A 72,089-nucleotide genomic window follows, 5' to 3' on the forward strand; every position below is an offset into this window, starting at 1 on the left:
TTTTTCTATTTTTTGAAATATTCCAAAACGGAGAAAAATTGCCATTAGAACTGTTTTGGAGTCGGTTTACTTACCGTACCACATACCTATTCCTATTCGGAGTCTGAAACGTTCCGAAAAGTGTCCCTTATGTATTCCTCCGGGGTTACGGTTTCAATAACATTGGTTTCAACATTTATGGGATTACCTGAGATATGATGTTTGATTCTTTGACCGTTCACCACCTTCGGATTTGTGCCCTTGAAGTTGTTGATTTTTATGGCACCGGAATGATAGACCTCCTCGATAACGTAAGGACCTTCCCATTTAGAGAGAAGTTTTCTTGCAAAAAATCTTAAACGAGAGTTGTATAGCAATACATAATCACCTACATTAAACTCATGCTTTTGTATCCTTTTGTCATGCCATCTTTTAACCTTTTCTTTAAACAACTTGGCATTTTCGTAGGCTTGGGTTCTCCATTCATCAAGTGAGCTAATGTCAAATAACCTCTTCTCACCGGCAAATTTGAAATCATAATTGAGTTCTTTAATAGCCCAATAAGCCTTATGTTCTAGTTCGAGAGGTAAGTGACATGCTTTTCCATAAACCATTTTATACGGAGACATACCCATAGGATTTTTTGTATGTAGTTCTATAGGCCCATAATGCGTCATCAAGTTTCTTGGACCAATTCTTCCTGGATCTATTAACATTCTTTTGCAAAATTAGTTTGAGTTCTCTATTACTCAATTCTACTTGACCACTAGACTGTGGGTGATAAGGAGATGCAATTCTATGATTAACATCATACTTAGCAAGCATTTTACGAAAGGCACCATGAATAAAATGTGAACCACCATCAGTCATTAAATATCTAGGGACTCCAAACCTCGGGAAAATAACTTCTTTAAGCATTTTAATAGATGTGTTATGATCAGCACTACTAGTTGGAATAGCTTCTACCCACTTAGTAACGTAATCAACAGCAACTAATATATGTGTGTATCCATTAGAGGCAGGAAAAGGTCCCATATAATCAAAGCCCCAAACATCAAATGGTTCAATAACAAGTGAATAGTTCATAGGCATTTCTTGACGTCTACTGATATTACCAATTCTTTGACATTCATCACAAGATAAGACAAACTTACGGGTGTCCTTGAAGAGAGTAGGCCAATAAAAACCGGATTGCAATACCTTATGTGCAGTTCTATCTCCAGCGTGGTGTCCTCCATAAGCTTCGAAGTGACACTTGCGTAGGATCTGTTCTTGTTCATGCTCAGGTACGCAACGTCTAATAACACCATCTACTCCTTCTTTATAAAGATGTGGGTCATCCCAAAAGTAATGCCTCAAATCATAGAAAAACTTTTTCTTTTGCTGGTATGTGAAACTAGGTGGTATAAATTTGGCAACAATATAATTAGCATAATCAGCATACCATGGAGCAGTATGAGAAGCATTTATGACATTTAATTGTTCATCAGGAAAGCTGTCATCAATAGGTAGTGGGTCATCAAGAACATTTTCTAACCTAGACAAGTTGTCTGCAACGGGGTTCTCAGCTCCCTTTCTATCAATAATATGCTAATCAAATTCTTGTAACAAGAGAACCCATCTAATAAGTCTAGGTTTAGCATCTTTCTTTTCCATAAGATATTTAATAGCAGCATGATCAGTGTGAATAGTTACTTTAGAATCAACAATATAAGGTTTGAACTTATCACAAGCAAATACAACTGCTAAGAATTCTTTTTCAGTAGTAGCATAATTTCTCTAAGCATTGTCTAGAGTTTTACTAGCATATTGAATAACATTTAATTTCTTATCAACTCTTTGCCCTAGAACAGCACCTACAGCATAATCACTAGCATCACACATGATTTCAAATGGTAAATTCCAATCAGGTGGCTGAACAATAGGTGCAGAGATCAATGCTTTCTTGAGTATTTCAAATGCTTCTACACAATCATCATCAAAGACAAATGGTATATCTTTTTGTAACAAATTAGTCAGAGGCCGAGAAATTTTTGAGAAGTCCTTAATGAACCTCCTATAAAAACCGGCATGACCAAGGAAACTTCTTATACCTTTGATGTCCTTGGGACATGGCATCTTTTCAATAGCATCAACCTTGGCTTTATCAACTTCAATACCTCTTTCAGAAATTTTATGCCCCAAGACAATACCTTCATTAACCATAAAGTGGCACTTTCCCAATTCAAGACAAGATTGGTTTCTTCACATCTCTGCAAAACTCGATCTAGGTTGCTCAAGCAATCATCAAAAGAGGATCCATAAATGGAGAAATCATCCATGAAAACCTCACATATCTTTTCACAAAAGTCAGAGAATATAGCCATCATGCATCTTTGGAAGGTAGCAGGTGCATTACATAAACCAAAAGGCATACGTCTATTAGCAAAAGTACCGAAAGGGCAAGTAAAAGTGGTCTTTGATTGATCATCGGCTGACACGGGTATTTGAGAGAAACCAGAATAACCATCTAGAAAGCAAAAATGTGTATGTTTGGATAATCTTTCTAGCATTTGATCAATAAAAGGTAAGGGGTAATGATCTTTTTAGTAGCCTTATTTAATTTGCGGAAATCAATTACCATCCTATAACCTGTAATAATTCTTTGCGGAATCAATTCATCTTTATCATTAGGAACGACGGTAATACCTCCCTTTTTAGGGACACAATGGACAGGACTTACCCATTGACTATCAGCAACGGGATAAATAATACCTGCCTCAAGAAGCTTTAGTATTTCCTTTCTTACCACTTCTTTCATCTTAGGATTCAGCCGTCGTTGGTGATCATGAACTGGTTTGGCATCTTTCTCCAAATTTATTTTGTGTTGGCATAGAGTGGGGCTAATGCCCTTAAGATCATCAAGAGTATATCCAATAGCAGCGCGGTGCTTCATCAGAGATTTCAATAATCTCTCTTCTTCATGCTCTGAAAGGTTAGCACTAATAATAACAGGATATATCTTTTTCTAATCAAGATAAGCATATTTAAGAGTATCAGGTAACGGTTTGAGCTCAAACACGGGATCACCCTTGGGTGGAGGAGGATCCCCTAGGATTTCAACAGGTAAGTTGTGTTTCAGGATGGGTTCCTGTTTGAAGAATACTTCATCTATTTCCCTTCTTTCATTCATAAACATATCATTTTCATGATCTAGCAAATATTGTTCTAAAGGATCACTAGGAGGTACGGCAATTGAAGCAAGACCAATAATTTCATCTTTACTGGGCAATTCCTCTTCACGGTGTTGTCTATGAAATTTAGAAAAGTTAAACTCATGAGACATATCACCTGGACCAATAGTGACAACATCCTTTTCGCAGTCTATCTTAGCATTAACAGTGTTCAAGAAGGGTCTGCCAAATATAATGGGACAAAAGCTATCTTGTGGGGAACCAAGAACAAGAAAATCAGCAGGATATTTAGTTTTCCCACACAAGACTTCAACATCTCTAACAATTCCAATGGGTGATATGGTATCTCTATTGGCAAGCTTAATGGTAACATCAATATCTTCTATCTCAGCAGGTGCAATATCATGCATAATTTCTTTGTATAAGTCATGAGGTATAGCACTAGCACTGGCACCCATATCACATAAGCCATGATAACAATGATCTCCTATTTTAACAGAAATAACAGGCATGCCTACCACAGGTCTATGTTTATCTTTAGCACAGGGTTTAGCAATTCTAGCAGTTTCATCACAGAAATGAATAACATGCCCATCAATATTATCAGACAAGAGATCTTTAACGATAGCAATATTAGGTTCAACTTTAACTTGCACAGGAGGTGTATAGGTTCTAATATTGCTTTTACGAACCACAGTTGAAGCTTTAGCATGATCTTTTATCCTAACAGGAAAATGTGGTTTCTCAACATAAACAGTACGAACAATAGGATCATTATAAGTGATAGTCTTTTCTTCAACTTTAATAGGTGCAGCTACTTTTACTTCTATGGGAGGATGATATTTAAACCACTTCTCCTTAGGGAGATCAACATGAGTAGCAAAGGATTCACAGAAAGAAGCTACTATCTCAGAGTCAAGTCCATATTTAGTACTAAATTTACGGAAAACATCGGTATCCATAAAAGATTTAACACAATCAAACTTTGGTGTCATACCTGACTCCTTACCTTCGTCGAGGTCCCAATCTTCAGAGTTGCGTTTAATTCTTTCCAAAAGAGCCAGCGCAAGAAGTATCGAGCATGGTGCGATTGTTATCAGAAAGCCGAGCATAAAAATTTTGAATAATTATTTCTCTTGGAAGCTCATGATTGGGGCATGAATATAACATGGATTTAAGCCTCCCCCAAGCTTGAGCGATGCTTTCTCCTTCGCGAGGCCAAAAATTATATATATAATTGCGATCGCGATGAACAAGATGCATAGGATAAAACTTCTGATGAAATTCCAAGTTCAATCGTTTGTAGTTCCATGATCCCATATCATCACATAGCCTATACCATGTGAATGCATCTCCCTTCAGAGATAAAGGGAAGACCTTCTTCTTAATAACATCATCGGGCACACCTGCAAGCTTAAATAATCCACAAACTTCATCCACATATATTAGGTACTCATCACGATGCATTGTTCCGTCTCCTGCAAAAGGATTAGCTAGCAGTTTTTCTATCATACCCGAAGGAATCTCAAAATAGAAATTTTCATTTTCAATAGGTTCAGTAGGTTGAGGAGCAACTTTTTGCTCTACTGGTCGGGGTGAAGATACCCCGAACAAGCCCCTATAGGATTACTTTCCATAGTAACAAGTGACAGTAAATTTCAGCACACTATATAAATTTTTCCTTACCAAATTCCACCTACCAAAGGCGCTTCACTCCCCGGCAACGGTGCCAGAAAAGAGTCTTGATGACCCACAAGTATAGGGGATCTATCGTAGTCCTTTCGATAAGTAAGAGTGTTGAACCCAATGAGGAGCAGAAGGAAATGATAAGCGGTTTTCAGCAAGGTATTCTCTGCAAGCACTGAAATTAGAGGTAACATATAGTTTTGTGATAAGATAATTTGTAATGAGCAACAAGTAACAAAAGTAAATAAAGTGCAGCAAGGTGGCCCAATCCTTTTTGTAGCAAAGGACAAGCCTGGACAAACTCCTATATAGAGAAAAGCGCTCCCGAGGACACATGGGAATTATCGTCAAGCTAGTTTTCATCACGTTCATATGATTCGCGTTCGGTACTTTGATAATTTGATATGTGGGTGGACTGGTGCTTGCGTGCTGCCCTTACTTGGACAAGCATCCCACTTATGATTAACCCCTATTGCAAGCATCCACAACTACAAAAGAAGTATTAAGGTAAACCTAACCATAGCATGAAACATGTGGATCCAAATCAGCCCCTTACGAAGCAACGCATAAACTAGGGTTTAAGCTTCTGTCACTCTAGCAACCCATCATCTACTTATTACTTCCCAATGCCTTCCTCTAGGCCCTAATAATGGTGAATTGTCATGTAGTCGACATTCACATAACACCACTAGAGGATAGACAACATACATCTCATCAAAATATCGAACGAATACCAAATTCACATGACTACTAATAGCAAGACTTCTCCCATGTCCTCAGGAACAAATGTAACTACTCACAAAGCATATTCATGTTCATAATCAGAGGGGTTTTAATATGCATATAGGATCTGAACCTATGATCTTCCACCAAATAAACCAACTAGGATCAACTACAAGGAGTAATCAACACTACTAGCAACCTACAGGTACCAATCCCATACTTAGAGACAAGAATTGGATACAAGAGATGAACTAGGGTTTGAGAGGAGATGGTGCTGGTGAAGATGTTGATGGAGATTGCCCTCTCCCTATGAGAGGAGCGTTGGTGATGACGATGGCGATGATTTCCCCCTCCCGGAGGGAAGTGTGCCCGGCAGAACAGCTCTGCCGGAGCCCTAGATTGGTTCCGCCAAGGTTCCACCTCGTGGCGGCGGAGTCTCATCCCGAAAGCTTGCTTATGGTTTTTCTTCGGACGAAAGACTTCATATAGCAGAAGATGGGCACCGGAGGGCCAATAGGGGGCCCACGAGGTAGGGGCGCCCAGGGGGGTAGGGCGCGCCCCCCACCCTCGTGGCCAGGGTGTGGGCCCCCTCTGGTATTTTTTCCGCTCAATATTTTTTATTATTTCCAAAAATAACTTTCGTGGAGTTTTAGGACTTTTGGAGTTGTGAAAAATAGGTCTCCAATATTTACTCCTTTTCCGGCCCAGAATTCCAGCTACCAGCATTCTCCCTCCTTATGTAAACCTTATAAAATAAGAGAGAATAGGCATAAGTATTGTGACATAATGTGTAATAACAGCCCATAATGCAATAAATATCGATATAAAAGCATGATGCAAAATGGACGTATCAGCATACCAAGGTGTACTATTAGAAACATTTATTGCAGCTAATTGCTCATCAGGAAAACTATCATCAATAGGTAGTGGGTCATCAAGAACATTCTCCAACCTAGACATGTTATCAGCTACGGGGTTCTCCGCTCCTTTTCTATCAGTGATATGCAAATCGAATTCTTGTAGCAAGAGAACCCAACGAATAAGCCTAGGTTTGGCATCTTTCTTTTCCATAAGATACATTATTGCAGCATGATCAATGTGAACAATTACTTTTGAATCTACAATATAGGATCTAAATTTATCACAAGCAAACACCACTGCTAGAAATTCTTTTCAGTAGTAGCATAATTTCTTTGTGCACTGTCTAGAGTTCTACTTGCGTAGTGAATAACATTCAGTTTATTATCAACTCTTTGTCCTAGAACAACACTAATAGCACAATCACTAGCATCACACATAATTCAAAAGGAAAGTTCCGATCAGGTGGCTGAACAACAGGTGCAGAAATTAAGGCTTTCTTGAGTGTTTCGAAGGCTTCTGAACAATCATCATCAAAAACAAAAGGAATATGCTTTTGCAAAAGATTTGTAAGAGGCCTAGAAATTTTAGAAAAATCTTTGATAAATCTCCTATAGAACCCACCATGACCAAGGAAATTACAAATACCTTTGATATCTTTAGGACATGGCATTTTCTCAATTGCATCAACCTTAGCTTTGTCCACCTCAATACCTCTTTCAGAAATTTTACGGCCCAAAACAATACCTTCGTTAACCATGAGGTGGCACTTCTCCCAATTCAAGACGAGATTTGTTTGCTCACATCTCTGCAAAACTCGATCAAGATTGCTTAAACAATCATCAAAAGACTTCCCATAAACATAAAATTCATCCATGAAAACCTCAACAATCTTTTCACAAAAGTCAGAGAATATAGCAGTCATGCATCTTTGAAAGGTAGCAGGTGCATTGCATAAACCAAAAGGCATACGTCTATAAGCATAAGTTCCAAAAGGACAAGTAAATGTGGTCTTTTCTTGATCAAGTTGAGAAACAGGAATTTGTGAAAAACCAGAATATCCATCAAGGAAGCAAAAATGTGTGTGCTTAGATAATCTTTCTAGCATTTGATCAATAAAAGGCACAGGGTAATGATCTTTCCTAGTTGCTTTTTTTTAATTTTCTAAAATCAATTACCATTCTATAGCATGTAGCAATTCTTTGTGGAATAAGCTCATTCTTATCATTAGGAACAGCAGTAATACCTCCTTTCTTAGGGACACAATGGACATGACTTACCCATCTACTATCAGCTATAGGATAGATTATACCTGCTTCCAGAAGTTTTAATATTTGCGTTCTTACCACTTCTTTCATCTTCGGATTTAACCGACGTTGGTGATCAACAACGGGTTTAGCATCAGGTTCTATATTACTCTTGTGCTGACATAGAGTGGGATTGATGCCCTTAAGATCATCAAGAGTATATCCAATAGCATCTCGGTGCTTCCTTAGAACTTTCAATAATCTTACTTCTTCATGTTCTGAAAGGTTAGCACTAATAATAACAGGATATATCTTTTTCTCATCAAGATAAGCATATTTCTAAGTGTCAGGTAACTGTTTTAATTCAAACACAGGATCACCTTTAGGTGGAGGAAGACCTCCTAGAGTTTCAATAGGCAAATTGTGTTTAAGCAGAGGACGTTGTTCAAAGAAAAGCTTATCCATTTCATTTCTTTCATGCATATGTATATCATTCTCATGGTCTAGCAAATATTGCTCTAGTGGATCACTAGGAGGTACAGCAATAGAAGCAAGACCAATAATTTCATCCTTACTAGGAAATTCTTTTTTATGAGGTTTTCTACTAAATTTGGAAAAAATGAACTCATGAGACTCATCACCAAAGCTAACACCGACAGTTTGTTTCTCACAATCTATTTTAGCATTAACGGTGTTCAAGAAAGGTCTACCAAAGATAATGGGACAAAATTCATCTTGTGGGGAACCAAGAACAAGAAAATCAGTAGGGTATTTTATTTTCCCACACAAGACTTCAACATCTCTAACAATCCCAAGTGGTGTGATGGTGTCTCTATTAGCAAGTTTAGTACTAACATCTATGTCTTCTATTTCAGCGGGTGCTATATCATTCATAATTTCTTGTTATAAGGTAAAAGGAATAGCACTCACGCTAGCACCTATGTCACATAAACCATGATAACAGTGATCTCCTATTTTAACTGAGACAATAGGAATGCCAACAACAGGTCTATGTTTATCTTTTTTATCGGGTTTGGCAATTCTAGCAGCTTCATCATAGAAGTAAATAACATGCCCATCTATATTTTCAACCAGGAGATCCTTAACCATAGCAACACTAGGTTCTACCTTGATTTGTTCAGCTGGTTTAGGTGTTCTAATATAACTTTTATTGACCACAGTTGAAACTTTAGCATGTTCCTTCATCCTAAGAGGAAAGGTGGTTTGTTAATATAAGCAGTAGGAACAACAGGATCAACATTATAAATAATAGTTTCATCTTTAGCTATTACCGGTTCTTTAATTTCTTATTTAATAGGTGGGTGATATTTAAACCACTTCTCCTTAGGGAGATCGACATGAGTAGCAAAAGATTCCCAAAAGGAAGCTACTATCTGAGAATCAAGTCCATATTTAGTGCTAAACATTTGAAAAGCATCGGTATTCATAAAAGATTTAACACAATCAAACTTAAGCTTAATACCTGACTCTTTACCTTCTCGAGTTCCCAATCTTTAGAATTGCGTTTAATTCTTTCTAAAAGATCCCACCGGAATTCAATAGTCTTCTTCATAAAGGAACCAGTACAAGAAGTATCGAGCATGGATCGATCATTATGAGAAAGCCGAGTATAAAAAATCTGAATAACAATTTCTCTTGAGAGCTCATGGTTGGGGCATGAATACAACATTGACTTAAGCCTCCCCAAACTAGAGCGATACTTTCTCCTTCACGAGGCCAAAAATTATATATATAATTCCGATCACGATGGACTAGATGCATAGGATAAAATTGATGGAATTCCAATTTCAACCGATTCCAATTCCACGATCCAATATCATCGCATAGCCTATACCATGTCAATGCCTTTACCCTTCAAGGATAAAGGGAAAACTTTCTTCTTAGCTTCACCTCCGGTAAACCTGCAAGCTTAAACAATCCACAAATTTCATCCACATATATCAAGTGCATATCAGGATGTTCGGTTCCATCTCCTGCATAAGGATTAGCTAGCCGTTGTTCTATCATACCCGAAGGAATTTCATATTCAGTATTTTCAGTAGGTGTAGTGGGTTGAGGGGCAACTAATTGTGGTTCCGATCAAGGTGAAGATACCCCGAACAAACCCCTCAAAGGATTGTTCTCCATAGTAACAAGTGACAATAAATTTCAGCACGTAGTAATAATTTTTCCTTACCAATTTCCACTTACCAAGAGCGCTTCACTCCCCGGCAACAGCGCCAGAAAAGAGACTTGATGACCCACAAGTAGCAACCCCAACGAGGAGCCGAAGGAAATGACAAGCGGTTTTCTATAGGGTATTGTCTGCAAGCACTGAAATTGCAAGTAACGAGTAGTTTGGTAGCAAGATAATTTGTAACGAGCAAGTAACGGGAATGATAGAAAAAGTGCAGCAAGGTAGCCCAATCCTTTTGAGGCAAAGACATGCCAAAACGGTCTCTTATGATAAGCAAAGCATTCTTGAGGGTACACAGGAATTTCATCTAGTCACTTTCATCATGTTGGTTTGATTTGTGTTCGCTACTTTGATAATTTGATATGTGGGTGCTTAGGTGCTGTTCTTACTTGAACAAACCTCCTACTTATGATTAACCTCCTCGCAAGCATCCGCAACTACGAGAAAAGTTTTAAGATAAAATCTAACCATAGCATTAAACTTTGGGATCCAAATCAGCCCCTTACGGAATAGCGCATAAACTAGGGTTTAAGCTTCTATCACTCTAGCAACCCATCATCTAATAACTACTCCACAATGCATTCCCTCAAGCCCAAATATGGTGAAGTGTCATGTAGTCGATGTTCACATGACACCACTAAGGGAATCACAACATACATATTATCAAAATATCGAACACATATCAAGTTCACATGATCTTGCAACATGATTTCTCCTGTGACCTCAAGAACAAAAGTAACTACTCACAAGTGATAAACATGTTCATGATCAAAGGGGTATTAAATAGCATAATGGATCTGAACATATAATCTTCCACCAAATAAACCATATAGTGATCAACTACAAGATGTAATCAACACTACTAGTCACCCAGAGGTACCAATCTGAGGTTCCGGTACGAAGATTGAACACAAGAGATGAACTAGGTGTCAGGACCCCAATCCTAAGTCACACCGATCTAGCATGTAACACATCATATCACTTTGCGGCCTCATCGAACGTTGTCCCTACCTACTGAGGAATCAAAAGTGTACGTAGAAAAAGAGAGTGTTGGAAATGCATCGAGGAGAACTTACCTTGTGAGTCACTACTCCGGGCGCTCACCCGCAGCCCTAAGCCCTACACTTCCTTCGCTTACCGCCTAATCTTAATCTATTGCCCTGCCTCCAAGAGAAGAAATGGCACCAACCGATACAATGGCAGCTAGTTCCAGGGAAGTGTTCATGGTCTGTTTTATTCCCAATTGTTGCCCGTGTGAAAAGAAAGAAGAGAAATTGGGCCATGTTTCCCGAGAGAGACTGCCTTCTCTCAGGCCAGCAGTCTTATACTTATAGTCGACTGCTCTATGACGATCTGACCTCTTTCCTGGGCTCTGCTTGCTCGTCTACGCTCCGACCAATTCAGTCAAAATCGAAAAAATGATGTTTCCTTGAAAAAGTCTAAGAAATAGTAGTAGTAGTCAAAAAGTGCACTTTTTCCATATATTTCGATTTATAGGGATCCCTATCTTTATCTCTATCCACAGAGATACCTATCTATATAGAGAGAGATTTTTCTCATTGGTCATTCATCTTTCCCGATCTAGTGCCATCGTTCTTCAAGGTGCCGGAGGGTTTGAAGCATACCTACTACCCCTCCCCTGAGCTTAGTTCAGAGTTGCCTCAGCGCGCTCGAGTAATAACTGGGAAAATCAAGGCTGGACAGGTCTTCGAGCCAACTTCAGGAAGAAATGCAAGTGAAAGAGAATGCTCTCGAGGGCGCAGGAGTCTTTTTCTGCCTTTCTTATTTGAAATCCGGGTGAGCTGAGGGGGGACAGCGTAAGTGAGCGACCTAAAATGCGATCTCGAGGACCCCGAAAAACTCGAGACCGCTCTCCGTCCATATTTAGGACGGTTAGGGCGCGCTTTCTTCAAAGGATGGCTGCTTCCAAGCCCACCTCCTGGTTGTCATCGCTAGAACGTAGCAGTAAGGGACAACCCACCCATACAGACAGCCTGCGGGGAGGATGGCACTACTGGCAAAGACCGTCTGGCGAAAACGTATTGGGTCTCCCCCTCCTGCAGGATCAAAAAAGGTTGTATTAAAGTTTCGATCGGTTAATAACATTGTAATTGCCCCCGCCAGTACCGGAAGTGATAATAAAAGTAGGAATGCTGTCACTAGAACGAGAGCTCAAAATTGATCTTTTATAATAAAGAAAGGGCAATAGTTAGGACGCATATGCGCCTAGCTTTTTGTCTCTTTTACCGCAGGAAGTTCTCCAAAAGTATGAAAGGCCGGAGGGCCCTGAACCATCCATTTGATCCCCACGGTCGTGACACCACTTTCTAAACAAAAGTTTCCAAAATCCAATGTGGAACCAAGCAGTAAGAGAAATTCATCATGGTAATTATTAGTCGAAAACCAAAGTGGAACGGAGAGAACGGAGAGTCAGTTACAATGAAAAATTGTTGAGGAATCACCTGCTAGTGGAGGAAGGCCTCCTAGGGATAAGAGACATAGGGCTAAAGAGAGAGCCAAAAAAGGATCTTTCGTGTATAATCCTGCATAATCTCGAATGTTATCAGTTCCGGTACGTAGACCAAATCAAGAGCTATGGGCATACTTAACTAGAACTCCCTCTTACCGAATCTGAGTAGTTCCTTGCTCAAGACCACGAAGCAAGAGCGAAGCAGAACCGGTTTTCAATTCATCGAAACTCTTGAAAAGTTCCTTTGCTTTTACAGCGAAAGCACCTACCAACAAATTGGAACCATAATCCCTGTAACATCCCAAATTTTCAATTTGGTATGTTATACATAGATCATCATTGCATAACATATTTATTGCATTTTGACAAATCCTCGATAAATCCTAAGCAACTCAAGGACCCTCGGAGAGAGTTGGGGATTTTCTCAAATTTTCATATTTGATTTTTCATCAAATAATAAGACGAGGATTTTGGTTTTAATTATTTTTCTCTCCGGAAAAATATTTCTTTAAACAAAATAAATGAGAGGAGAAAATATGACTTCTCCAAAACAATTGAAATACTGGAGGAAAAATGTTAAAATCATTTATTGGATTTTATTCGGTGTTTATTTGCAATTTTAATTGCATTAAAAATATTGCATGTTTTCAAAACTTTATTTTGTGTTAAAAAAATGTTCACCCTATTCTAGATTTTCTAACTAGACGGGGAAAATTTGTTTTATCTTTTTTGGATTTTTATTTATTTTTCTACGAATTATTTTCCGCGGAACGTATTTATTAAAAAATGTGCAGCGCCCGACTGGGCCGAGGCCCAGCCGGCCCGCCCGCGGGATCTCCTCCCCGCGCACGACGCCCGCCGCCGCCGGAGTCCGCCATGGACACAGGAGCCCCACCGCCGCCTAGCCCCTCCCCCAAGCCACCTTCCCCCCCCTTCTATCTATACCCCCCCTCCTCCTCCCTCTCACCCCGCCGCCGGAGCCGCACTCGCCGCCGCCGCCGCTCGCCGCCCCTCGCCCCCGAGTCGCCGGAGCCCGTCCCCGAGGTAGCCGCACCTCGCCTCGTTTGCCAGTTTTGTTTAAAAAAATGTTCGTTTTAAAAAAAACCCTAGATCGGTTTTTTTTTCGATTTTGTTATTTTGTGAGCGATCACCGACTCGTTCGTTTTAACGAACGCGTTCGTCGGATTTTCTCTGTTAACGAACGTCCGTTCTTTAACCGTTCGTCCGTTTTTCTTTTTCATCGGATTTTTTCCTGATTTTCTCATATCTCGATTTCTGATCGAATCTTCGTTTCTGTTTAACTTCTCGCTCGTTTATCGGAATCAGGCGATTCAAGCGCCTAGAGTTTCGTCTCGAAATTCTCTTTCCGTTTAACCTAATCAAACAAGTTTTTGCTCCTGTAAAATTTGACCTAGATCCAGATTAGTAAACGAAGCTTGTTTCTTTCACCGTTTGACTTTCCTAGCTTCGTTCGAGTTGATTCTTTTTGCAAACCGGAGTTCTTAAGTTGAACTTTCTGGTTGGATCTTTCATTCGAGTTTTACCTGTGCATTAGATGAGTACTGATTGTCTGCTTGTTTGTTTGCGATAGAGTACCCGGAGTGTGCCGCTTGTTACTTCGAATCGCTAGGTTTTGCGGATCATCAGCAAGGCAAGTAACACTTTGATCATACCTTCCATACCCAGTTTTTATTGCATTAGTTCTATTCCTCAAACATTGCATGATTAGGATCTAATTAAATTGTGGGTACTGGGAAGTAGTTGAGGTAGTACCTATTACCTGTTTTCTTATCAAACCCTTGGGAGTTACTTCTACGTTGTTATTATATTGCCATGCTATGCTCGTAGACGTGGATTTGGGTTTGAGAGATATTCATGACAGATGTGAGATTGTTAATAATGGTTTACCTAAGGTGGCAACTAAAACTCACATCTGGGTGGATTGAGGCACCTGGAGAATCCAGTGTTGTCTGTTTCTATAAGGACCGCCACCCAGGCTCAAAGGGATCATAAGATTATTCATGCTAGAAACTTCCGTGTGCAGCCACAAGCTATTATGGGCTCTAGCATAGTTGAGTAGGTTTGATGATCTCTTGAAGAGGTGGGCTAGCAGATGTAGGGGAAAGTAGGTGTACCGGTCCATCCAGAGTAAAGAGTGATTGTTCCTGAAAGACTGTGTCTCGGTCATCCGTTTCTCAAACATCATGCAGTGCGAGAATCAAGCGGAGGCGATCGAGTCTTGTGGGGAAAAGTGCGCAAACCTCTGCAGAGTGTACAAACTAATCATGGTTAGCCGTGTCCCCGGTTATGGACAACTTGAGTATCTAGTACCTGGATTATCATTTGAATCTCATCACCATGTTACTTTTAATTAATTTTGTGGGTTATGATGACACTTAATTGGGATTGAGTTGGAGGTACCTTCTCAATGTTTAACAACCACCATGATAGTTAAATAAAATTTATTCCTTTGAAGTAGGGAAAAATTGGCTTTTCGCAAAACTGTAACCATAGAGCTTTCCACCAGCCATAAATGCATGTAGTATAGCAATATTATTGTTCATTATTCTCTATATGTTACTTTGCCAACATATTCTATGGGCTGACCCGTTTTCGGGCTGCAACGTTTCATGTTGCAGACTTTTCAGATGACGAGTAAGGTGCCTTAGGTCGTGGTCTTATACTCAGTGATGCCGCTGGAGTTGATGGACTCACTTATCTTCCAAGTCTTCCGCTGTTATCGTATTTAGATGGCCTTAAGCCATATTTATCATACTTAATCTCTTTGGAGATATTCGATGTAATAAGTGTGTGATTGCTACTCTGTTATAAATCCTCCATTTGTACTGTGCGTGTCAGCATTACTGATCCAGGGATGACACTGGTGCACAGCAGCACAGACCATTTGAGGTCTGGTCGCTACAATCCCCGGCTTATCTTTGCAGTTATCCTTATTTAGCAGAATCTAGTGAGTGTTCCATTAAAAGGAAAGAGAGCTATTCGTTGTAGGATTGATCCAGACAACCCAACCTAAGTCACCTATTGCGCCTAACCTAAGTCACGGTATTCCCACGGGTGCCACCTTACCTGGCCCGGGACCGTTTGCGCCTTTTGGCTCACGTATATGATAGTGTCGCTAGCATCCATATGACAAAGAATCCGGGCCGACATGACTAGTCGTAAACCCAAGGTGGCGCTAACTTACAGGGACAGGCATACATGACCCAGCAACGAACGTGTCAATCATTAATGTATGAACCCAAGTCGTAGCAAGCTACAAGGACTTAAAGGAACAACGCGTGACATTTCCCTGAAGGGACAAACACAGGAACGAAGAAGGACACATGCCGGCCAGCCTAAGTGTTCCGGAGCAGTAGCAAGCTACCATGGCTCAGTGGAAGCACTAGGAGACATTTCCCGCTAAGAGAGGCTACCAAGAATAAAGAACTAGGCTGTCGGATCACACACATACCAAGCATTTCAAAATCATACACACAATATGCTCGATATGTGCAAATACAACATGGCATCACAACAAAACTCTATGACTCAAAGTATTTATTCATTAGGCTCCGAGGAGCCAGATATTACAAACATGGGTCTGATGACCGAGCATTCAAGTCATACAAGCAATAAGCACATGCGGAAGCTTAATTTGTCTGAGTACAGACAACTACAAATGAAAAGGCTGAGAAGCCTGACTATCTACAAGACCCTGCCGAGGGCACAAGATCGCAGCTGAGGTAACAAGCTAAACATCGAAGTCCACGCGGAACTACTAGTGAGACTGTAGTCTCTCTGCAAAACATAAATTAAGCAAACGTGAGTACAAATGTACCCAGCAAGACTTACATCAGAACTATCTACATATGCATTAGTATCAACAAAGGAGTGGTGGAGTTTAACTGCAGCAAGCCAGCTTTGACTCAGTGGCTATCCTGAACTACGTCTGCAAGTAACTCTTTTGAGGTGGCACACACGAGTCCACATATTCACCGTATCAATACACCACTATGGATCCGCTCCCGTCTCCCTACGAGAAGGCCATCCATAGCACTCACGCTTATATTGCACATTCTACAGTATCCACTTTCACTTGTCTATGAACTGTATAAGCAACCCAGTAGTCTTTTACCGCGGACGCGGCTATTCGAATAGATCATGTTAACCATGGCTCAAAGGAACCCGTCCCCGTCCCATCAGCAACGTTCCCTCTTGGAACACGTATCTACGTCCAGTCCGGACACTGTGCCATTCCATGTGTCACCCGGACACACGCGCTATGTGCCACCTGCCCGCACACCTGACCGCAAATGTCCATGTAACCGCAAGGTAGGCTCTGATAAGCACGGAACTCAATTCCTGTGAGCCGCATCACAAGACAATCCACCATGTTATCCAACACGGCCTCTCATCACCAACTTGACCAAAACGGGTCAAGACACTTTAGTCTCTTCATTAGGACATTTTCATTCCAGTTCATCACCCAGATGGATCAGACCCGACACAACTCTAAGCATAGCAAGCGAGCATGAAAGAGTGGTCACAACAAAGCTCAAGCAACTCCTAAGCATGCTAGGATGGTTTAGCTATTTGGTGACAATGACAGGTCATGCAAAGGAATGGGTTCAACTACCGAGAAAAGGTAACAGTTGAAACGTTGTTGTCCTAATGTAGTAAAAGAGAGAAAGAGCAGAGAGTAGGATTGTGTCGAAATGAACAAGGGGGGTTTTGCTTGCCTGGCACTACTGAAGATAGTATAGCTCTTCATCGGTGTCATCGAACTCATCGTCGGAACCACGTCTACTAAGAGGGGACAAACACCGACAAACAAGAAAGAACACAATCAATGTAATGCAACAATATGATGCATGAATGTGGCATGGCAATATGCTGTGATTAGAGCTAATGCAGCTAACAATGATTTAAATGAAGTTGGTTTGAACCCTAGGTTCAAATTCAAACTCCATATGTTAATGTTCATATGCCATTTATTTGATTTACCCTAAACAGTAGTCATAAGTTGTTCTAACATGCATGAAAATGGTACAGATGGATAGATTGGATTTTTCTGATCATTTTTCGTATATAAATTATTTCATTTGGAGTTATAGATTAATTTCTATGATTTTTAGAAGTTTTAACTATTTTCTGGAATTTCCTAGATTATTTTAAATCCAGAAAATCATTTACTGCATCAGCATGATGCCTGAGTGACGTCAGCAGGTCAACAGACGTTAGCCGGGTCAAACCTGACCAGTGAGTCCCACTGGTCAGTGTCATAGTGGTGGTTAGGGCCGCTGACATGTGGGCCCGGTCAATGGCCACGTCAGCACGGTCAAAGCTGACGCGTGGGGCCACTATGGTTAGCTAAACCTAAACAGGAAATAAACCATGGTTAATTAGGTGGCGGGGCCCGGATGTCAGTGTCACTAGGGGTTAAGTAGCAGGGTCATTAGCACTAATTACGTCGCCACGTCGGCACGCCGGAGTTTGGCCGACGGCGACCTCAAGTCACGGCGGAGTCTGCTCGGGATTGAGCTACGGGTGATGGTTTTGAGCTAGGTTTGCAGCTCCGGGACGCTGGGACTCGCGCGCATCCGTTGCAACAAGCGGCAGCAGCTGGGGTGGCCGGAGCTCGCCGGAAACGAGCTCGCGGTGGCGGCTGGAGTTCGGGAGCTGTCGGGTTCGGTGCTAGAGAGTGTGGGAGGGGGAGCTGCTGGTGGCTACGAGTTCGCGGAGACGCGCTGAGCACACTGGTGTGATCGGACACGGGCTGCAGTGCCCAACCCACCAGGGCGCGCCTGGGCCTCCACCCTGGTGCGTTGTGCTCCCCTCGGAGCACCCCCCAGGCGCTTCTCCGGCCCACTGCATGTCTTCTGGTCCAAAAAAATCCATAAAAAGTTTTGTTGCGTTTGGACTCTGTTTGGTATTGATTTCCTGCGATGTAAAAAACATGCAGAAAACAGCAACTGGCACTTGGCACTATGTCAATAGGTTAGTACCAAAAATGATATAAAATGATTATAAAACATCCAAGAATGATAATATAACAGCATGGAACAATCAAAAATTATAGATACGTTGGAGGCGTATCATCTACAAAGCTCAACTTGTCACAATAGGTTTTCGACAAGTTCAAGGGGTTGATTACGACGAGATTTTCTCACCCATAGCGATGCTTAAGTCCGTCCGAATCATGTTAGCAATTGCCGCATTTTATGATTATGAAATCTGGCAAATGGACATCAAAACTGCATTCCTTAATGGATTTCTTAAAGAAGAGTTGTATATGATGCAACCAGAAGGTTTTGTCGATCCTAAAGGTGCTAAAATGTGCAAGCTCCAGCGATCCATCTATGGACTGGTGCAAGCATCTCGGAGTTGGAATGTACGCTTTGATGAGGTGATCAAAGCATATGGTTTTATACAGACTTCATCCTCACTGACACGGTGACGTACCACCTCCGCGGGGTCCTCGAGCCTCTGGACTGTCACTGGCCCACGCGACCGCCACCAAAGAAGGTTCGGGTCAATGACGGGCTGACTCCTCACCAAGCTGCGCCCCCCGGTAGGTAGCGCCTCCCAATACCAGCCCGGCGGAGCCCAGTCCCAGACATGGCCCATCTGGTCAAGCAGGTGTCCTCCGCCGAGTCGACGCCGACGAGGATGCGGGATAGGCATCGTTGACGTCGATGCGGGAATAATTGCTTTAACTAAAAAATAACAACAAATCTGACATGTTCAACTAGTTCTATTAATTCAACTAGTTCTTACTAAAAATAAACTTATTATAAATAAAAATAAACTAGTACCTAATTAGTACCTAGTTCTTACTAACTAATTAGTACCTAGGAACTACTACCCTAATTACCATCTAATTTGATGAACCTAGGGGTGGAAAGTGGTAGCAGATATTCCAATTATCCAACTTAAAAGTGAAATAAGTGGTCAAATTTTACTCGTTTTATTATGCATTACAATAGTGTTTATTCATCATCTAAGAAAACATCATCTAAGAAAACATCCGAGCCGCATCCGTATCCGATAACATCCGCATCCGATTCGTTTCCACCCATAGATGAACCCTAACTAATTTGATGCAACTAAAATTTGAAGAACCCTAGGCAGAGGTAGGGGAGGGGAGGAGCAGGCGTGCTCACCTCGGGTGCCTGCGACGAGGGAGGGGCAGGCGGCGTCGAGGTCGGGGTCGGGGCTCGGGCGCGCGGCGGAGGGCGGCGTCGAGGTCGGGGGCGGCGTCGAATACGGGGTCGGGGGCGGCGTCGAGGGTGTGTGGAGAGCGACGGGAGAGCGCGCGGCGGCCGACGGGCGACAGCGGAGGAGTTGGATTTGGGGGAGAAGTGACCGTGGGGAAGAACGAACCGCGTAGTTAAGTCAGAAGTAGCAGTAGCGCGTTCCAGGAAGTGCGCTGCTGCTAAGCTAGCTACAACGTGTTCCTCGATACGCGCTACTGCTATTCCTTTCACTTTTTTCTATTTCTTTCATTTTCATTTACTTTTCTATTTGCTATCCATTTAATTTTATTTCCTTTAGCAGTAGCGCCTTTCAGTGTAAACGCGCTGCTACAAAGCAAGTAGCGGTAGCGCAGTTCGACGTAGATCGCTACTACTATGTGTAGCCTATCGACTAAGCCGTGGGAATTTTAGTAGTATCGCTTTTATCTTCAGGCACACTACTGCTACAACTGTATCTGTAGCGCCATTTACATCAGCGCGCTACTGCTACTTAGCACCAGCGTGCTTTTTTAACACGCGCTACTACTAAAGTTCTGTGTATAAGGTTTTCCCTAGTAGTGTCTACTAGAGTAGCTCGTTGATCAAAGATAGTTAAGGTTTCCTAACCATTGGCATGAGTTGTCATTTGGGATCACATCATTAGGAGAATGATGTGATGGACAAGACCCATCCGTTAGCTTAGCATAATGATCGTTCAGTTTTATTGCTATTGCTTTCTTCATGTCAAATACATATTCCTTCGACTATGAGATTATGCAACTCCCGGATATCGGAGGAATTCCTTATTTGCTATTAAACGTCACAACGTAAGTGGGTGATTATAAAGATGCTCTACAGGTATCTGTGAAGGTGTTTGTTGAGTTGGCATAGATCGAGATTAGGATTTGTCACTCCGAGTATCGGAGAGGTATCTCTGGGCCCTCTCGGTAATACACATCATAAGCTTGCAAGCAAACGACTAAGGAGTTAGTCACAAGGTGATGTATTACGGAATGAGTAAAGAGACTTGCCGGTAAAGAGATTGAACTAGGTATGAAGATGCCGACGACCGAATCTCGGGCAAGTAACATACCGATGGACAAAGGGAATTATGTATGTTGTCATGACAGTTCGACCGATAAAGATCTTCGTAGAATATGTTGGAGCCAATATGGGCATCCAGGTTCTGCTATTCGTTATTGACCGGAGAGGTGTCTCGGTCATGTCAACATAGTTCTCGAACCCGTAGGGTCCGCACGCCTAACGTTTGTTGACGATATAGTATTATATGAGTTATGTGATTTGGTGACTGAATGTTGCTCGGAGTTCCGAATGAGATCATGGACATGGCGAGGAGTCTCGAAATGGTCGAGAGGTAAAAATTGATATATAGGACGATGGTATTCGGACACCGGAAGTGTTTCGGAGGGTACCGGGTACATATCGGATCACCGAAAGGGGTTCCGGGCACCCCCGGCAAAAGATATGGGCGTTATGGGCCAAGAGGGGAAACGCACCAGCCACAAGGGGCTGGTGCGCCCCCATATGGGCCGGCCATGGTGGGGAAGGAAATGGGAAGGAGGAAAGGAAAGAAAGGGGATAAGATTCCCCCTTCCTTCCCCCTTCCCCCTCTTTCCTTCCCCCTCCAACAAACATGGCAGGGGGCGCGGCCAAGGGCAGGAGTCCAAGTAGGATTCAGACCTACTTGGGGCGCCCCTTGGCCTCTCCCCTCTCCCTCCCACCTATATATATGAGGAGGGGGGCGCCTAGCACAATACAGACAATGGTTTAGCCGTGTGCGGCGCCCCCCTCCACCGTTTACACCCCGGTCATATTTTCATAGTGCTTAGGCGAAGTCCTGCGAGGATCACTTCTCCATCACCGTCACCACGCCGTCGTGCTGACGGAACTCATCTACTACCTCGACATCTTGCTGGATCAAGAAGGCGAGGGACGTCACCGAGCTGAACGTGTGCAGAACGCGGAGGTGTCGTGCGTTCGGTACTTGATCGGTTGAAGCGCGAAGAAGTTCGACTACACCAACCACGTTGAGAAACGCTTTCGCTTACGGTCTACGAGGGTACGTAGAAACACTCTCTCCCTCGTTGCTATGCATCTCCATGGATAGATCATTGCGTGTGCGTAGAACCTTTTTTGTTTTCCATGCATTGATTCCCAACAACATCCATATCAGTCACCATAGGCAACGGTGCCACGGCGACTTTCTAGCACTGCAACTGGCTCAGGGGGTGCCCGCTGCGCGTCGCCTACCCCCTGTTGTACAACCACTCCACCAGGAAAAACAGAATGGTGTACGCTGCCCAGCAGGGAGATAGGTGGCTCCTTGAACTGAGCCACGGCGACGTGGAGGGCATTGTGCAGCAGGCCACTATGCTGGCAAGAGAACTTCGGGTAGTGGTGCCGGGGATGGACCAGCAAGCCAGGTACACCATCTTGTGGAACCTCGCCGGCTCGGGCCGCTCTTCCACCAGCTCGGCATACAAGGCCCAGACGGAGGGAAGCAACAACTGCAGTTTCAAGACGACCATCTGGAAGGTGTGGGCGCCGGGCAAGAACAAGATGTTCCTATGGCTGCTTCATGTGAATCGGCTGCGGTGCAACGACAGGTTGCAACGGCGCGGATGGCCAAACAGATATTTCTGCCCGCTCTGCATGCGCAACCTCGAGAGCTCGGTGCACCTCATTTGGGACTGCCCGACGACCATGCAGGTGTGGAGCACAACAGCAACATGGGGAGGCTGCTCTACCTTGCACCCTGACGTATGGATCAAGGGACCAACAACCACTACCAAGGTCAAGATGATCATCGATGTCGCCGCCCCAGCAGCCCGGAAAGGCACCAAATCCAAGATCGCACTTATCAGCTAGCGAATCTGGATGGAAAGGAACGACATCGTATTCAAAGGAAAGACACCAAGCATGGTCAACATCATCAGCTCCTGCCGCTCCGACATGGAGCAATGGAGGATCGCGGGCACCCATTTGGGCACGTGCCGTGAGATCTCAGCACAGTGTTGTTTTACTTTCTTTTTTCTGTATTCTCTCCATATCACCAATCACTTGATCAAACACCTTTGTTGCTCTCTTCTACTAAGCTAATGAAAATCAGCAATTGCTGGCCAGTTAAAAAAACATCTTCCTGGCCCGAATCAATGAATATATGAGCTCGTCGAATATGAATTCATTAAGTCTGTGTTTCCATAGCCATCATTCCATCGACGAAACCATCGGTGACCTAGAAATGACCAAAAGAATTAAAAAAACTGCTCAAACATTTCATCGAACGCATAGAGCGCAAGGTGTATATCCCGGGTAGTCGGACATACCAGGGCGGTGCCTTGACCGGTTGCGGCACGGTTGGCAGCGGTGTGGGTTGGGTCCTCCGATGGCGAAGCCGTGTGTTGGGGACGACGACAGAGCAATGATGACGGCGGAACTACGATGGAGGTTGTGCTGACAAAGGAGAAAAGAGAAGAGGAACATGGGTGGTCACACAAGTAGGGGCGTCTTCAGCCATATTGGCGTGGGTCCTTGCAGCCAGTCCTAATGTTACAACTACTCAATGGTCTTATAAAGTGTGGACTCACGCTGGACATTAATGAATTTTATGTTTAAATTATGCACTATGAATAAATTGTATAGTTTAACTATGTATTTTTACATATGAATATAGATTATTATGCAGTATCCATTGTACGTATACTTCTATCATGAAATGTCGATGAGAATATTTACATGAATTTGAGGTATCAAAGGTGAGAGTTATGGTTGCAAAGGAGGATATTTAAGAGGCCGGATGGCATTGCCCATGTACATGTGTGAACACACCCACCGATATTTAGGGATGCAGTTATGGTGCCGTAACGTCACCTGCCTTTGAGTGTGTGACATATGGGCCAGCCACCTGTTGGGCTCACATGTCATGCAGCCAAAGGCACCTGAACACATTGAAGCTTAGTCTGATGTTTAGAGATCTACAACCGGAGTCCTTAAATCCGCCCCAAACGCAGGGACGGGCTGCCGGGACAAAAGACTTCACCCAACCGGGCGCCCCATTTCCGGCCGAAACGTTCAAACTGACCGGCACTTCTATATTCAGCCCAAACGCCCAGACCGATGGGCGGATATGGGGATGCCCAGACACGCTAGCCACGTCAGACTGGCCGCTAGGGCCTGCGCCAATTTTTCCATATCCACCCCTCCTTCCCGGTCAATGCCACCGCCAGCGGACGCCACCCTGTTGTCGTTACTTGTAGGTCATCGATTGATTCGTCGTGGAATGATGGCTACGGGAACACATATGCAGATGGACAAAATGATTTAACTTAAAAAAGGTAGGGCCATATACACTTTGAGAAGGGTATGAACTGTATGAATCTTCTCTGTTCATAGCGACAGTTCATATCCTTCACAAAGCAAGGATGACCATACTCACAGTGAAAAAGAAGCTTACCGCTTTTGGACGACGCGACTATTTAAACCGATTGGATCGCTCCTCGTGCAGGAGTTGGGACTAAAAAAAAAAACAACCCCACCGGCCCAACACCGGATGTACACCCACAATCAAAATCTTAAGTACAAACAAGTTGTATTTTTGTGCACTGAATTGTGTTTAACCTAAATGATCGGGCGTTCATGGGTGCATGTTTTAAAAAGATTTGTGATTGCAAATGGTCAAAAATAAGGCCCGCTCAATCATTGTCCGTCGACACGTCCGCAAAAACATAGGGGGCCGAATTTGCTCGGTCCGATTCAAGATGCTCCTAGTAGTTAATCTCCGTTACAAACCCACCTGATCTGATACGCAAGCACATGTCAGTAGCAGTGCACGGCTGACAAGCCAGAGCCACATAAAATACCACTGGCAAGTCAAGGAATACGTACGTACTACTACAATGTCCCTACGTACAACAGCTAGCTGATTGACGACGTGTGAGCCGACGTAGCATCAACCCTACACAATAGCCTAGGGGTACACGAGATGACATGATAGGCTGCCAAGCTTTAAGTCCCATCCCCCTCACTGTTCGATAAGATTCTTTGACCATTATCTGCTCAAAAGATATCGCCAGTAAACTATGGGGTATGGGGTAGAACGGCTAGGTTTTCTGGTCTACGAGTTTACATCTACGTACAGCTTTTAGCTGACAAACTTCTTTTCCAAAATATTTTAGCTGATAAACTAGTTCAATGAAAACTCTGCCTTTTTTCTAAACAGCTCGGCACAGTATCAGATAAACCTGCTAGTGGTTTGTGATTTTGACATATTTTTTTGTAGAATGTGACATGTTCTTTCCGCGAATATTGGCTTCTTACCGTGATTTTTATTTATTTGTGTTCACTATAATAGCCTCTGTTTGTGCGGACTCTGGAGTCTCAATCTCTCAAGTCCAAGTATTCTCGTCTTTGCTGAGCCATCATCGCCGATTGGGGTGGATCACGTGCCCGAGCCTGCACAGCATGAACTGAACATTTTTCTGAGTGACATGAACTGAACGTTGCTAACTCTAGTAGCCCATCTTTTGACACCGACTTGACAGGACGAGCAGAAAACACGGGCTCCTCCTCTCTCTCTCACCCTTTCTCTCCCAGAGTCCGAGGGTGCCGTGGAGCTACTCGGCTCGCTCGGTCTCGAATGGTGGTTCACTATGATTACAGAGTTCAAATATTTTCTACTCTACTAGTAACTTTTTTGGATTGTATTAGGCCTTTTTTAATCTTATTAGTAAATCGTTCACTAGCCTGTCAGCCAATGGCTCAAGTTTGCATGTTGGCAACAGAAATCATTTTTGTATATTTTTTATTACCTATATGTACGAGCATATGTTTTAGAAAAAAAGGCGATTACCTGGCCTCTGCATCTGGACGATGCATACAACCATTTTATTAATTATTCATAAAAACCTTATGAAGTAGTACATCAGGTACGGGTAGTCTGAAACCATCATCTTAGCAACAACTGTCGCTACTCCTATCTACTTGATGAAGGGGTGCCGATAGTCCATGCCTAATACCTAATAGACATCGCACCAAAATCTAACATCTAAAGCGGGAGGCCCCAACCGAGCCACATACTGGGTTTGGAGTACAAACCGGTCCGACGCACTCTCGCCGTCGTCTTCCACCCATCCATTTTTAGAGCAGAAAGTAACGCACCGACATTGCCAAAACCTCCCTACCATTGACGCCAACATGACGCCAGATAGCATCCTCCTCCTACGCGAGTCCATCTCCGCGCATTGGACCTCGAATCTCCACTGTGCCACGCAATCGAGATCCACCGCCATCAACGAGAAAGACGAACCACCGCTCCACCAAAGAAGCTGTCCCACTAGTCCTTCGAGCCTGTGTACACCTCCAAGAATGACGCCCTTAAGAGAGAAACGACACTAGAGCTTCGCCGTCATCTGATCTACTGATCTAAGGTTTACCCAGGAGGTAGCGGATAGCGGCCTCGAGTTTTTCCACGGCGATGCCTTCAATAAGGTAACGACACAAAAGAGTGCCATCATTGCCGGTCTTGGCAACAAGCCGAGAACGAGGTTTTCACTCGGATCCGCTCGACGAACCTCCATCTCGCATCGTGCGCACGGACCACCACCGATCTCCGCCGCCGCGGAGTGAGCAAGCCACTCTGGCCAGATCAGATCTGACCTGAGGGCCAACCACGCCCGCAGCCGGTCAGTCCACCAAAGCCCTCCAAGCCGCCACCGGTCCGAGGTGCCGCAGCGCCGCGGCCAGGTGCAGCAGCTCCACCACTCCGCCGCCGATCGCCGCCGGGAGCGAGCCACCGCCGCAGAGGCTTGGATCCAGGGGCGCACTTCCGCTCGCTCGGGTGCCACCGCTCTTAGCTGCCCGGGCTTAGCCCGGCGGCTTCCTCTAGCGGCGGCGGAGTGGAGGGATTACAGCTCAAATGTTAATGCCTTCCAATTTCTTTGCGCTGTACTATACAACTTTAGGGCCTCTTTGATTCGCAGTATTGCAAAAACACAGGAATAGGAAAAACGTAGGATTAAAATGACATGCCCATTGGATTCTTATAGGATTTGAGGTTGCTTGATTGTATCACAGGAAAAACAAAGGATTTCTTCCAAGAGGTTGGAGTGGATGCTAGAATTCCTTTGAAATGTAGTACAAATGAATCCATAGGAAAAAATCATATGGGATTCAATCCTGCGAATCAAACGAGCAATACAGGAAAAATTCCTAAAGATTCTAATCCTTTAGAAATCCTATGAAAATCCTTTGAATCAAAGAGGCCCTTATAGTTGGTCTGTGAGTTGCCCTCATGTGTGAGGTTCAAGTGACGCTAGGCCATCGTTTTGTTGTGTTGTGCTGTTAGAGTTGGTATGTGTGCTTCCCTCTTGTGTGAGGTGATGTTGGGACGAAGGTTTAGGGCCTCTTTGATTCACAGGATTGTAAAAACACTGGAACAGAAAAAACATATGAATATCGTATGAAGACACATGTAAAACAGAGGAATGAAAAGCAGAGGAATAGGGAACAGATGGACGTTTGAAACGCAGGAACGGAAAACGTAGGAATGAATTATTAGGCTAGTCGTAGTGGGAGTAACTTAGATGGTAACATAGCGCATTCCATTTTTTTTGCTTATGTGGCATGTAGTTAATGAGGAGAGAGGTGTTTAGAGTAACATAATATGTTACTGTAACATAGCGTTTTCCGAGAAAGGATGAGTCTACAAGCTAATAAATGAAGCCATCTATGATACTACTACTATGTTACTTTGCACTATGAAGGTAGTAACTTAGGCTAGTGTCATATGCATGACACTAGTATAAGTTACTCCCCACTATGATTGATTCAAAGGAATTCTATAGGATTTCTGGAGGATTGAAACCCTTAAGAATTTTTCCTATGTTGGTCCTTTGATTCATAGGATTGGATTCCATAGGAATTTTTCCTATGGAATCTTTTGTACTACATTTCATAGGAAATCTAACATCCACTCCAACCTCTTTTTACAATTCCTTTGCTTTTCCTGTGCCATCAAACACTCCATGCTAATCCTGTAGGATTCATGTGTGCATGCCACTCCAACCCTATACTCTTCCTATTCCTACGTTTTGAAAATCCTGCGAATCAAAGAGGGCCTTAGCAGTAAAACCATGCACTGCTGGAAACTAGCCTAGACACAAGCCATGCACCAAACTGACACAAGCTTTGCAGTTGCACGTGCCTTTTTCAATGGACTGCGCCTATAGAAAACATGGGTTGGCTCACGAGAGGAATTAACTCTATTGCCTCGGCCATCGTGTAAAAAAGAGGTCCGACTCAATGCTCAAGTTCCTGCAAAATCAGAGGAGACAAACAGTGTTTCTCTGGATTGCAACAGTATTCCTACGAGTTGTTTCCTGTAAATCAAACGGCACTACAGTAGCACTTCCAATGGAATGAGCATTCCTATGTTTTTCCAGTGAAAAATCCTTTAAATCAAAGGAGGCCTTAGTTGTTTTGGGATTGTTACCAAGTGCGCTGCAATAAAAAAACCTAGCAAAGAGCCGCGCCCGGGCTCGATACTGTGTGGTTAAATTGGGGAGAAAAAAGTTCAAATGTCTAGTCTGCATATATTTGCTGAATACTCCCTCCGTTCCAAATATAAGTCTTTCTAGAGATTTCAACAGGTGACTACATACAGAGTAAAATGAATAAATCTACACTCTAAAATATATCTACATGCATCTGTATTTTATAGTCCATTTGAAATGTGTACAAAGACATATATTTAGGAACGGAGGGAGTATCATATAGTAATTGTGTGAAAATGAAGTTGTGCACGCATGCTCTTAATACAAGTTTTTTTCATTATGCGCTATCTAGTGCACATTTACCCATAAGAATGTAGTGAACTGTGTGTAGTTGTCAGGTTATGGTTGATTCTACTACAGTTTTCATCTACATGTGTTTGAACTATATTTCTTTCGCATGCCTGAACTGCACTTTTTTTCATGGTGTTTCAGTTGCAATTTTCAATTGCAGGACATATTGCAACAACATCGCATGTTTGAATCACGCTATGGTTTAACTGCATCTTGCGTCTTTACTGCAATATGTGCTAGTAAAGAAAGTAGTGGCCACTCCTTTATTACAAAATAATCATGTTTTCATATGAATTTTGTCTAGTTCATTAGAGCAAACATGCAAATACGAAAATTACAATAACGATGTAATGTAAATCAAATATCAGTTGATGTCATTTCGAAAAAAATAATATCAGTTGATGTACAATTGAGGAATGACAAAATCAAACATCACTGGCGGTCTAGATTGCATGAAGAATTCCAAACTAGTATATCACAGAGAGGAAGTAGTGAAGGCAATATTTTTTTTAACTTTGGGATTATCTCTGTAGTAGATCTTACGGCTCATTAGTTTTATGGCCAGAAATTCCACTTTGAAGTGCAATTTATCGTAGGTTTTTTCATGTGTTTTTTCTGCATTTAGCTTGGTTTAGGCCTTCAATGCACTGCATGATTTTTCTAAGAACTGTGAAATTTCCGTTCATAGTTATCTTTTGCTAGAAATCATTTGGATCGCATAAATGATGCTAGCACATTTCTACAAAGCTTTCACATGTCCTCAATTTAATAGAAACTTCAATGTTCGTTCCGGTTCTCATTTTCTTCTCCAGGGCCTCTTTGATCCAAGGGTTTCAAACATAATTTTGGAGGATTCTAGTCATTTGGAATATTCATGCGTGTGGGTATTTGGTACGTAGGATTGCAAACCTTCCAATTTTGTATTTAGGATTTATTTGTGATTTGATTTTATAGGAGAATTTTCACCCACTCTAGGCTCTTGGAAAATCTTGTGAACCGAAGAGTAGTCCTAGTTTACGCATGGTCGATGCATATTTTCTCTGAGGCTGATTGATTTGATGCCAAGATTTGACATTGATTCATGTGTTACTTTTTCCATACGACAAGCTTGTTGTGATTCTTTGGTTATTGTGTAACTTTTTCCGAACATATAACCATCTGGCTAAGCCATCATTTGATCTACAGGAATTTTGTAGGAAATCTATCTACCGGAAAATTTTCTTTTGAGCCATTTGATTTGTAGGAATGAATTCCTATTACTATGTAGAATTTGTCCCTCTCCCCAACCCCCTCACATTTCAAAGGAAAAAAACATTAGCTAAGATCAATGGAAAAATTCTCTACTATGAATTAAAGGACATTTCTTACCATATACGAGAAGTTAAGATACATCAATCTAGAAAAAGAAAAGAAATTAAAATACATGCCACCTCATTTTCTATTGATTTTCCTATTCCTATAATATTTATATGTAACAAGCGACGTGCTATTAAACGTAACAAAGCAGACATATGGAGAAATAAACAACAAGATTTAGTACAACGTGCTAGTACAAGAGGAGGAGAGGGACGGGGCAGCCGCAGACGCAGTAGCGGCATGCAGCTTTTCCAAGAATCTTTCCATCCTGGTGAAAAGGAGGACTATTGCCCCACACATGCAAGGACCAATCCGGGCCAGGGACTAGACGTGGATAGGCGACAGGCCGGGCACACACCGCAACTGTAACCTGCTGCAACTTCTCCCCCTGTACAGTCCCATTATGTGAGTGACCCCTGCCACTGCTGGCAGATGAAACAAGTCACCACTCTGACTTCCCCTGCGCTGCATGCCCTCCTTCGATCAGACCAAACGAAACCTCAAAGAATCCATCCACGTGTTCACCGAAAAACAGTTGCCCGGAAAACGTTTTAGTTTCAGTTGATTGATTCTGTCTTGACCGTTAAATTAAGATCCAACGTTTGTCGTTCATTTCCTTCCCATGAATGAACATTGTTCATCTTTCTCCTCCGATGGTTACTGTTCTTCTTCACCGCCCATCAGCCGCCTGCTGCCACCACCCACGGCCGATGCCACCACCTTCTTTGTATCGCCGCCGTTCGGTCCGGCCCTCTATGCCCTATCACAATCTTCATCGTCAATTTCCCCCTCGCCATCCCACACCATGAATCCGCCAAAGCTCTGACTAGCCCTGCTGCTATCATCTGCGTTGTCGTCGGCTTCAACTCGCTCCTAGAGAGCCTTCATCGAGAACGTCGTGGTTCCCGTCTCACCCTTAGATGCTCCGGAAAAAACATCCGACACGACAAAAATAACAAGAACAACTCTAGCAGAGCTGTCATTTGGCCTAAACTGAATAACAAGAACAACTCTAGCATTGAATCGTTATTTGGGACGTGGTTAGCTGGTGTGAAACATACTACTGGGGCTCGTATTCCAATTGGAATATGTGCACCTATGTGGGCTATATGGACTGCAGGAATGATATGATTTTTAACAGACAACATATTTTAAACTTCTTGCAGGTCATCTTCAGAGCTATGGCATGGATCCGTACGTAGCCCTTACTCACACCTACGGACTCCAGGGAGCCATTAGTTACTGGGTGCAACGAATGAGAGATGGTAGCACGGACTATATTCAACCGGTTTGGATGACGGTCGCATAACATGATAGGAGTTTAGGGCCCTAGTCCTTTAATTCATACTAGTTCTGGCTTTGCGTTTTTTATGTTTCTTTGCTCCTTTTGCGAGCTGTAATACTTTAAAAACTTTGTGCTACTTTAAGACTTTTAATAATATGTCTGCATGCATCGTTCAGATGCAGAGGCCGGGGGCAAGCCTCCTTTTCCAAAAGAAAAAAGCAGAGCCGTCATATGGACAACCTCCATGGAGCATAAGGAGAGCGCACCATATAATATGAAGGCTGCACGGCAAAGCGCAAACATAAAGTTATCATAATGCGGCCTTCATAGTTTTATTACATGTTGGTCCTGCTTGTCATTGACTATAACTTTCCTATCCCAGTTCCCTGTCTAGAGCTCAAATCTACTAGTCCCTCACACACGCGCATACCACGACTCACGCACACAGAGCACAAACTCTAGCACAACACACGCATACATTAATCACAGATGCCTAGGAATGCATCACACATGTCACACGCGTGCACGCATCTTGCTTGGCCGTCGAGTCATGATTTTTTTCCTACCTAATGACAAAAATTATTGTAATCATTTTAAGGGACACATCAAAGATCGGAAATCCTTATGTGTCCAACAGAATGGCTAGTGTAAATTTCAACAACGTTTTCACGGCGGTCCTGCTCCTCCTTCGAGAGTATCACCCAATCTATTGGCAGTGATAGTGGACGCCGTGGGTAGCGAGAAGGGAAGTGTAGGTTGTGTGCGACGAGAAGAAACATATTAGATTATGGGCGGCGAGAAGGAAAGTGAAGGCTGCGAGTCTTTCTATAGCTGCGAGAAGCGGACAACAGGAAAAATGATGATAAAACTGCTACGGGCCAGTGCGAGAAGCGAGGAGAGAGCGGCTCTCTCCGTAAATTATGTGACTCGGGGTCGTTTAACGGCTCTATTAGATATAGAGTGGTATTATAGGCAAAAATTAACATATCAACTGTTATTATGATTTGCAAACCAACTTGTGGTTGGATAGTTAGATAGACAATGGTATCCCCGTACACCAGAGTACAAGTTCTACATTTAACATTGATGCTCGCATTTTTTTATAAAGATGCTAGACTTACGGAATCGCGTGTAGAGTTATGATTGGAGAAGATTAGGGAAGAGAGGTCCCATCAGAGGGGTTGGTTGGTGAGAGAAGAGTCTGTAAAACTAATTCGTAGGTATAGCATTTTTGTTTTGTGGATGTATTTCAGTTCTTCTGGCAATGTGCATTCGGAGAAGACGTTTCATCGACTATGAATGCTTCGTCAATCTTAAGATGATTTGCCGGCTCAATTCTTCAGAGGTGCTCATAGGGATATGGTGTGTGTACGTGCATGCGTTTATAGGAATGTTTATACGTGTATATATGTGAGTGTTTGCGCTTATACTATGTTAAGAAAACGGTTATTATGTTTTGCTAAAGTTGCTCTGAGAATAGCGGTAGAAAAAAGACAGAGGGCAGTATTTGCATGTGGCACGTACGGATCCGTCTAAGATTCTTATATCCTTGGCCGCGGCGTGAGATTGCGTCGTGTCGAAACAGCGGCAACGGCAACAGCGACGCAAGAAAGACAGCTTCCTCTTTACTCATGATTTGACATGGGAACAAAGCCAATCCCTTCCCACCAGCCACACACACACTCGCTCATCATTCATTCACCTTCCGGCCTCCTCCTCCTCCTCCTCCTCCTTTCTTCCTCCGTCCGTCCACCCCCCAGTTTCGTTCTCCACCACTTCTCTTCTTTTCAGGAGAGAGTTCATCTCATCTCCTTCCTAGTTAGGGTTTCTTGGCCTTGTCTGTTCTTGATTGGTCGATTCTCCGCGCAAATTATGGAGAGGTTCCCTAATCTTGGGGGAGGAGGAGGGAGCGGCAGCGGCAGCAGCAGTGCATCCATGGCCTCCTTCTTGCAGCTCCCACCGCCCTCCGCGTCGTCGCCCTCGCCGGAGCTGGCCGGCGAGCAGCACGGCTCGCGGCTCGCGTTGCAGCAGCTCCTGGCCGCCCCGCCGCCGTCGGCGCAGCAGCAGCAGCAGCAGCGCAGGGAGATCTCGCCGGCGGACGTCGCGACCATCAAGGCCAAGATCATGGCGCACCCCCTCTACTCGCCGCTCCTCGCCTCCTACCTGGACTGCCAGAAGGCATCGCCCAAACCATGCAGATTTAGTTAGTTAGGTCACACAGGATGTGTGCACCTGCACCATGTGCTGAAGCTGAGCGCGTGATTTGCTTTCTCTTATAGGTCGGCGCCCCGCCGGAGGTGCTGGAGAGGCTCTCGGCCGTGGCGGCGAAGCTGGACGCCGGGCATGGCCGGGGGAAGCACGAGTCCCCGCGCCCCGACCCGGAGCTCGACCAGTTCATGGTATATGTTCCTGGATACATACGATGGATCAAGCTCGTCGCGTGATGCCATGTGATTGATGCTTTGCTGTACCTGTACTGATTCCGAGCTCATCGGCCGGCGTGCAGGAGGCCTACTGCAACATGCTGGCCAAGTACAGGGAGGAGCTGGCGCGGCCGATCCAGGAGGCCACGGAGTTCTTCAAGAGCGTCGAGACGCAGCTCGATTCCATCACATTCACAGGTATACTCAGATTTTAGCAGCAATATTTATGCGCCTGGTGGCAGCTGGTGCTTCCGAGATGAGAAGATTCTTGGGTTGCCGCATTGGGAAATGTCCGGTTTGTGCGACGGAATGGAGCCAACTTTTTTCCTCTTTGGATCCATGCTGTCGTTCCCTGCCACTGCCACGACTACCTTTGCCCCTTTGTTTACTTAGAGGAGGGGATAAGGTCCTGCATTAGACCACAAGTTCACTAATTATAATAACACCGGCATCTTAGCAGGAGTACGTACACATCAGCAGTATGTGAGTATTAAATTAGCACCGTAGTAATATGCATCACGAGCCCACAGGGAACTCGTGGTTCCAATCTCCGCCTCTCGTTTTCGATACCTTCGGCTCTCAGTTTATAATTAAGCACGATTGGAAGTAACACACTGGCTTCGACCTCTAGAGAGTTCATCTTTGGTTCAGCAGAGGCAATTCATAGGCGAACAAGAGGCATGTGGCTTAGTCTCACTCTTAGGGCCACAAAGTCGATTGTGTCGGCATGCAGTTTAATCATCTACGTGGTTTAGCACTGTTTAATCAGTTTTGCTAGAACTCATCTAGACGAGATATAATTTGGTCTCATTCATCTTTTATAGCCATTGGATATGATGCTATAAGATGCGTGTGTACTGACGTAGGTTGTATCTGTTTTTGTTTTCAAGGTGAATGAGACCAAATTATATCTCATCTAAATGAGTTCTAGGCACTTCCCTGATTAATCAGCTAGCACGAAGGAATTACATCAAGGTAACTGGTGTTCAGTCCACATAGGGATTATAAATCGAGTAGTATACTAACAACCGGCCTTGTTATTCGGTGGAACCAGTAGTGATTTAATTGGGATGCAGAAGAACACAGGGTACTAGCTGATTCGACGCGCGTGTACGTATGCGGCGGTGGATGAGCGGTGGGCCTGTAGCAGTTCTGTGCCTCCGCGAGTATTAGGGTGCCAATAAATCGCCGCACTGTACTAGATGGACGCCTACTGTTACTACACTGTGCACCCTGTCCCTTTGTCCAGTCGGAGTGAGTGTGAGAGGGAGGGAGAGGGACGCCTGAATTCTTTGTTGAAAGAAATATCAGCAACAACTTCAAAGTCTGTCCTCTGAACATGCAGCTGTCTGTATCCTATTGGTGAAGAGACATTTTTGTTTGCACAAGCTTTTCACTGCTATTCGCTGAAGAAATGAAAACTGACTACTTGTTTAATAATGCCCTCAATATTGCACAGAACACAAAATCACCTCTTCAGATCAGGTCAAAATGTTAATCGTTATGCAGTACTACTTGTTTGTTTAGGAACTGTACCATTAAGGATAATGTGGGAACTTTTTTTTTTGCATCGATGTGGGAGCATTCATATAGAGACTAAGAGGCCTCATTTCTTCGATTTCATTTTGATCATAGCAATAGAGCATTGTTAATTGGTTTGAGGATTTTATGTCTTTTGTTTATATATAATCACCCTTTTGTGACCCAAGTTATTTGATGTGTGGCTCCTACATTACATTGTTGAAACATATACATGCTTTGGACTTAGCATGATGGGTTCCTTTGCTGGACCTTAAGAAACTTTTGCATCTTTTGAACAAAGGTTTTTTGGGCGGAAAAATTGTAGTGTTAGATGTACATATGGCAATACTTCATTTTTCCTAACACATAATGATATTCAGTACCTCGGTAGGTATGAACCTGTTTTTTTTATATTTAGCAAGAGAAATCATATTTCCAAGTATTCGAAAACTATGAAAAATTTCGTGTTAGTTAACATGGGTAGACACTTGCCATTTTAAATTATTGCTAAAAATATGATTATTCGCGAGCTGTGAAAAAACACAATTTGAGGCATGGAACAATTTGCTATAGTGAAAATTATGTAACCTGTGGTGCAGATATCTATTTTGTGATTTTCACACGGGCTGCAAATGGTCACATTCTTTTATGGAAATTAAAGGAGCAATTTTCTGCTCAATACCAACATGCACGAAGTTTTTCATAATATTTACAGAAACTTAGAAATGAGGTTTTTGGTTGGGTATAAAAATGGGATCGGCTATCATGAGCTTCCGAATATAGTTTCTCAATTTCCTACATATATCATATATGTTTGGATTAATTTAAACATGAGGCCTAGCCTCATTTCCAGAACTAAGTTAAAATTCCAAAAAAAGTGCAGTTATATCTTTCTCTCCATCGTCTTATACATCTGGTCTGAAAAATTCTTTCATTGATCCTAGGAGTTATTGAAACATCTCTTTTGAGCAATGGCAATTATTTTGTTTGATTTAGTACGCTGTGTTTTAAAACGAAGTTAAGTTCATGTACTGTATTTTGAACAGCTTGAGCTCCTAAGACGTTCAAAAGAAAGTGATAGCATAAAATATGGATGTGGATTTATTTACAAACAACTTCACTCGATAACATAAAGAAAACGGGCAGTGATAAGTAATCTTTATTATATACTCATGATAAATTTACATAAAGAAAACGAGTATTTTTAATATAAATTTTAGGTGTTTTTATGCGTGAAAACTGCACTTTATTTGTTCATGTTGCTGAAAAACTATACACCCCTCATTTAATTCCGACTTGTTTCTAGTTTTTCTCACTTGTTCTAACAGATATTCGGATATGTTAACAACCCTTTCGTTTTGGTACTTCGCTATTCATACTTGAGAAAATTAACACAACCTGGCACGTGTATAATTACTTTTGTTCCTAGAATTAGGGTAGTATGCTACTTATTGCCCACTAGGCTGCCCAAAAGTGAAAGGCACTTCATTTCTCTATCTGGTGTTTGGATGAACTTGGGAGGTTGCATGGAGAAGGCTTCTGGCTTTTGCAGCATGAGGTTGCACCTTACTCAATGTTGCAAAATTGCAGCAGCATGGTTGAAATATGCCTCCATTTGTTGTTCTGATCTTCACCCAGTAACCATTTTCAGTTCATACAGTTCTAATTAAGATGACAACTCACTTCTCACCGTTTGTTACAATGTGAGGCATGCATTTGTGTGGCTGATATTGCTATATATGTGAATTTATTCAAAATTTAGTTATTCCCTCTGTACCAAAATATAAGACATCTTATATTTTGGTACAGAGGGAGTACTAATTATATTTGTCAAAACTGGTCCTCCTTTCCGCGTGTTTTTGAATGAGGATACTCTGCACGCACGAACACACCTTTTGAAATTAAACCAGGTGTCATGTATTTCCAATCCATTTAAGAGCACTGCTATTTTCCGGAGTGGTCCAGATCTGGGAACGGGACCAACATTTTGTTTTTGTCAAAACTATTGATGCGCAGACAGTACTAATTGCGAAGGCGCGGGGTCGTCCGAGGATGAGCTGGACACGAGCTGCGTGGAGGAGATCGACCCCAGCGCGGAGGACAAGGAGCTGAAGCACCAGCTGCTGAGGAAATACGGCGGCTACGTGGGGAGCCTCCGCCAGGAGTTCTGCAAGCGGCGGAAGAAGGGGAAGCTCCCCAAGGAGGCCCGCCAGAAGCTGCTGCACTGGTGGGAGCTGCACTCCAAGTGGCCGTACCCCTCTGTACGTACGATCATCCTAGCTACATGCCACCATTGAATTTCTCGGGTAGGTGTCGGCGTCGTTTGGTTTCAGTAGCTGATGATGTTGGTGGTGGTGCATATGTGCAGGAGACGGAGAAGATCGCGCTGGCGGAGTCGACGGGGCTGGACCAGAAGCAGATCAACAACTGGTTCATCAACCAGAGGAAGCGGCACTGGAAGCCGGCGCCGGAGGACATGCCCTTCTCCGTGATGGACGGCGGCGTGGGCGTGGGCGTCAGCTTCCTCCCCGCCCCGCAGGGCCCGGCGCTGTACATGGACAGGGCGCCCTTCATGGTGGACGGCATGTACCGCCTCGGGTCGTGAGGCCTCTCTCCCTTTCTCCATCGGACGGGGACTGCCGGCCGGTGCCGTCGGCGTGGTACGTAAGCTCCATGCATGGCAACGGCATGCGGCCGGTACGTGCTTAACGTACTTAGTCTGACGACGACCGCTCAATATTATGGTCCTTCCGTAAATACTCCATATATATCTGCCGTTCACGTTGAACAAGTCTGCCAAGTAGGAAATATATATATTTGATTTTCCATCAGCCTGCCTGTGCCCAGGTAAATAGGTGGTCGACATCGATGCATGCTAAGACTGCTCGTAATAGTCGTTGTTTCAGCACTAGTGCAACATTATTTTGCTAGCTAATGGCAAGTCAGATCAGGTGTACTGCATGCATCTACATGGCTGGCTCCTTTCATCATCAACAGATAAATTCATGGAGATGAACAAACTGTCTCACTGATGGGCCCCTGAGATCCATCCATGCCGGCCCGATCAACGTGTGCTTGCTACACGGTACACGTACGCGCTGTTGCTGTGCGTGCTGTTGCTTTCCCGGGGAACGGTCGAAGCTGCTGAACAGTGCCGCAAAACAGGCCCCGGATCCGCTTCTCAACGACGCCGACACCCCCGGCAGAGCGGGCCGGATGCGTGTGTTGCCGTCGGCGCCACTGTATGGCATTGCCGCGCGCACAGTGGCGGCGGCAGCGGCGATTAACTAATTGTTCATGCACGATGCATGGCCGGCGCGATGGTTGCGGGTCGTCGGAAGGAGGCTCGTACTGCTTGCTAGTTGCTACTGTAGTACAGTCTACTGTTGTAGCCCACGGAAACCGTGCGCCCTGCGTCCTGTGTCCTCTCTGTGACAGCGAAGTTGGAGCTGCAGCATTTAACTGGCTGGCATGCTAGCTAGTGCCTGCTTGCCTGGGGATCGAAACATAATGGTCGCACAAACTAACTCACAAAGTTCACGAGGAAACGTACTGATGTCCTTGGGACCTGGGAGTAAGTATGTCGCGGGGGCTAGATTTAGGCTGGACCCATGCGCGGCGCGGCTGAATAGTGGCTTAGGCTGCGAAATGTCACTTTGGAACACGGGTGCCAGTGAGCACTTTATTTAAATAGTTTCCAAAATCACATTTTGAATTTAAAAAAATGCTTAAATGAATTTTACATGGTAATATGGATGTATACTGTACGCTTGCAAAGTTTGATGATCAAATAAGTTTAACACGCCAACTATACAAAAAATTCGTCATGCGTGGATTTTTAGCAGTTAACAATGCATGTACTGTTCATCTTCTCAAATCATGAATTTGTCATTTTTATGTAGCTCACATGTTATTTTATTTCATCATAGAACTTTACACATATGTGGTATATGTCCATATTATTATGTAGGATTTGCTCGAGCATTTTTTCAAGCTTCAAAACATCATTTTTAAACTTATTCAAATAAAGTGCTCGCTTTATTTCAAAACCGTCGGCTACTCAGTTTCAAGGCATTGTGGGTGGAATTGCGAGGAAGCTACCAACTTGGCGTGCAACTACTATGGATACATCCGGGAGGCTAGAATTGGTGCAGTCCGTCCTATGCACGATGCCCATTCACACCATGATGGTGCTGAATGTTCTACCGGACGTGTTGGCAGGCATTACCAAGATATGCATAGGGTTTCTGTGGGTTGCACAGGCGGAGGTGCAGGGTGGACACTGCGTTGTCGCATGGAATTCAGTGTGTATGCCCAAGTGGGCTGGAGGGTTGGGCCTCCCAGATCATAGACTACCCACAGTGGGAGTAACATAGGTAATAACATCACACATATTTAGGTCAAATAGATGATGTGGCATGCAATAAATGAAGAAAGAGATGAAAATGGTAACATAGCTAGTTACTACTAGTATGAGTAACATCACACATATCAAGTCAAGATGTGTCTATAGCCTAATAAATGAAGTGTTGCATGTTACCACACATATGTTACTCCCCACTATAGAGGTAGTAACATAGGCTAGTAACATGGGCATGTTACTAGTCTATGTTACTACCCATTGTGGCTAGTCTAAGTGGATGAACATCACCCTGGGGTCTAGGTGGCTTTGGCTGAAGAGGACAGACACATCCAAACCGTGGGCTCAGATCGAAATTTCGGTGCTTAAGGAATCTACACAAATTTTTCCATGTTGCGGTGCATGTGGACATGGGCAACGGGAGCACAGCTTTTTTCTAGGACGACCGTTGGCTCCATGGACTGTGGATAGCAGAAATTGCACCATGGATCTATGGTTGCATTCGACCTCGAATTAGGGCCACGAGATCGGTCAAGGAGGCTTTGGAAGGGCTTTGGCCAAGGGATGTTTGGGCTAGACCTGAGTCACGAGGAGATTGAGGAGTATCTAGACCTCTGGGAGCGCGTCTCTTCAGTAATGTTGGTGGATAACAAACAAGATGTGGTGCGATGGACATGGGAGGCTTCGGGTGACTACTTGGTGTGATCAGCCTATGCATCGCGATTTGTCGGCCGACGGCATGATCTTGTGGCAACGGTGATCTAGGACTCTTGGCACCTTTGAAGTGCAAGTTCTTTGCCTAGCTTACGTTCCGTAATAGATGTTGAACCTCGGATTGGTTCGCCGGGAGGGGCCTTCCACATCAGGCGGCGTGCCCCTTTGCGATCAAATGCCTGACTTGTGTTTTCGCATGCACAATTTGGCACATCATCTTGCAAGCTTGGGGGAATGCAGAGTGGATGCCGACGAGCAACGATTTGTTGTTGTTGTGGTGCACGAAGTCGAGGGGTTTGCCTACATGTCTTCGAATGACTTCCATGCCCTCCTGATCTTAGTTGCTTGGCAGTTGTGGAAGCACCAGAATGACATTGTATTCGCTCACTAGGGTACAAGAGGAAGGAAGGAGTTGGCAGTCAGTAGGTCTGTTCGGTGGAGTGGGAGATAGGCTTGAGAGCTTGTATAGGTGGGGAGTAAGAGCAACTCCAATGGGGCAACCCATTTCGTCCGCGGCCGTCCGTTTGGGCCGGCGCGGACAGAAAAGGTGGCCCAACGCGTCGACCCAAACGGACGCGCGTCCGTTTTTCGTCCGCGGGCGACCCATTCTCGGCCCATTTTTTAGCCTGATTTGCGTCGGCGCGGACACGCGACGGACGCGCGCGCGGTCGCCTACTCCTGTCCCCGGGCCCGCTGGTTTGTGGCACATTGGCCTCCCTCCCCCCGGCCAACAAGCAACCCTCGCCCCCACCTCCTGCGTCACCGACGCCGCCGCCCATTTTTGCGGCGACTCTTCCAGCCGCCGCCGCCTCCACATCCGCCCAGCAACGCCGCCCCTACCCCCAGTCGCCTGCCGCCGCCGTTTTGCCGCCGGGGAGCAAACTGGTTCCCGCCGCCACTTCCCCCACCGCACAGCCGCCCGCGACCAAGAAGACGCCTCGCCGCCCCCGCCACATACGACCGGCACGCTCGTCGGACGCCGGCAGGGCAACTACCTGGTCTGTGCGCGCCGCGTCTTCCCTCGCCGGCCGTCTCCTTCTTCGACGCCCGCAAGCTGTTCGACAGTTTGCCAAGGTACGAAAATGGACTCCGCCGACGAGTTCTTTTTCCACAATTTCATTTGCGACTCCGACGATTCGTCGTCCGACGACGAGGAGGAGATATTGGCTGCCGTGTTGGTCCATCACCACCTCAACAACCAGCGGTCGTTGTTCCGTGGCTCCATTCCGGGCCACCTTCCGGCGTTGAATCGTAACCGAGAGAGTGGGCATTTCCTTCTCTGGAAGGACTACTTTGATATAACAAACCCATTGTTCAAACATCACAAATTCCGCCGCTGGTTCCGTATGAGTAGGCATGTTTTCAACCGTATTAGAGAGGGAGTGGTCGGCTATGATGACTACTTCGAGTGCAAAGAGGATGCCGTCGGCAAGATTGGTTTCTCCTCTTATCAGAAATGCACTGCCGCCATCCGAATGCTTGCATACGGAGAGCCCAGTGATCTCATTGACGAGTACGTCCGTATGAGCGAGTCTACATGCCTAGAGTCCCTGTATAAGTTCTGCAAGGTTGTGATTGCTGTGTTTGGCCCTGAGTACTTGAGAGAGTCGACAGCTGCAGATACAGCCCATTTGTTGGCGATGAATGCTAGCAGGGGCTTCTCGGGGATGCTTGGCAGCATAGACTGCATGCACTGGGAGTGGAAGAACTGCCCTTCTGCTTGGCAAGGGCAGTATAAGGGACATGTCAGGGCTTGCACTGTCATACTAGAGGCCTTGGCGTCTCAAGATCTTTGGATCTGGCACTCTTTCTTTGGCATGGCTGGATCACACAATGATATCAACGTGCTTCAGCGGTCGCCGGTGTTTGCTAGGCTTGCCGAAGGCAACAGCCCACCGGTGAACTTTACTGTCAACGGCCACAACTACGACAAAGGGTACTATTTGGGTGACGGTATATATCCTCAGTGGACCACTATTGTAAAGACAATACCCAACCCTGTTGGAGAGAAAAGGAAAAGATTTGCCCAAGAGCAAGAGAGTGCTAGAAAGGATGTCGAGCGTGCCTTTGGTGTTTTGCAATCTCGATGGGGCATCGTTCGGTATCCTGCTAATACTTGGAGCACGCAGAAACTATGGGAGGTGATGACTGCTTGTGTGATCATGCACAATATGATCGTAGAAGACGAGCGTCCGGAACGTCTGTACGATCAAGGCTTTCAGTTTCAGGGTGAGAATGTTGTGCCTGAGCATGGAGTAGCGGCAACATTTGAGCAGTTCACTCAGTTTCATGAAGACATGCGTGATTGGGAAACTCACGTGCAACTGCAAAATGATTTGGTTGAGTATATGTGGACTCATGTGGGCAACCAATAAATGTATCTTCTTTTATTCGTTTGCAAAACTATGTGAAACATTTTTATTTTTATTTGGCCTGTAAAACTATACTATTTATTTGGGCGGACTATTTTGTTTGTTAAATTTTCATTTCACAATATGTTGAATGCAATGCAAAATTGGGCGGCCAGCCGGCCACGCTTGCACATATGGGTCGGCGCGTTGGGCGTGCTGCCGACCCATATTAAAAACAGGGCGGACGCCGGGCGGGCAGCCGACCCAAACGGACAAAAAACGGACGAAATCGCCGTCCGTTTGGGTCGGCCCGTTGGAGTTGCTCTAAATGAGTATGTTTTACCTTCGGGCTTGAAGCACTTTGTAAAACCGTGGACAGTGGCGGAGCCAAGGGGGGGCGAGCAGGGGCCTGGCCCCCCCTAACGATCAAGGGAACATTTGTACGCAACGGTTAATTAGGGAGCAACTAGTTAACGAGCGCTCCTTCGGAAGCCTCGCAACGATCAGCGCCATTTGGCGCGCTCTCAGCCATTCACCACGTGTCGCGCTCTGGATGCTCCCTCCAGATTTTGTTTTTTTATTTTTCCGCACGCGTTTTCGGCTTTTTAAATGGTTTTTTCCCGGGTTTTTTCGACGTTTTGGTTTTTCCCCGGTCTTCCTTAGCGTTTCGACCAAATTTTTTTTTGAAAAAAAACATTTTTTTCACGAAAAAACGTGTTCACTTTTTTTCTTTCGTGAAAAGTCATGTTTTTTTTTCGCGAGAGTCACGGCCGTGCCTTTCGGAAACGAAAAAAAACGCGTTTTCTGTTTTTTTTTCTTTCGCGAGAGTCACGGTTTTACTTCCGCGAGAGGCACGGTTGTGCTTTCGTGAGAGTCACGGCCGTGCTTCTCGGAAAGGAAAAAAAACGCGTTTTTTGTTTTTTTTTTCTTTCGCGAGAGTCACGGTTTTGCTTTCGCGAGAGGCACGGTTGTGCTTTTGCGAGAGTCACGGCCGTGCCTCTCGGAAAGGGAAAAAATACGCGTTTTCTGTTTTTTTTGCTTTCGCGAGTCACGGTTTTGCTTTTGCCAGAGGCACGGTTGTGCTTTCGCGAGAGTCACGGGCGTGCCTCTTTCGAAAAGGGAAAAAACGCGTTTTCTGTTTTTTTTTCTTTCCCGAGAGTCACGGTTTTTGCTTCCACGAGAGGCACGGTTGTGATTTCGCGAGAGGCACGGGCGTGCCTCTTTCGGAAAGGGAAAAAACCGTGCTCCCGGTTTGGTTTTTTCGTCCGGTTTTTTTCGTGAAAAAAAATTTCGTCAAAACCTATCAACATGGGATCTAGTTTTGAAGATCTCGACGCGAGGAATCCAATGGTGAAAACGGTTTGAGATTTGGACGCACGGTTTAAGAGATAAAACGTTTTGAATAAACGAATCTACGAAAAAAGGACCTGGGAGATGAAGTGTTCTTTGCAACGAGTACTCCCTAATTAGTGATTTCGTGTTAATTAGCGATATGATCTGTAGGTACAACGTGCTCGGCCCCCCTATCTTTGCGTGAATTCTGAAGAAAGGAAAAAAAGGCCCATGTACAAGCCCATTAGTTAGTTGTTTTCTAAGTCCATGGCAAAGCAGATTACACGATTGGCCTCCGTCAAGTCTCCTGGCGCTACGCATTATCTCCGTGATTAGCATGAGCGTGGATTAGCGATGCGCCGCTGCTGTCCTATGCCTTCGCCGCCGGCCGGCATGCCTCTTGTCTTCCCTCTTAATAAGATCTTGCTCATACGACGACGACGACGACGCAGGCTGTTTCACTCGCAATTATTCCGGCTGCGGCCAATGAAATAGACAAGGTAAACACATCACACAATGTACTAATCTCTCTCAGTTCTCCTCTTGTATCATGTTGAATTTCTACATCGGATATTAGTTATTTTGGTTGTGTGATTTATGCGTCGCTGCGCTAGGGTATAGGCACCTGAAGTCGCTCGAAAGCTCGATCCGTCAATGCTTCGGCGAGCATTCGTAAACAGTGATGGTTGTCGCTGCGAACGACAAGCAGCCGATCTACTTCGACCTAGCTGGATTTAATTCTCTAGGTTTGTATTCTGGGTATGTTGATCAATTTTTGCTAACTGAACAATATTTTTTTTTCTAATACAATCAGTGATGATTTGCCGTTCAAACCTATGTAAAGTCAAACTAAAAGCCAATCATTTGATAATACAAAATTATTCTAGCTAGTTCATACATCTCAATTTTTCATATGACAATGTTGAATTGTTGACCAATTTTGTGTATGTAAGCAAAGTTAAATGCGAATGATCCTTCAATATAAAATTATTAGGTAGTATGTGAGGCACAAAATATTTTCTGGCTTCATTGCCATCTGGCCCCCATGCCTAAATCCTGGCTCCGCCCCTGACCGTGGATGGGTCTCTTCACCCGCTCTTCTTTCAATATATGATACGCATGCATGCGCATTTTTAAAAATAAATAAAAATAAAGCGCTCACTCCAAAAATGCATACTCCTTACAATGTGGCTGTCGCATCTGAAATGGAGAGCATGATTGATGATGTGGTTACGGATTTGGCGTCGCCTCATTGGCTACCACAGTTGGGTTTCAGGAGGGGCTCGCCCGAAGTGATGTATAGTACTCGCTGGTGTATGTGCGTTGTGACTTGTGAGCTTGTGGAAGGGGACGATGGCATGTTCACGTTTTTTTCAAGAAAATGCACCTAAATGTCATCTTATATCTGATAGTTATCAAGAAAAATAATAGCCAGTGGTCATTGGTAAAATATATCCAGCATAATCTTGCGGCAACGGTGATCTGGGACTCTCAGCACTCTTGAAGTGCAAGTTCTTTGCCTGGCTTGCATTCCGTAATAGATGTTGGACCTCGGATTGGTTGGCCAAGAGGGGCCTTCCACATCAGGCGGCGTGCCCCCTTTGCGATCAAATGCCCGAGTGCATTGGTCATATCCTACTGACTTGTGTTTTCACACGCTCAGTTTGGCACATCATCTTGCAAGCTTGGGGTTTGTCCATGTAATCACAGGTTTTTTTTAGGGACCATGTAATCACAGGTTAGTTCTCGTATATTTTATAACTAGTCGCGACTAAGAGCATCTCCAACAGCCACCGAACGCGCCGCGCGCTAAAACGGACTTTGCCGCGCGCTGGCTCCAGCAGCCGCGCTAAAATGCAGCGCGCGCGACTCGCACAAACAACATATGCATTTCAAATAGAAGCAAAAATGATCAAACTAAATCAACAATAAATAGTTCAATTTCGTTATTACAACCCAAACAAATAGTTTATCGTTCAGTACAACAAATAGTGCAATAAACACAACAAATAGTTCATGAACAATACAATGTCGAACGCACAAATCATGCTCTTTGTCGTCCATGCCATGCCCACCACTCCTCAATGAGATCCTTCTGAAGATCATTGTGCGCTGCGGGACGCCGAATGGCATGATAGGAGGCAACAAAATGGACCACCCTTTCAGCCCTCCGTCGCACTCGCACGGGATGTCCCAAGAGCTCATACTGTGAGTAGTCTAAATCTTGGCCACGCTCATTCTCGATGATCATGTTGTGCATGACCACACAAGCGTGCATGATGTACCAAAGCATTTTTTGATCCCAAAATCTAGCCGGTCCTCTCACAATAGCAAATTGGGCTTGTAAAATCCCAAAAGCTCTCTCCACATCTTTTCTAGCCGCCGCCTGAGCATTGTGGAAATCAAGATTTTTCTTACCTTCCTGCTTTTTCAACGGCTTCACGAAGGTTTGCCACTTTGGATAGATGCCATCCGCTAGATAATAGCCATAGTTGTATGTACGGCCATTTGCTACAAACTGCACCGGTGGCAACTCACCATTTGCAATCTTACTCATCAGTGGTGACCGGTTGACAACATTGATGTCATTCAAAGATCCAGGCATTCCAAAGAATGCATGCCAAATCCAAGTCTCTTGATCGGCAACCGCTTCAAGGATTATAGTGGAACCCTTTTTTTGCCCGTGGAATTGCCCATGCCATGCCTTTAGACAATTTTTCCAACTCCAATGCATGCAATCTATTGAGCCAAGCATGCCAGGAAAGCCGCGAGCTTTGTTCATCGTCAATAGCCTTGCGGCGTCTTCAGCATTGGGAGATCTCAAATACTCCTCGCCAAACACTTGCACAATTCCGACTGCGAAGCGCTTGACACACATGATGGCTTGGCTCTCACCCATAGCCAAGTGATCATCAACTAGATCAGGCCGGATACCGTATACCAACATACGCAAAGCGGCTGTCACCTTCTGAAAGGTGCTATGCCCGAGCTCTCCGGCGGCATTCCTCCTTTGCTGAAAAAACCGGTCATGACTCGCTAGTTTCTCTGCAATGCGCCTGAACAACTCGGTGCTCATCCTAAACCGGCGACGAAAGTACGACTCCGGGTATGTGGGATTCTCCACGAAACAGTGCCTCATCAATCTGTTATGGGCATCGATCCTATCCCTCCAAATTTTCTGCCGACCCATAACCGAACCACCGTGTTTCGATTTTTTATTGATATGCATAGCTAGGATCATTGCAAGATCCTCCTCCTCTTCCATATCAAATTCTTCTTCGGAAGAATCATACGACGAACTCATCTACAATGTTCAATACTATGCTATAAAAACTAGAATCAACATGCACCAAATTCATGACGTTTGAGCAATACATACCTTGCAGGCGTTTTGTCGAACACCTTGCGGGCGCCGAGCGGCAGCGAGCGCTCGGGCGCTGTTCGTCGGACGACGGACGCGCGTGAGGGGCGGCAGGACTAGAGGGGGGCGGAGAAGCCGCCGCGACGCGGGGATAGGCCGGGGAAGCGCCGGAACGGTCGCCGGGTGGCGCGGGCGGTGGCGGTGGCGCGGTTGGATGGGGGGTGGGAGTTGCGAGCGAGCGCGCGAGAGTCCAGCACGCGGGAGCGGGCGCAGCAAATAAGCGGCGCGTGATCCTATTTCGGCCCGCGCGCTGAACTAGATATGCCGCGCGCGTTGTTTTTGCGTGCCCGCTGAAGCCACTATACCGGTTACACGCGCGCTAAAACGGGCAATTTTACGGTGCGGCGCTAGCTTAGCGCGGCTGTTGGAGATGCTCTAACTACAATGGTAGAAACAAACAGACCAGAGAAGCATTTCCTCTCGCCGCCAATAAAAGAAGTAGCATGCTCGTGGGGCTATCCAGGCGTGCGGTGAGAGCTCCTATTTGCCACCCGCGAGCGGTGGTGGACCTTCACTGAAGACAGAGCAAATGGGCCGGCCCATTAGGAGGTAAACGAGCTCTAGATAAGTAAAAGAAATAACCGAAAAGTCATGCGCGAGCAAGAGCTCGCGACCTCCTTCTCGTGAACGAGTGCTACCAACTGATCAAACTGGTGAGTTCTAGTGATAGATTAGAGGCGCGATAGTTTAAGTTTCGTATTCTTTTGAAAAAATTCAAAAATAACATTTGTAATATCCGTTAAACATTTTCTTAATCTACGTTGAACATTTTAAATAATACACAAAGAACTTTTTGTATTAACGAAGATTTTTTAATATACGTTGAACATTTTTAAAAATGTATGAATATATGTGTTGAACAATTTTCGAATACGCATTGAATATTTACTAAAAAATCATTGAACAGGAACGAGCGCACCAGCGGAGCATGTGGGTCGGCCCATTTTAGTGGTAGGCACAATAGTTCTGCTTCCGGTTTTGGAACCTATAAGGTTAAAGCCGGTTTTTCCTTGGTTTCTTATTTTTAAAGTTTAATTTTACTTTTCCAAAAAAATCAGAAATTTCAAAAAATGTCCGCATTCCAGAATTTGTCCATATTTTTTTATTAATAGTGTTCGATTTTTAGAAAAATGTTCAGACATCTCAGTAGTTGTTCGAATTTTCAGAAGATGTTCCTGTTTACAATAAAATGCCTTTTTAAAATAATGTTCAGAATTTTGATAAATTTTGCATTTTCCAAATAAAATCACAATTTTAAACAACCTGCCCTTTTTATAAAAAAATGTTTGGAAAATTTTCAAAATTTCATGTTTTCAAAATTGCCTATGTTTTTAAACATGTTCAAATTTCAAAAAATCACAAATCTGAAATAATGTTCCATGATTTTCAAAAAATGTTTGATTTTTTTAAAAAATATAGTAATTTCGAAAATGTTCACGGTTTCAAAAAAAGTTTTGTGATTCTCAAAAAGTTCACGTTTTCCAATAATTTTTTGGATAGGTGTACAAAGACGAAAGAAAAGTACGGAACCTGCTTCCACGGCTCTACTGAAGAACAGAGCATCGCATCGAAATACAATACGTGTATAGGAACGGCTCAGGGCAAGTCAAATCGAACTGGCGGCCGCCGGGTGACAGAAGTAGCAACCGACTGTAATAAACAAGGGCCACAGGAAATCAGGATCGGATCTTCCTACTAGCGCAGCGTGTTGGACAGTAAAGGCACTGGAAATCAGAAATCGACCTAAAGCCACGCACACGATAAAAGATCCAAGGTCTCAGCTCGGTACCAAGAATAGGGAGTCTAGGACACTGGCGGTGAATATGCCAAGGCCGAGAGTAGTTATGGAGGGCTTCTGGGCTTGGGGCTGTGAGCGGTCATGAATTTTTACCGTACATTTCAGCGTGTCACACTTCTATGGAAATTGGAAGTACAACCAAAACAAGAGTTCTCAACTAGGACTTCCAGCCATACAACAAAAATCGCAATAAAATCAGCTACACCAGATAACACAAATTTCAAACAAAAAAGGAACACTGCATGGTCTAAACCTTTTTGTCAAATGTAGGAGTGTCCACATGGACCTTACTCCCACAACACAAACCAGATAACTCTGTTTGAGTTCCTGACAGATTCAGATCAAAAGCTACCAAGAAAAAATAGCAAACAGATTCAGATCAGAAAACTCAGTTTGAGTTTCCTGACGGGTTCTGAACGGCTGAAGATTTCTAAATTATGGAAGAAAACCAGTGCCTCAAAACTTATTTCTTCTAAAAAAATGGAGTGCTTCAAAACTAACTTTTCTAATGGAGTGCTTCAAGGTATGTCTACTGTATGTATGCTCCTTCTAATCTCTACCTGCTCAGGCTCACCAAGCGTGCACCCCCATCCCCTCTAGATGACATACCGGACTGCGAGCGAGCCCTTCCATCATGGAACCGTGAGCCGCCACCACCATAGCCTCCACGGGATCCCTGGCCACTCCTGTCGCTTTGGAACCTGTCGTTTTGGTAGCCACCACCACGACCAGAGCCTCCGGTTCGGCCGGCATAGCCTGACCTCCCACCGCCTCGCCGCCCTTGTGATGATACAAAGTTCTCCTGCCACTTGCCCAAACCGTACGAGTCTTGACCATCACCACCCCTGCGCCTTGGCGGTGCACCCTCAAGGGCGCCACCAGTCCTCGCCTCATACGCCCTCTCATTGCTCTCCACAAGGACAGAGAGCCTATCCGCCATCTGGAAGAATAGTCCCTGCAGCCTAGTTTGATCCACGTTCTGGAAAATGATGCAATTCGTTGGTTGGTCCCAGCTTGCATGAAGCTCCTCATGCATCATCATCTTGCTAACAATGCTGTGAGCCTGTTTCTCGCTGAGGTCAAACATCGTAGTGAGCTGGTCAAGGCTCAGGGACTCGTAGCAAGACGAGTAAGAAAACAGATAGGTTCTCAGAGCCTCTTCCTTGATCTTAAGCTTCAGCATTTCAAGAATATGCTCCTTGTTCCTCAAAAGCTTCCAGGTATCGAGTGATCTGATGACACTGAAAGCCTTCTCGTAGTCACCCTTACTGAGGGCTCTTGTGGCAGCCAATACATGGTCCCTCACAGTCTCCGGAGGACCAACAAAAGTCTGTCTCTCACTAATTTCAAGAAGCCTGCGGAATGTTTTGCTCATAGGCCTCCGCTTATCGAAAGCACTGGCAGCCATGTTGGGGACCTCAATTAGCATAGCACAAACCAAGTGTGTGGCTTCCAAAAGTTCAAGATTTATATGCATATGGTAAGGCATCATCCTTCTCCTCTCAAGTCTTTCCTGCAAGAATAAGAGTAACGATAGTGTGAATAGTGATGATCACTTTCCAAAAATATGTGTACATAGTATATCTTCTGAGAACAGCTTTATATATTAAATCCTGTAGCTAAACCCAAGAATTGGAGCAGATATATCAGTTATGGAAATACTTAGAGTAAGAGCTGATAATCTTTTCAATATGGATGAAACATCAGAGTTATTTCATGTAAAATCAGGATTCAAGTATTTGAAAATTCAAAAAGAACGAGTAGCAAGTAATGAAATAACAAATAAATGCACGAATAGAAAGTCTATTGAGGAATTCTGTTAACAGACTTGTTCTAGTACAGAAATAACTCCTTTTCCAAGTATGAATGTTTTATGCAGGACTAGGTGACAACATACTGACCAGTGTGTGGCTACCCAAATAAGGGACAAAGAAAGTGTGTGTTCTGGGGGTAGGAAGTTCACCTGTTCAGGAGTTTTGTCATGGTATCGGCTGTGCTGTACCCCTTGTGCAAGCAACTCTTTCACTCTCCCAAATGAATATAGCTCAGACAGGCAACCATGAGCTTCAGCGATATAACCAGCCCTGAAAGCACATAACCCCAGTTGGGCCATGACCCTGTTGTATAAAATCTGTGATGATATGTCCATAAGTTGAACCCCATCTTGTAAACGACTCATTAAGATCAAGTCACGAGCCACTGAAAATTCATCAGAGATTGCATAGTGATATATCTGACACAGCATTGCTCGGGCTTTGGTCCTTTCATCTCCATGCTTGTAAATCAGAGACATCAGATCATCCATCAAAGCTCTGTTGCTTGGTGGGAAAGTAGGCTTCCTAGGCACAACCTCTGGAATCACAACAAATGGTGGCGGTCCCCTATTGTCATCAGCTTCTTGATGCTCCTCACCAGCCTCAGTATCTCCATCATCCATGCTAAGTTCGGTCTGCTCGGCCAGTTTCCTCATTGCATCATACACTTCTTGAGGTTTGTAGTAGACTAGTTCAACACGACGCAATGCAACCTTCGCAGCAGCCTTAAAGTTCTGAACCCTTTCTTGGTAATCTTGGACATTCTGTGCAACCACCAAAAACAAGGGTTCGTCTCTAAGCCTCTGAACATAATCTTTTGTATATGGATCGCTGCACTGTAAACTCTTGAAAAATTCAGAGTCAATTCTCTCCAGAAACGCAACAAGGTCACCTGTAACATGGATCATTCCATCGTAGGCAGCACCCTTCTGAGTTTCCTTCTCATCAGGCTCCACTGAGGTGTCTACAACAATATTAGGATATTGTTGCAGTATATCAAGCACAAGAAGCATATTATCAACACATTTCTTCCACACGTTGATCGGCATATGACCAAGTAAGCTAGGATTGACATCAAACTGAGCAGAAATCACATGAAAAATAATTTCAAGCTTCTGGGCAGGGGTTTTTGCCACACGAGTCAAAAATGTTAGCTGCTCCACACGCTCAATTCTCCCAGTGCCCTTCTTACCCCTCGACGCCACAATCTCCTTAAGCTTTTTATCAACAATATCCCATGTGATCTCACTGGGGTCTTTCAAGAACTGTTTGTCCATAATCTCATCTTTCTTGCTCAACTTCTTTTCCCAGGCTCCACCCAGTTCACTCTTATTGTCATCGCTACTGTCATCTGGATCTGGTTCAGGATCCACAATATCTACGTCACTACCATCATCACCACTATCATCATCCGAAACCTTGTCTGCAATGTGATCTTCAAAACTCTCTGGATTATCTCTGCACTTCTGGATCAGGTCTTCATACTGCTTATTGTTCTTCTTAAGTTTTTGTCTCACTGCATTGTGTGCCTTGGAGTTGCTGCTGCTCATCTTCGTCTTGGCTTCCTTGTTTGCAAGAGCCTCAGCAAGGAAGTCCTCCAGTAGTACCAGAGTTGTGATGTACCTATTTGGAATTTTGGTAGATTCGTTGACACGAACAACCTTCTCAAGCTGCTTATTGAGCTTGTCAAAACTCTCTTGCAAGCTAATCCAGTCATTGATCTTCATTGCATTGCGCATCTGGTCGGCAGTAGCTTTCATCTCGTCATTGCGCTTGTCCTTCAACGAGCGAATCACACGATGGCTCTCAGTATCAGAGTCGTCACTGTCATCTGAATTCAAATAGCGGTTCTTGGACCCATCACGACCCCCATCACCAGCTTCTGATTTTTCACTGTCGCTCCCTTGTTCTGACTCAATCTCGTCCACCTCCTCCTCGGAGTCACTGTCTCCCTGATATTGGGTAGAACAGAACAAAGATAAAAGGTATTAATGCATTTGACGAGGACGAAATTTATACATATTAGTTACTGTATAAGGATGAAACAAAGAATTGGAGTCAGCGACTAAGTACCTGTCCCCAAAAACGAGATGCCATGGCTGTTGTTTGTTTGTTATCCTTCAGCTAGATTCAAAGCTCTGCAAAAGTAATACAGGTAGAGACAGAATTATAATCAGAACAAACTACAGAAGAAAGCACACGGAGTTTAATTGAACCACAGGCTGGCAGAACGAATAACTTATATCCTCAGAACACACAGTTGACTCTAACGGAATAGCAGAACCATGCTTAGGGACTGATTCAGATGGACCAATCAACCTCAAAGACAAACAATAGCTCATCAGAAGCAGTTAAACAAGACAACTAAGTTCGCGTCTATGAGCATATAGACCTATAAACTGATAAACTATACGGTTTAACCTAAACATAAACCAACTGGATTGAGGAATCGCAAGGGGCCGCGACCAAACACGATACGTCGGCTAAGCATAGAGTCTGCGATATCCCACGGAGTCGGGGTGGCGCCCGTCCTGTCGTCGGCTGCTAGGGCTGGGACACGGCGGCGGGCTGGCGCGCGACGAGGCGGCGGCGTCGAGAGCGCTGGCCGCCGGGATGCAATGCTAACTCGGAGAGAAATTCGATCGGGTCGATTTTACCTTGCCTTGAGTCGCGACGGCGGAGCGGAGCAGGCTCGGATCTAGCGGAGATGGGAGGCGTTCGGCGGCGGAAGGCGTGCAGGGGGCGACGGCGTGCTGCGTGCAGGGCGGAGGCGCGGAAGGACTGTAGAGGTGGAGAGGGTTAGGGTTTGGTTTCGGAAGCGTTTTTGTATGAGGGCTATTTTTTTTCTCAAGAGATTTTTTTTTTTGCATATTTTCTCAAGAGATGGTCGCGCTGGACTCTTGGCGGGCTGGGTCGGGCGTTTGGGGTAACATGGCACATGGGCTGGTGAGGCTGGGCCTGTGTCCTCCTTCCGAATTTTCTGAAGAGATGGTCGTGCTGGACCCATATTTTCTTGTTTCGTTTTTTTTATTTTTATTTTTTCCTTCCTTTTTGTTTTTCCTTCTTTAAATAATTTGGGATTTCGAAAAAGTTTCAAAATTCAAACAAAAATGCGAATTTTGAAAAAGTTCGAGGAGCCAAAAAATGTCCTTGAATTCGAATAATATACACGAATTTGAAAGCTGTTTGTAATTTCAAACAATGTTCGTGAACTTGAATATTTATGAACATTTTGGACTCACCAGCAAGCAGACGGAGGCCGAAGTTGCATACATCCCAATGGAGGACACGGCCTATGATGAGCCAACGCCACCCTCCTCGTCGATTCATGCGCATCACCATGGGCTAGGCCCGTGCTCACTGCACCGAAATGATGTTGGCCGGGCGGGAGGCCTTGTTCCGGCAGACGCGGGCCGACAAGGAGTACAACCTCTGCCTCCTCGAGGAGCACCCGCGCGCGGAGGAGCAACTTGCCATCGACATGGCGATCGTGTTTGACATGGACGTGGCCAAGCAGGAGGCGTTAGTCCACTCCTATCGCACCGCCTGCGACCGCTGGCGGTACCGCCAACATCAGGCAGAGCTAGAAGCCGCCTTTAAGGAGACCGACGAGGCGACAGACGAAGTCTACAGTAAGAGCGAGGACGAGGACGACATCGCTAGCTCCCTTACGCCCGCGCCCCGCCGCAGCGACCATGAAACTGACATGTTCAAGGGCATCGCCGGCTGCGAGGAAGAGTAGAGCATGGAGGTTGCCGGCGCTTGGGTCGCAGGAAGACTGCTGCTCTTTCGCTCCCGCTGAAGCCAAGCTCGGCGGGCTCATCATTGTCGCCCGATTAGCCGCTTGCAGGCTGCGGAGGCGGAGACGGAGCTTCAGTTCCCGGGGCTCATGGCCTGCCGGACATGGAAAATGGGCGCCGACGGTCATTTAAGTTAGATTTAGAGTCCGGTCTAATTCAAATATGTCGAAAACCGTGGCGGGGAGGCGACGTGGCGTTATATAGTGCAAAAAGTCACTTTGGAGGATGAGCTCAAGTGAGCCTTATATTTTGAGTAGTGCCAAAATAGTACTTTGGAGTTTTCAAAAAATTGAAAAAAAATTCAACACGTTTGTATGGATGGATATTACAGATGTGCATATTTTGATGCTGAAATAAATAACCACGCGAGTTACACAAAACATGAGAAGGTCGTGATTTTGGAAAGATGACCCGTGCATGTTTTATTCACTATTTAGAAATCACCATTTTATCATTTTTGTATAGCTCACATGTTTACTGATTTCATCACTAAACTTTATAGATGTGTAATATACATCCATAGGATCTTGTAGTTTTTTTTCCAGAATATTTGAAACTTTAAGTGTGATTTTTAAACTATTTAAAATAAAGTCCTCCAATGCACCTGGCTCCCAAAAATCCACTCTCGATATAGTGTTGCTATAGCGTGATATAGCTTCGCTATAACGGATTTTAAGGGCTGCGCTATTTTGTTATAGGAAGCTATCATAGGAGCAAGTAAACCACATGCCATGGTTAGTTCACAATCTTAGCATAACAAAGGAAAATGTCAATTTTAGTTCCTCAAGTGGAGAAAAATTGTCACAAAAAAACTAGTAATATTATTATTATTATTATTTATTGTTGGCCCCTGAATATGTTGTAAAGAAGAAAAATAACTTCGAGAAGGGATCCACAATTACAACAATCTATGAGCAAGCATGCGTGAAGAAGAAGGAAAACCAAGGGTACAAACTCAGAAAAGGCAAGGCTTTTGAGAAGGAGACCAAAACGCCTCCCAATACATCGGCGCCAAGGGAATGAAGCCTCGCGGAATATGTAGACGGTTGAACTAATGAAGATCTAAAACCCTAGGATGAAAAGAAAAGAAAACTATTATTACTACAGAAAAGTTACTAAGGGTGAGAACTATAACGAAAACATGTGGAAAATTCCAAATGAGAATATAAAGAACATAAATGTAATGCAACGAGGGAATTAGAGAATATCGCACGCATAATCAATACACATTTATGAAAATCACTATTTCTTAATCATTCATTATTGTTCTGAAATCACTGGTAGTTCTTTTTTCAATTCTATCATTTTCATTTCTATTTTTTTTCAGTTACGTTGATATCAATATTCTCTTAAATATTTTTATTTATTTGTTTTTGTGGGGGAAATCATTTGTTAAGAAATGTGCTTTACCTTGTTATTCTAAGCTGTGTTGTCCCGACTACCACGTGTGCAACACCACATCATCGGTCATACACCCCCAATTCTAAATATACTAAACCTAGCTAGGATTCCTTTTTACAGTTTTTTTGACTTTTTCTTGCAGTGAAAACTCAGCCAATGGGAAGCCGACACGTTAATTAGCGGGGGAAATTGCAGGGTACGCCTTGGGTGCACTTAGCGATCTGTGTCGATAGCGATTAGCGGATTGGTTTTCTCTTCTCCTCTCGATTACCTCCGCGTGTCGATGCTTCTCTCGAAGGTCCGGGTGGGCTCTCGGCCTCCACCGCCCACCGCTCAACCGTCGATGCACCGCTTCACCGCCATATCTCCCTATAAATGGCTCCCGTCTCTCAAGCTCGCTTCAGCGCCCATACCCATCACGCAGCGCCCACACGCACCAGCAGGGAGCGGCGGTGACGGCCATGGGAGGCCTCAGCCAGCACAGGTCCGGACGAGGTGGTGCTGGCAGCCGGCGAGGTCCCCTCGGTGCGCGGCGTGGTTCGTAGCGGACCGCGCCGCGGCGAGGGCGACAACCAGCGCAGGCCATGCATGGCACCGCGAAAGCAAGCACGAGGCCATGGAGGGGCTCACGCAGCGCGCGGCAGGGCATGTCTAGGCGGAGCTAGCGTTGCGACGGCGGCAGGTGCGTGCGAGCGGTGACCCTGAGAGGGGACTTGCGGCGTGACTGCGGCATGCAGCAGTGGGGATCTCCCCAACGTTCCTACCCCTCTTCTGATATGGGGAACCATGGATTACCGGTTTCTTGCTGAATCTTTAGTCGCGTGGAAATGGCGTCTCGGCATGGACGCGACGGTGCGGCCACCGGCGCCCTGCGTCCTCCACCGGTGTCTCATGCACATGCCCCTGCCCCCTTTCTTTGGTCGTCCACACCGTCTCCGTCTCAGCCGGTGGATGTCCATATGCCGGATAACGAGTGCAGCGGAGATCACGGTCTGTCCTGCCAGTCCTCTGTCACTTTTTCCGGTGGCTTTACTACTACTCATGCAGGTGGAGTTCACATGAAGGAGCTTGCCATGGCCCAAGCATCATTCTGGGCGTAGCTGCCCACCCCCGTGTGACGCTTGCTCCAACGCAGACCAAGTGTTCAGCGTAATGCCAGAAGGATTTGCCTGAGCAGCCGTTGTTCCGCCAATCCTCTGTCGACATTATGCATTTTGCCGGAGCAGCCGTTGTTCAATTTGTGGAATTTAGTCAGACTGGTGGCATTCCTTAATTTCTGATTCCTGTTTATGTTTGGTATTGATTATAATGGCCTGTGTGAAGAGCATTAGGATAGACAAGCAAGCCTTTTGACATTCATGTTGTGTATTTTGTTTCTCTGAGCTATGTTGCCTATGATTTTGAATTTGAATGGGTCTGCGGCTTCTGTTCACTGAACAAATAAATGCATGTATAGATGATAGCCTTTTTTCCCCTTGGATTAAAGAAAGGATTAGTAGTACTTGTGACTGTTTTTCTTATTGGTATTCAAACAAGAACAAATCACTGTTGATGTTTAAACTCTCTAGAATTCCTAAATTCTAATATTTCTCTTAAACTTCTGGTAAAGATTTGGAGCTGTAAATTATTTATTCTGGCAAATCTAACTGCTGCTTCTTTTGCCTAGCATCCTTTCGATGAAATATTTCCAGTCACTAGACTATACTTGCTATTCCAAGCACATACAGGCCTACGGATGTCCAGTAAGAGAAGGTACAACAAATTCACTTGGTTTGTGAATGTCCTTGGGGTTTGTATTAATATAAGCTAGCAACTTTTCATATGTATGCCAGGTTATCTTCAAGTCATAGAAGCATTGTCGAGCCCTGGAGCTGTGACAGCGCCGTCCCAGCCACCGACGTCCTCTTCCATGCCCTGGCCATCCAGGCGGTGTGCCACGGCTATCGTACCCCAATAATGATGACGAAGAGGTCTTCCTGCTTCAAAAACAGGGCTTCCCCACGGCGTCCTCCTGGATGTTGATCGTGTCCTTGCACCGGCGGCAGCCGGAGCATGAGAGGTACGCCCAGAGAGACATGGCCTTGGATTGGAGCATTGCAGGCATCGATCCTCTTCGTGTACGGTGGCGTAGGGCTCAGCCCGATGAGCTGCAGTTCACCAGTTGATTCCTTACCTGTAAGATGAGCAAGAAGGAAAATAGTTTGTGCTATATATACAACTGAACTGGACAATCACATAAAAGGTAGATATTTGCACATCTGATTTCTTTTGTGTAGTCTGGGTACTCTTCCCCATGGTGTTAAAAATATACTGCATATGTTTGTTAAGCTGTATGACTTACGTGAGTTTGTAGCACACTAAGTTAACCCAAGAATTTGTTGGTTATTTGGCCTTGCTTGAGCACGGTTGGTGAAAGCAGCAATTCTTGCTTTGATTTTTGTTGTTCAGTTAAATCATTCACATGACTACCTCAATTGTAGATGCCAATAAAATTTCCTATAAACTTGATCAAAGTATACAAATATTAATTTACGCAAAAACTAACATGCAATGTACATACCCATTTGATTATTTTGGATGCCAATCAAATGGCACAATTTTTGTGGCATATAATCAATATTTTGTTGATCAAATCAAGCGTCGGTGTTGTTCTTAAAATACGTGGAAGTGTTATAAACCTGATGGAAGGAGTACTACTGTTTAATCGAGGTCAGGGACCAAGCTACAACACCCCTGTTGCAATTGCAACATGATCCTTGTTGCAATCCAAACATGAATTCTTTTTCGAGTGTTTTTGGAAGGCTCCAACATGACCATTTTGGAACAAGAGCCTCATTACAAATGCAACATGCCATTTGTTGCAAAAGAAGCATATCCACTCGCGACCGTGTCCGCCGTGTCCATGACCCGCAACCGCACCCCAGCCAACCACACCGCTGCGGCCGCCTACCCTCGCCGCCGTCAATCGTCACTATGGTCGCCTACCTTCACCACCGTCACTCATTGCAACACTAACCTCGCCGTTGCGGGGGATCAAGCTGTTGCCACGGTGTTGGGGAACGTGGTAATTTCAAAAAAAATCCTACGCACACGCAAGATCATGGTGATGCATAGCAACGAGAGGGGAGAGTGTCGTCTACGTACCCTCGTAGACCGTAAGCGGAAGCGTTATGACAACGCGGTTGATGTAGTCGTACGTCTTCACGATCGACCGATCCTCAGTACCGAACGTACGGCACCTCCGCGTTCAGCACACGTTCAGCTCGGTGACGTCCCGCGAACTCACGATCCAGTAGAGCTTCGGGGAAGAGCTTCGTCAGCACGACGGTGTGGTGACAGCGTTGATAAAGTTACCGACGCAGGGCTTCGTCTAAGCACCGCTACGATATGACCGAGGTGGATTATGGTGGAGGGGGGCACCACACACGGCTAAGAGATCAATGATCAATTGTTGTGTCTCCAAGGGGTGCCCCCTCCCCATATATAAAGGAGTGGAGGAGGGGGAGGGGGCTGGCTTCCTATGGCGCGCCCCATGAGGAGTCCTACTCCCACCGGGAGTAGGACTCCCCCTTTCCAAGTAGGAGTAGGAGAGGAGAAGGAAGGGAGAGAAGGAGAGAAGGAAAGGGGGGCGCCGCCCCCCTCCTTGTCCAATTCGGACTAGAGGGGGAGGGGGGCGCGGCTGCCCTGGCCGCCCCTCCTCTTCTCCCACTAGGGCCCATTAGGCCCAATATACTCCCCGGGGGGTTCCGGTAACCCCCCGGTACTCCGGTATATGTCTGAAACCTCCCGAAACATTTCCGGTGTCCGAACATAGTCGTCCAATATATCGATCTTTACGTCTCGACCATTTCGAGACTCCTCGTCATGTCCGTGATCATATCCGGGACTCCGAACTACCATTGGTACATCAAAACACAAAAACTCATAATACCGATCGTCACAGAACTTTAAGCGTGCGGACCCTGCGGGTTCGAGAACTATGTAGACATGACCGAGACACGTCTCCGATCAATAACCAATAGCGGAACCTGGATGCTCATATTGGTTCCTACATATTCTACGAAGATCTTTATCGGTCAAACCGCATAACAGCATACATTGTTCCCTTTGTCATCGGTATGTTACTTGAAGGAAATATGCCCTAGAGGCAATAATAAAGTTATTATTTATTTCCTTATTTCATGATAAATGTTTATTATTCATGCTAGAATTGTATTAACCAGAAACTTAGTACATGTGTGAATACATAAACAAAACAAAGTGTCCCTAGTATGCCTCTACTTAACTAGCTCGTCTATCAAAGATGGTTATGTTTCCTAAACCATAGACATGTGTTGTCATTTGATGAACGGGATCACATCATTAGGAGAATGATGTGATGGACAAGACCCATTCGTTAGCTTAGCATTATGATCGTTACAGTTTCATTGCTACTGCTTTCTTCATGACTTATACATGTTCCTCAGACTATGAGATTATGCAACTCCCGAATACCGAAGGAACACCTTGTGTGCTATCAAACGTCACAAGTAACTGGGTGATTATAAAGATGCTCTACAAGTGTCTCCAATGGTACTTGTTGAGTTGCATAGATCGAGATTAGGATTTGTCACTCCGATTGTCAGAGAGGTATCTCTGGGCCCTCTCGGTAATGCACATCACTATAAGCCTTGCAAGCAATGTGACTAATGAGTTAGTTGTGGTATGATGCATTATGGAACGAGTAAAGAGACTTACCGGTAACGAGATTGAACTAGGTATAGTGATACCGACGATCGAATCTTGGGCAAGTAACATACCGATGACAAAGGGAACAACGTATATTGTTATGCGGTTCGACTGATAAAGATCTTCGAAGAATATGTAGGAGCCAATATGGGCATCCAGGTTCCGCTATTGGTTATTGACCAGAGAGGTGTCTCGGTCATGTCTACATAGTTCTCGAACCCGTAGGGTCCGCACGCTTAATGTTCGTTGACGATATAGTATTATATGAGTTATGTATGTTGGCAACCGACTGTTGTTCGGAGTCCCGGATAAGATCACGGACATGACGAGGAACTCCGGAATGGTCCGGAGATAAAGTTTGATATATGGGATAATAGTGTTTGGTCTCTGGAAGGGTTCCGGAATTCACCGGAAGGGGTTCCGGATGTTTCCCGAAATGTTTGGGTACGAGAAAACTTTATTTGGGCCAAAGGGGAAAGCCCACAAAGTTTTTGGAAAGCGCAAAAGGAAGTTTTGCGGAGTCCAGGGGCCAGACGCCAGGGTCCCTGGCGTCTGGGTCCAGACGCCGGGAACCCTGGCGTCTGGCCCTGGAGTCCAAGAAGGACTCTTGCCTTTCGGGTGAAACCGACTTTGTGGAGGCTTTTACTCCAAGTTTCGACCCCAAGGCTCAACATATAAATAGAGGGGTAGGGCTAGCACCCAAGATACATCAAGAAACACCAAGCCGTGTGCCGGCAACCCCGTCCCCTCTAGTTTATCCTCTGTCATAGTTTTCATAGTGCTTAGGCGAAGCCCTGCGGAGATTGTTCTTCACCAACACCGTCACCACGCCGTCGTGCTGCCGGAACTCATCTACTACTTCGCCCCTCTTGCTGGATCAAGAAGGCGAGGATGTCATCGAGCTGAACGTGTGCTGAACGCGGACGTGCTGTACGTTCGGCTTGATCGGGATGGATCGTGAAGGTGTATGACTACATCAACCGCGTTGATAAACCCTTCCGCTTTCGTTCTACGAGGGTACGTAGACATACTCTCCCCTCTCGTTGCTATGCATCACCATGATCTTGCATGTGCGTAGGATTTTTTTTGAAATTACTACGTTCCCCAACAGTGGCATCCGAGCCAGGTTTATGCGTAGATGTTATATGCACGAGTAGAACACAAGTGAGTTGTGGGCGATAATAGTCATACTGCTTACCAGCATGCCATACTTTGATTCGGTGGTATTGTTGGATGAAGCGGCCCGGACCGACATTACGCGTACGCTTACGCGAGACTGGTTCTACCGACGTGCTTCGCACACAGGTGGCTGGCGGGTGTCAGTTTCTCCCACTTTAGTTGAATCGAGTGTGGCTACGCCCGGTCCTTGTTGAAGGTTAAAACATCACATACTTGACGAAAAATCGTTGTGATTTTGATGCGTAGGTGATACGTCTCCAACGTATCTATAATTTTTGATTGTTCCATGCTATATAATATTCTGTTTTGGACATTATTGGGCTTTATTATACATTTTTATAATATTTTTGGGACTAACCTATTAACCGGAGGCCCAGCCCAGAATTGATGTTTTTTTGCCTATTTCAGAGTTTCGCAGAAAAAGAATATCAAACGGAGTCCAAACGGAATGAAACCTTTGGGAACGTGATTTTTGGAACAAACGTGATCCAGAGGACTTGGACCCTACATCAAGACATCAACCAGGAGGGCACGAGGTAGGGGGCACGCCCTCCACCCTCGTGGGCCCCCTGTTGCTCCAGCGACGTACTCCTTCCTCCTATATATACCTACGTACCCCCAAACTACCAGATACGGAGCCAAAAACCTAATTCCACCGCCGCAACCTTCTATACCAGTGAGATCCCATCTTGGGGCCTGTTCCGGAGCTCCGCCGGAGGGGGCATCGATCAAGGAGGGCTTCTACATCAACACCATAGCCTCTCTGATGATGTGTGAGTAGTTTACCTCAGACCTTCGGGTCCATATTTATTAGCTAGATGGCTTCTTCTCTCTTTTTGGATCTCAATACAATGTTCTCCCCCTCTCTTGTGGAGATCTATTCATGTAATCTTCTTTTACGGTGTGTTTGTTGAGACCAATGAATTGTGGGTTTATGATCAAGTTTATCTATGAACAATATTTGAATCTTCTCTGAATTCTTTTATGTATGATTGGTTATCTTTGCAAGTCTCTTCGAATTATCAGTTTGGTTTGGCCTACTAGATTGATCTTTCTTGCAATGGGAGAAGTGCTTAGCTTTGGGTTCAATCTTGCGGTGTCCTTTCCTAGTGTCAGTAGGGGCAGCAAGGCACGTATTGTATTGTTGCCATCGAGGATAACAAGATGGGGTTTATATCATATTGCATGAGTTTATCCCTCTACATCATGTCATCTTGCTTAAAGCGTTACTCTGTTCTTATGAACTTAATACTCTAGATGCATGCTGGATAGCGGTCGATGTGTGGAGTAATAGTAGTAGATGCAGGCAGGAGTCGGTCTACTTGTCTTGGACGTGATGCCTATATACATGATCATACCTAGATATTCTCATAACTATGCTCAATTCTGTCAATTGCTCAACAGTAATTTGTTCACCCACCGTAAATACTTATGCTCTTGAGAGAAGCCACTAGTGAAACCTATGGCCCCCGGGTCTATTTTCCATCATATTAATCTTCCAACACTTATTTATTTTTATTGCCTTTTATTTTACTTTGCATCTTTATCATAAAAAATACCAAAAATATTATCTTATCATATCTATCAGATCTCACTCTCGTAAGTGGCCGTGTAGGGATTGACAACCCCTTATCGCGTTGGTTGCGAGGATTTATTTGTTTGTGTAGGTGCGAGGGACTCGTGCGTGGCCTCCTACTGGATTGATACCTTGGTTCTCAAAAACTGAGGGAAATACTTATGCTACTTTGCTGCATCACCCTTTCCTCTTCAAGGAAAAACCAACGCAGTGCTCAAGAGGTAGCAAGAAGGATTTCTGGCGCCGTTGCCGGGGAGGTCTACGCAAAAGTCAACATACCAAGTACCCATCACAAACCCTTATCTCCCGCATTACATTATTTGCCATTTGCCTCTTGTTTTCCTCTCCCCCACTTCACCCTTGCCGTTTTATTCGCCTCCCTCTTTCTTTTTGCCCCTCGCACTTTCTGTCGTTATGTTTGAAATTGGGGAAACTATTGTCGATATGGACAATAGTAATAACATGGAAAATTCTGATGCTCCTGCTGAATAACCCCCTACCTTACATACAAAAAAATTTCGAATTGGTAGTGGTAATATTATTGGAAAAGGGGCTATTCAAGATTTCTTTACTTGTGCCAGTGCTTTGCCTTCTATGGGTAGTTCTATTCTTCATAAAACTAGTAGTCTTGCGGACGCTATTGCAATGCTTGTAGTTGAACTTGAAAGGCAATTTATGCACATGCACCCTTGCATACAAAGGATTTTCCTAGAATTTTCTAATATTGAGCATTCTTCTGTTAAGCGTGCCGCTACTATCTTTTTGGCGCATGAATTCAGATTTATAATAAAAGAGGCCAAAGAAATCTTTGCGCATTATAGGGTGGACGCTGGCCGTCCTCCCATAGAAACTATCCTATTTGATCAAGAGGAAATAATGCGTTTTCAATCTCTAGATTATGTTGCTTTTAATGAAAACCTTAGAAAAAAGGTTCCTACCAATGTTCTAGTTGATAGAATTTCTGAACTTAATAAAGATTTTGCTATTCGAAATAATGAGCTAGGATATTCTCTCGAGTATAGGCTCACAAAGTTCTTTCAAAAGAATGCTTATAATGATGAATTGGTTGTGCAATACGAAGGGCCGAAGGAGGAACCTATACCTCCTAAAGTTGATCTTGGGGACTTTTGTCCCATTAAATTTAGCCCTTTTGATTACTTTTGCTTGCCTCAAATAAAACTTGCCACTGAACGTAGAGAATACGAAATGAGTTTTAATGATCTATCCTATTATTATGGCAATACCTAGATCTATCCTTGCTATTATGCCTAGCTAGGGGCGTTAAACGATAGCACTTGTTGGGAGGCAACCCAATTTTATTTTTAGTTTTTTCTTTTTACTTCTGTTTAGGAATAAATATTTTATCTAGCCTCTGGTTAGATGTCTTTTTATGTTTTAATTAGTGTTTGTGCCAAGTTAAACCTATAGGATCTTCTTGGATGATAGTTATTTGATCTTGCTGAAAATTCCAGAAACTTTCTGTTCACGAAAATAATTGTTAAAAATCACCAGAACGTGATAAAATATTGATTTCAATTGCTTCTGATCAATAAACAAAATTTATAGGTCTTCCTATTTTGGCTGAATTTTTGGAGTTCCAGAAGTTTGCGTTAGTTACAGATTACTACAGACTGTTCTGTTTTTGACAGATTCTGTTTTTCGTGTGTTGTTTGCTTATTTTGATGAATCTATGGCTAGTAAAATAGTTTATAAACCATAGAGAAGTTGGAATACAGTAGGTTTAACACCAAAATAAATAAAGAATGAGTTCATTACAGTACCTTGAAGTGGTGTTTTGTTTTCTTTTGCTAACGGAGCTCACGAGATTTTCTGTTAAGTTTTGTGTTGTGAAGTTTTCAAGTTTTGGGTGAAAGATTTGATGGATTATGGAACAAGGAGTGGCAAGAGCCTAAGCTTGGGGATGCCCATGGTACCCCAAGATAATCTAAGGACACCTAAAAGCCAAATCTTGGGGATGCCCCGGAAGGCATCCCCTCTTTCGTCTACCTCCATCGGTAACTTTACTTGGAGCTACATTTTTATTCACCACATGATATGTGTTTTGCTTGGAGCGTCTTGTATGATTTGAGTCTTTGCTTTTTAGTTTACCACAATCATCCTTGCTGTAGACACCTTTTGAGAGAGACACACATGATTCAGAATTATTAGAATACTCTATGTGCTTCACTTATATCTTTTGAGTTATATAGTTTTTGCTCTAGTACTTCACTTATATCTTTCAGAGCACAGTGGTGGTTTTGTTTTATAGAAACTATAATTCTCTCATGCTTCACTTAGATTATTTTGAGAGTCTTAAATAGCATGGTAATTTACTTAAATAATCCTAATGTGCTAGGTATTCAATACTAGTAAAAACTTTCTTATGAGTATGTTGAATACTAAGAGAAGTTTGATGCTTGATGATTGTTTTGAGACATGGAGGTAGTGATATCAAAGTTGTGCTAGTTGAGTAGTTGTGAATTTGAAAAATACTTGTGTTGAAGTTTGCAAGTCCCGTAGCATGCACGTATGGTAAACGTTATGTAACAAATTTGAAACATGAGGTGTTCTTTGATTGTCCTCCTTATGAGTGGCGGTCGGGGACGAGCGATGGTCTTTTCCTACCAATCTATCCCCCTAGGAGCATGCGCGTAGTGCTTGGTTTTTGATGACTTGTAGATTTTTGCAATAAGTATGTGAGTTCTTTATGACTAATGTTGAGTCCATGGATTATACGCACTCTCACCTTTCCATCATTGCTAGCCTCTTCGGTACCGTGCATTGCCCTTTCTCACATTGAGAGTTGGTGCAAACTTCGCCGGTGCATCAAAACCCCGTGATATGATACGCTCTTTCACACATAAACCTCCTTATATCTTCCTCAAAACAGCCACCATACCTACCTATTATGGCATTCCCATAGCCATTTCGAGATATATTGCCATGCAACTTTCCACCGTTCCGTTTATCATGACGCATTCATCATTGTCATATTGCTTTGCATGATCATGTGGTTGACATAGTATTTGTGGCAAAGCCACCATTCATAATCCTTTCATACATGTCACTCTTGGTTCATTGCATATCCCGATACACCGCCGGAGGCATTCATATAGAGTCATACTTTGTTCTAGTATCGAGTTGTAATCATTGAGTTGTAAATAAATAGAAGTGTGATGATCATCATTTTCTAGAGCATTGTCCCAAGTGAGGAAAAAAGAGAAAGGCCATAAAAAAGGAGAAGGCCCAAAAAAATGAGAGAAAAAGAGAGAAGGGACAATGTTATTATCCTTTTACCACACTTGTGCTTCAAAGTAGCACCATAATCTTCATGATAGAGAGTCTTTTGTTTTGTCACTTTCATATACTAGTGGGAACTTTTCATTATATAACTTGGCTTGTATATTCCAACAATGGGCTTCCTCAAATGCCCTAGGTCTTCGTGAGCAAGCAAGTTGGATGCACACCCACTTAGTTTCTTTTGTTGAGCTTTCATATATTTATAGCTCTAGTGCATCCGTTGCATGACAATCCCTACTCCTTGCATTAACATCAATTGATGGGCATCTCCATAGCTCATTGATTAGCCTCATTGATGTGAGACTTTCTCCCTTTTTGTCTTCTCCACATAACCCCCATCATTATATTCTATTCCACCCATAGTGCTATATCCATGGCTCACGCTCATGTATTGCGTGAAGGTTGAAAAGTTTGAGATTACTAAAGTATGAAACAATTGCTTGGCTTGTCATCGGGGTTGTGCATGATGAGAGCATTCTTGTGTGACGAAAATGGAGCATGACTAAACTATATGATTTTGTAGGGATGAACTTTCTTTGGCCATGTTATTTTGAGAGGACATAATTGCTTAGTTAGTATGCTTGAAGCATTATTATTTTTATGTCAATATTGAACTTTTATCTTGAATCTTTTGGATCTGAATATTCATACCACAATGAAGAAGAATTACATTGAAATTATGCCAAGTAGCATTCCACATCAGAAATTCTGTTTTTATCATTTACCTACTCGAGGACGAGCAGGAATTAAGCTTGGGGATGCTTGATACGTCTCCAACGTATCTATAATTTTTATTATTCCATGCTATATTATATTCTGTTTTGGACATTATTGGGCTTTATTATACACTTTCATATTATTTTTGGGACTAACCTATTAACCGGAGGCCCAGCCCAGAATTGCTGTTTTTTTGCCTATTTTAGAGTTTTGCAGAAAAAGAATATCAAACGGAGTCCAAACGGAATGAAACCTTCGGGAACGTGATTTTCGGAACGAACGTGATCCAGAGGACTTGGACCCTACGTCAAGACATCAACCAGGAGGGCACGAGGTAGGGGGCGCGCCTACCCCCCAGGGCGCGCCCTCCACCCTCGTGGGCCCCCTGTTGCTCCACCGACGTACTCCTTCCTCCTATATATACCTACGTACCCCCAAACTACCAAATACAGAGCCAAAAACCTAATTCCACCGCCGCAACCTTCTGTACCCGTGAGATCCCATCTTGGGGCCTTTTCCAGCGTCCTGCCGGAGGGGGCATTGATCACGGAGGGCTTCTACATCAACACCATAGCCTCTCCGATGATGTGTGAGTAGTTTACCTCAGACCTTCGGGTCCATAGTTATTAGCTAGATGGCTTCTTCTCTCTTTTTGGATCTCAATACAATGTTCTCCCCCTCTCTTGTGGAGATCTATTCGATGTAATCTTCTTTTGCGGTGTGTTTGTTGAGACCGATGAATTGTGGGTTTATGATCAAGTTTATCTATGAACAATATTTGAATCTTCTCTGAATTCTTTTATGTATGATTGGTTATCTTTGCAAGTCTCTTCGAATTATCAGTTTGGTTTGGCCTACTAGATTGATCTTTCTTGCAATGGGATAAGTGCTTAGCTTTGGGTTCAATCTTGCGGTGTCCTTTCCTAGTGACAGTAGGGGCAGCAAGGCACGTATTGTATTGTTGCCATCGAGGATAACAAGATGGGGTTTATATCATATTGCATGCGTTTATCCCTCTACATCATGTCATCTTGCTTAAAGCGTTACTCTGTTCTTATGAACTTAATACTCTAGATGCATGCTGGATAGCGGTCGATGTGTGGAGTAATAGTAGTAGATGCAGGCAGGAGTCGGTCTACTTGTCTCGGACGTGATGCCTATATACATGATCATACCTAGATATTCTCATAACTATGCTCAATTATGTCAATTGCTCAACAGTAATTTGTTCACCCACCGTAAATACTTATGCTCTTGAGAGAAGCCACTAGTGAAACCTATGGCCCCCGGGTCTATTTTCCATCATATTAATCTTCCAACACTTAGTTATTTTTATTGCCTTTTATTTTACTTTGCATCTTTATCATAAAAAATACCAAAAATATTATCTTATCATATCTATCAGATCTCACTCTCGTAAGTGACCGTGTAGGGATTGATAACCCCTTATCGCGTTGGTTGCGAGGATTTATTTGTTTGTGTAGGTGCGAGGGACTCGTGCGTGGCCTCCTACTGGATTGATACCTTGGTTCTCAAAAACTAAGGGAAATACTTACGCTACTTTGCTGCATCACCCTTTCCTCTTCAAGGGAAAACCAACGCAGTGCTCAAGAGGTAGCAGTAGGTAAGAACGGTTCTTGCTCAGCCCGTAGCAGCCACGTAAAACTTGCAACAACAAAGTATAGGACGTCTAACTTGTTTTTGCATGGCATGTTGTGATGTGATATGGTCAAGACATGATGCTAAATTTTATTGTATGAGATGATCATGGGTAACAAAGTTATCGGCAACTGGCAGGAGCCATATGGTTGTCTCTTTGTTGTATGAAATGCAATTGCCATGTAATTGCTTTACTTTATCACTAAGCGGTAGCGATAGTCGTAGAAGAAATGGTTGGCGAGACGACAACGATGCTACGATGGAGATCAAGGTGTCACGCCGGTGACGATGGTGATCATGACGGTGCTTTGGAGATGGAGATCAAAGGCACACGATGATGATGGCCATATCATATCACTTATATTGATTGCATGTGATGTTTATCCTTTATGCATCTTATTTTGCTTAGTTCGACGGTAGCACTATAAGATGATCTCTCACTAAATTTCAAGGTATAAGTGTTCTCCCTGAGTATGCACCGTTGTGAAAGTTCGTCGTGCCGAGACACCACGTGATGATCGGGTGTGATAAGCTCTACGTTCACATACAACGGGTGTGTCGGTGTCAAAACCGGCGGATCTCGGGTAGGGGGTCCCGAACTATGCGTCTAGGATCGATGGTAACAGGAGACGGGGGACACAATGTTTACCCAGGTTCGGGCCCTCTCTATGGAGGTAATACCCTACTTCCTTCTTGATTGATCTTGATGAATATGAGTGTTACAAGAGTTGATCTACCACGAGATCGTAATGGCTAAACCCTAGAAGTCTAGCCTATGAGTATAGGGTAATGAATCTGTCCTATCCGGACTATGCCCTCCGGTTTATATAGACACCGGAGAGATCTAGGGTTACATGGAGTCGGTTACATAGGAGGAAATCTTCATAATCGATCGCCTAGCTTGCCTTCCACGCCAAGTAGAGTCCAATCCGGACACGGGTATAGTCTTCGGCCTTCATGTCTTCATAGCCCATCAGTCCGGCCCAACAGATAACAGGCCGGACGCCCGAGGACCCCTTAGTCTAGGACTCCCTCAGTAGCCCCTGAACCTGGCTTCAATGACGAGGAGTCCGACGCGCAGATTGTCTTCGGCATTGCAAGGCGGGTTCCCCCTTTTCCGAACTCCAAGATAGTCTTCGGATGCGATGATTGGACCTGTTACACACCACGCACAACCGCAGAGAGAACTTATATATTTTATACGAGTCCCATCCGCTGACAACTGTTTATGACATTGTATCACGCCTTCCCGGTTATTATTTCCAACCGTTGGCTAGCCCGTCGCCCCACATCTCGGGAAACGGTTTTATTGGCACGTCTTGTCAATGCAGAGATCGTGCACCCTTATTCACGGGATTTTCAATAATGTAGGTATGGGTAACCCAACCGTCCCCCGGGTACAACTCTTTGAGGATAGGTAAGTTTCAAGACCCAGGAGGGGACGCTCGATATTCTGGGCCTTTATATAGGGACCCAGACTTGTCTTTCTCTTCTGCGCTTGCTTCTTCCTCAACCCCAGCCTCCTCGAGTTCCAGCCCTTGAGTTCCAACCACCACCAGCCCTAATCATGTCCGGGTCCAGCCGTTCAAGCCGGTGGGTGGCCTCTTCCGTCATGGAGGAGGATATTACGAAGCTCCACGTAGCGAGGTACCTGACCCCAGAAATCCTTCATCGGCTTCCTGCTGAGGGGTAGATTATTCCCACCCCCAAGTCCGGCGAGAGGGTAGCATTTGTGTCTCACTTCCTCCATGGGTTAGGGTTCGCGCTTAACCCCTTTGTCCGGGGCTCATGTTCTACTATGGGCTAGATTTCCACGATCTGGCCCCGGACTCTTTTCTTCTTATCTTGGCATTCATCGTCACGTGTGAGGCCTTCCTCCGGACTCCTCCACACTTTGGTTTTTGGCTCAAGATTTTCGATGTGAGACTGCGGTTGATGGAGGAGGAGCAGGCGGAGTGCGGCAGCGTTGTAATAAGCAAGCTCGCCAGCGCGGTTTGGTTTGAAGGATCCTTCGCGAGTCTTCCGAATTATGGCAGCAGGGGTGGTTTTATGTCAATGAGCCGCGGGGCTCCAAGTGGGTGGCTACTCCTGCATTCCGACCCGGCCCTCCAACTCAGCTTGCTTCATGGATCAACAAGGGATCAGACTGGGGATCCGTTAATGAGGTGCAGACTCTGCAAGGCCGCATCTGAAGCCTTACCGAGAAGGGCATCGATCTTGTGAACATCGTTCAAGTAATGCTGGTCCGCCGGATTCTGCTGTGTCAGTGGTGGCCTCTCCGTATGTGGGAGTTCAACCTAGAAGGGTGGTGGACTCTTCAGCACTTCTTCGACACTATGCACGAAGGAATGTGGAAGTTATATTTCGGGGAGCGAGAGCAATGGCCGGACACCACCGAAGACATTGGCCTCGACTGCAATCATCCGGACACTCCGGTAAGTATTCAATCGTTTTACACCTTTCATCCAAGCATCTCTTGACAAGACACTGAGCAACTCATCCTTATACAGGACTGGATAAAGAAAGCGGTGTTAATCTGGTGTGCGGCGCCCCTTCCCGAAGACCCTGCGTCCGCCCTACTGATGCAGATGTTGACTCCGACACCGTACCTGGCGTCTGCAGAGGGGGGCGAGAGCAGGGAGCCCAGAGGCGATGCCCATCCTGAGGGCGATTTAAGCTCTGTGTTCGGGGAAAGCGAAACCCTTTTGCCCAGGGGCAAAGGTGTGGAGGGAGCACTTCATGGCAAGAAGAGGGCTGCTTCTGGAGGTCAAGAGGGGAAACCTTCCAAGAAAGGGAAAATGCCATCGTCGGGCGGCTTGGGCCGGGCAAGCGATGCCGTCGTAGAGCTTGATGATGAGGACGAACCTCTGGCCAGACTGTAAGTGAAGCAGGGCACTTCAACCATACCTCATTCTTTTCCTTATT

General features: G+C 44.5%; 2 protein-coding genes across 3 annotated transcripts; one reads left to right on the forward strand and one right to left on the reverse strand.

Annotated features, from left to right (window-relative positions):
* Positions 1 to 32,764: 32,764 nt before the first annotated feature.
* On the forward strand, positions 32,765 to 37,983 carry LOC109741938 (homeobox protein rough sheath 1). The gene is made up of 5 exons (XM_020301028.4): positions 32,765 to 33,248; positions 33,350 to 33,469; positions 33,577 to 33,691; positions 37,031 to 37,275; positions 37,383 to 37,983. Exons 1-5 carry the CDS (start codon positions 32,943 to 32,945, stop codon positions 37,617 to 37,619), a joined length of 1,023 nt encoding a protein of 340 aa, XP_020156617.1. The 5' UTR covers positions 32,765 to 32,942; the 3' UTR covers positions 37,620 to 37,983.
* An 11,225-nt stretch (positions 37,984 to 49,208) lies between these two features.
* Positions 49,209 to 53,631, reverse strand: LOC109741937 (eukaryotic translation initiation factor 3 subunit C). Of its 2 annotated transcripts, none has more exons than XM_020301026.4 (4): positions 53,462 to 53,631; positions 52,878 to 52,942; positions 50,954 to 52,756; positions 49,209 to 50,503 (listed from the first exon to the last, which is right to left on the reverse strand). In XM_020301026.4, exons 2-4 carry the CDS (start codon positions 52,899 to 52,901, stop codon positions 49,547 to 49,549), a joined length of 2,784 nt encoding a protein of 927 aa, XP_020156615.1. In that variant the 5' UTR covers positions 52,902 to 52,942; positions 53,462 to 53,631; the 3' UTR covers positions 49,209 to 49,546. The 2 variants fall into 2 exon arrangements, with proteins under 2 accessions (XP_020156615.1, XP_020156616.1); XM_020301027.4 differs by having other exon boundaries at positions 53,467 to 53,597.
* Positions 53,632 to 72,089: the final 18,458 nt, after the last annotated feature.

Source organism: Aegilops tauschii, chromosome 5 (genome assembly GCF_002575655.3).
Source record: "Aegilops tauschii subsp. strangulata cultivar AL8/78 chromosome 5, Aet v6.0, whole genome shotgun sequence".
Classification (NCBI taxonomy): Eukaryota; Viridiplantae; Streptophyta; class Magnoliopsida; order Poales; family Poaceae; genus Aegilops; species Aegilops tauschii.

What these genes read in the sequence shown, in the direction of transcription:
- LOC109741938 (XM_020301028.4), top strand. Translation starts at nt 32,943, where the DNA reads ATGGAGAGGTTCCCTAATCTTGGGGGAGGAGGAGGGAGCGGCAGCGGC. An exon ending in CGGAGCTCGACCAGTTCATG is followed by an intron (nt 33,470 to 33,576) that starts GTATATGTTCCT and finishes GCCGGCGTGCAG; the next exon opens with GAGGCCTACTGCAACATGCT. An exon ending in CGATTCCATCACATTCACAG is followed by an intron (nt 33,692 to 37,030) that starts GTATACTCAGAT and finishes ATTGATGCGCAG; the next exon opens with ACAGTACTAATTGCGAAGGC.
- LOC109741937 (XM_020301026.4), bottom strand. Translation starts at nt 52,901, where the DNA reads ATGGCATCTCGTTTTTGGGGACAG. An exon ending in CATCTCGTTTTTGGGGACAG is followed by an intron (nt 52,757 to 52,877) that starts GTACTTAGTCGC and finishes ACCCAATATCAG; the next exon opens with GGAGACAGTGACTCCGAGGA. An exon ending in ATGACAAAACTCCTGAACAG is followed by an intron (nt 50,504 to 50,953) that starts GTGAACTTCCTA and finishes TTATTCTTGCAG; the next exon opens with GAAAGACTTGAGAGGAGAAG.